Below are 71,262 nucleotides of genomic sequence, written 5' to 3' on the forward strand. Positions count from 1 at the left end.
TTCTAGAGGCTAGGAGTTCCAGATCAAGGTCTGGGAGGGTTGATTTCTTGTGAGGCCTCTCTTCCTGGCTTGCAGAGGGCTGCCTTCTTGCTGTGTCCTCATGTAGGGGTAGGGGGAGACAGCAAGCTTTCTGGGTGCTTCTTCTTATAAGGATACTAATCCTATCAGATCAGGGCCCCACCCTTATGATGTCATTTAACCTTAATTACTTCCTTTCTCCAAATACAGTCACATTGGGCTTAGGGCTTGAACATAAGATGTTTTGGGGGGGAAAATTCAGTCAATAGCACCCTCCTTCCTCGCCAGGAAGAAGGCCTGGTGCCACACACATAACTGAAGTGTAGCCAGATATTACATTGCGTTTTTAAGGAGTATTTACATTTCTGATTCTAAAAGTAACATATGCTCGGAGTAGGAAATGTGGAAAATGCAGAAAAATATAAACAAAATAAAAATATGTAAACCCAAAACCTAGAGATAAACATTATTAATATGCAAGGGTTTTTTTTTTTTTTTTTGCTCTTTTTCTTCTGAGTATTTGCGTTCATACATTTTTTTTACACAATTTGGATCAAATAACATGCTTTTCTTTTTGGTAACACCTTTCTTGAGACATAACTAACATACCATACAATTCACCCGTTTGAAGTGGTAGAGAACCCAATGGTGTTTAGTATATTCACAGAGTTGTGCAACCGTCACCACAATCAATTTTTTAACATTTTTATCCTCTCCAAAAGAAACCCATGCCCTTTAGCTGTCAACTTCCAATCCCTCCCATCTCCCCAGACCTAGGCAATCTCTGATCTACTTTCTATCTCTGTGAATTTGCCTGTTTTGGACATTTTGTATAAACAGAATCCTACAATGTGGTCTTTCATGACTGACGTCTTTCACTCAGCAGAATGTTTCCAGGTCCATCCATGTTGTGTGGGACACATTCCTCCTGCTACATGATCCATTCCTGCAACAGCGTGCTACTCCTTTCTTTTCTCTATTAAACAGCCGTATTGAGAGACAATTCACATGCCATATAATTCACCTATTTAAAGTAGACAATTCGATTTCTTTCACTACATTCATACAGTTGTGCAACCATTACCATAATCAATTTTAGAACATTCTCATCACCCCAAATATCATTCCTTTTTATTGTCAGATCATATTCCATTGTATGGGTGCACCACAGCATTCATCCACTCATCAGCTGGTGGACAGCTGCACCTTGTGGACATTATGAAGAACGCTGCTATGAGCATCTGTGTACAAGTATTGGTGTGCACACATGTGTTCATTTCTCCAGAAGTGGAACTGCTGGGTCATCTGGTCAACTGCATGTTTACACTTTTGAGGACTTTGCCAGGCAAACCATGAGATTTTTTATCTGAATTTGTTCACTTTATCAATCATGTGCATTTTCACGAATTCCTAAATGTTCTTTGAACACTTGGCTTTAATGTTTTCAGAGTTCCAAATTGTAGTTAACCAATCCCTTGTTATCCCACATTTAGATTATTTCCCATTTTCATATTATAAACAGCATTTCAGTGAACATCTTTGGCCATCAATTTCTGCATCTCTGGTTATTTCTGTAGAGCAAAATAGTCACAACATTGGGTCAAAGCGCACAGGCAGTTTTAAGGCTCTTGGTGCATAAAGACATATTGCCTTCTGAAAGAGTTGCGTCAGTTTGCATTCTCACAAGTTGAGTTTGGGAATGCCAGTTGCACACCACCCTATATTTTCATTGTCTCCTGAGGTCACCAAGGCAGGGACTTTGGGCATATTTGACCCCACGCCCACCTCAATGTGCAGCACACCGTACAAGTTTGTGTTACACAAATGAGTGAGAGCAGAGGAAGGCAGTGCAGGGACCGTGGGGGCCGAGGAGGGTACAGGTGTCTGAGTCATCTAGAAGGTTGGCTCCGTAGGAGTTACTACCCAGTTGAAATGGGAACTCAGTGCCGATTCAGGTGGTAACAAGGCATGTCGAGGCCCAAAACCCTCCATGTGGAAGTTGAAGTGCCCAATGGAAGATGAGTCACTCCACAGTAATTTAGGGGCAGACGCTGGTGGGGACGGTCTGAAGACGGGCAGCAACTCTGTTTTGCACTCCACTCTGCTGGCAGCAGTCTCTACGCAAAGTCCTGGGAGAATGACCTTCACTGAGCTGGCGAGATCATCAAACTCTCTGCTCACCTGGAATTCTGAGGAGAAACCCAGAACAAGGTAGCACATCATCACTTTCTGAGAACTTGACTTCTTTTACTTACACACACAGGGTCTCGAAGAAGCTCCTCAGGACAGCTTCTCTCCTCTGGATGATGATGTCATTACTCCCCAAACTATTACAATAGAGAAGTGCAGGGGCTCACGGGGGCTTCTGGGGGTCTGCTCTATTTCTTGATCTGGGGGCAGATTACATAGGTCTATGCTGTTTGTGAAAATTCACCGGGCTCTACCCTTAATCCAGGTGCACTATTCAGCATAAATGTTCTTCCTCTACAAAAAATGGAAACCAGAGAGGTTGGGGGAAGAGAATGAGCACTGAGTCTTTCTCTGCACAGGCCCTTTCCGTGGGGTCTGTGACCTCATCCGGTCTCACAGTGACCCTGGCTGGTGGGTACGAGCCCCATTTCACACAAACACAAGGCTGAGTCTCGGGAAGGGATTTACATGGACTGTAAGGATTCAGACGTATTCTCCTTACAGCTGAGGATACAATCCGGGCTCGGCAGATTAGACTAATGATAGCAGTGAAGGAACAGGAAATAGAACCTTGTACCTAGACTAGTGCTGATCTCTGATTCAGAATCCAAGATGCAACATTGATGGATCAGGATTTGGTTCCAGGCCTGTCTGACTCCAAACCCCATGGGATTTCCATTATACTAAAGCTTCTGATAATAACCACACATCATAGTGAATAAGCATGTAATGTTACAGGACAATTTCATACGTCACTCCATTTGTTTTAGAATTCTCGAGTCCATGCTGACAGGCATTCTCAGAGCAGAGGGAACACGGTCAAGGCAAGCACACCTTTGGCTGTGGAGCCATAGAGACAAGACAGGTGGATGGAAACAAGCACCTTCAGCACCAGGTGTCCCAAGCCTGAGGGCTGAACTGTGAAAACACATCTCTGGAGAGGCTTTGACTCAAGTCTGGATGGAAATAAATCAGGGTGAGAATAAGCAGTGATACGGGACTAGACTATCTTTTAATAATTTGCATTTGGGGATTCTCTACTTAATGGTTAAATGCCTTTAAAAATGACATTTTCTTCTACATTAAAAAGGCAAAATAGAGTGAAAAAGCGTCCTGGTATCCCTCAAAACCACACAAGGGAATCTTCTAGCACCAGGATCCACCTGCAGGCAGGACAGGCTCGGAGGAGGGGACACCTTGCAAGGCCTGAACCTGCAAACCCAAACATCAGTGAAGAGTGAGCATCGTGCCCCCCCCACCCCCGAGCCAGCTAGTCTCTCTCAGCCAGTGAAGAACCAGGCAGGGGTCCGAGGTGAGCCCAGGGCGGCACCCCAGTCAGGAGCAGGAGTGGAGCCAGAGGGGTGTCATGACCCGCATTCAGGTCTGGGCTGGAACGTGGACTCAGCCACGCCATGGATCTGGGCAGGGCGCTCTAGTTCTCTAATCCCCACTTTTTCCCTTTAAATGTTCCCTCACGGGGATGTTGGGAGGATCTGAGGTGGGGTTTATAAAAAGCTCCTACAGAGAAATCCAGCAGTTCCAGGGAGGACACTGGATTCTCCTGGACAGATGTGAGAACACTAAGGCAGCCTTCACTTCACCTGGCATTCCTGGACACCTAAGAAACACACACGTGCACACTGAGAAAAGCTGAGCCTGGGGAGGCCAGGAGAGCAGCATGAAAGGGAAGGAGGGATTCCTCATCTCTGATGACATGGCCGAGGACGGCCCCACTGTCTCTGCTCAGAGGGCATCTCCATGCACAGAATGCCCTGGGTGAGGCTGCAGGGCCGGGGAGAGAGGAAGGGAGTGAGTGCTGGCTGAGTGCCCACCCAGTGCCAACTCTGTGCCGGGGACAAAGGTACAGACACAGGAAACACACTCTGCCCATAAAGAGCTCACCCAGTGTGGGGAGGAGAGGAAAAGGAACATCATAAAAATGCAGTGTGATAAGTGCAACTAGAGAGTTGCTCTCCTGGGAGTAAAGGTCGGATGGGGACAGAGCCCCCAAGCTGAGCTCCACAGATGAAGTGGGCAGTGCTGGGCATTTCAGCAAGAGGAGCAGCAGGAGCAAAGCAGAGGTGAGAACCCGCCCTGTGTGCACGGAGAATCCCAGGCAGCTTGGAGTCAGAGGATGGATTTCAAAGCAGGAGGGAAGAGGGGGATGTCAGAGCCCAGATCGTGAGGACGTGCTGTGAGTGACACACTGCTAAGCTCGGATTTATCCAGAGGGGAGCTGCTGATGGGCTTAGAGGAGGGAGGGCAGGGGCAGGTTTCTGATTTAGAAAGATCACCTGGGAGCAGGTGGGAAGGAAGGGCCAGAGAGGAGAAAGCAGCAGGACCACAGGACTGGAGGAGGGGAAGTAAGAAGGAGGAGCAGGCAGCCTGGGCATGCTGCAGGAGGTGAGATGAAGGAGGGAAGATGCTGGAAAGAGAGGGAGGGGCGAGCGCTGGACCCCAGTTCTGATGGGAAGGAGTCCCCCAGACCAAGAGGCAGCCCTTAGAGGGAGACGATGCCTTCATGTCAGACTCTCAGAATCCGATGTGCCTATGGACTATCTGGGGGAGCAACCAGCAGGTGGCTGGAAATGGGGTTCCAGAGCTTAAGAGAGAGGTCTGGGTTCCAGCCAAGGACAGGAGAGGAGTGAGCCTCAGTCTGGGGATGGGGGTGCGGTAGGGGGCTCCTCTGCCAGTTGAGGGAGCTGAGGGCCAGGCTGGGCTGGATCCCTTTGGAGCTGGTGGTTCTGTCCTCTGAGCACATGCTGTTGGCACAGTGGTTCTCATGGACCTGCTCCACCCTTTATCACACCCTCCCTTCTCCATCTCCTGCTCTCAGCCCTGCTCAGCAGCTCCCTCCCCACTGGCAGCCCTGGAGGAAGGAACCCCTGCTGTGCTCACAAGGCCTCAGGTAGGTCTGAGCCTGGGTCCAGCAAGGCCAGAGGAAGAGCAGAAGAGAAGATGAAGGGGAGGGCCCAGCGCAGTGGCATAGTGGTTGTTTGCATGTTCTGCTTTGGAGGCCCAGGGTTCACCAGTTCAGATCCTGGGTGCGGACCTATTCACAGCTCATCAAGCCATGCCCGAGGCGGCATCCACATGGAACAGCTGCAACTCCACAACTATGACACAGAACAATGCACTGGGGCCTTGGGGAGAAAAAAGAAAAGGAGGAAGATTGGCAACAAATGTTAGTGCAGGGCCAATCTTCCTCAAAACATAAAAAATAAAATAAAAGAGATGAAAGGGAAGCAAGGGTGCCCTGGCCATCTTCAGCAGAGCAGCACCCAGTGGGCTGAGAAGGAGGAAGGGCAGCTGGGAGGGAAGGAGGGAGGGGGAGGAGTCTGCAGAGGGGCATGGGCCAGGCCAGATGGGTGAGTGAATGGCAAAAGGAAGAAGTGGTCACAAGAAGAAGCCAGGAGGCCCCTCCCCATCTGGGCTCTGGAACCTGTGTCCCCTGCTGCCACTGGGGTGGGGAGATGTGACAGAGGAGGGATCTGTGTGGACAGGCACAAGCAGGTCTGTGCGGGGCCTCCCCTGTCAGGCTAGCACTCACAACAAGAATCCTCAGTGTCTGGGTGACCCGGAGGCCCAGGCCCAGGCTCAGGGCTCCCACTGCAGAGATGTGGTTGTTGCTGCAACAGAAAGACACATGCGTGGTGCTGCCTTGCACACAGATCTCCCCAGGATCCCAGCTGGAGCTGCTGGTGCATCCACCGGGTCAAGCTTCACGTTCCAGCCTCCACACACGCCCTGGGGACCACTGGGCAGGTCAGTGAGTAAAAGCTGGATAATGACTCTGCTTCATCGGAGGCTCCCAGTGTTCAGGGAGATCCCCCAGCAAACACGCCTAGAGCGTCCCTCCCCTGGTGGAGACCAGCAGCTGCTCCCTGGCCCTCAGAGCTCAGCAGCTGCTCCCACATGTTCTGCCCCAGCTGGTACCCTCTACCTATCACCATGACAGCATCTGTTCTGGGAAACCCCCCAGCTCCCTCCCCACATCATCTCCACCTCCTCCTCCTCCTCTTCCTCCTCCTGCTGCTAGACCTGAACTCCAGGCCTCAGCACTGCTCTTGGCCACTTTGTCTCGGAGCCAGTCCCACTTCTGTCTGACTCCTCAGACCCCAGCTCTGGCCTCGAATTTCAGCATCTCTCATGGCCTCCTCTGGCCTTGGCTCCTTCCATGGGGAGCAAAAGTGGGCAAGATTGCAGCGGGCAGGCCCTGCTCACTCTGGCAGCCCATCACCTGTGGGGCCTCTGCCTCTTTCCTTCCCTCTGGCTTGCAGCCCCTGTTCTGGCGACCTGCTGAGGCCTGGGACCCTGCCTGGGCCTGAAGGGGCAGCCCCCACACAGCAGGGCCCCAGCAGCCACGTGCTGAGCAGAGCATGTGAGCTGCACCCACCCTGCACCAGGCTCTCTGAAGATGCTTCATACATACGTGTGTGATTCCCAGCCGCCCACCTGGGCAGTGGGAATTAAGAGCCCCAGTGTTCAAATGATGAACTCCAGTGAGAAGGATGGAGCTGGGCACTCTCGGATTTTGGCTCAGGCTCCATCATGGGCAGAGTGTGGTAGATTTGGGAACTAAAGTGGTGAAGAGCAGCAAGATCACAGAGCCCGTGGTCCCTGGGGTGGTATGGGCCTGGAGACTATGACACAGGGGACACCCCATGCTCCTCACCTCGTGTGGAGTTCCTCCAACACATTGTCGATCTTAAGTGCCTCACGCACCACAGAGGAGCAAGGATCTGCAAAGCCATTTTATGAGATGTCCCGGACTCTCAGGAAGATGTTTGCCTAGAACACAAAAGAGCAAAGCCATGGGACCACATGTGACAGGGCCACAGCCTCAGGAGCCCAGAGACCCAAGGTGCAAAGAGTGCGGACAGAACATGAAAGGGCAGAGTCCAGGTTAGAGTCTTGTGGCTTGGATGGTGGTGAGCAGTGGAGCTGGTCCCCTGGAAGGACAGTGGAGAGAGGGTGTGGATGTGAATGACCCTCAGAGCCCGCGGGGGGCTGCCAGGTGGCAGCAGGTGCCAGAGACACAGCGATCAGGCCCTGTGCCCACTTGGGGGCCTCTCAAGGGCAGGGACCCAGAGGCACAAAACAGTCCATGGGCCCAGGGGCATCAAGTGAAGGGCTGTTGGGGGCTGTGATTAGGAGAAGAGTGGAGCTTGTGGATGTGCTGGGAAGACAGAGCCTGAGATGCCACCTTGTGGGCAGGAGCCCAGGTCAGCCCTGTCAGAGGGCACGGCAGTGGCTGCTGTTCCTTGAGGAGGACCCACAAAGGGACCTGGCACCAGGAGCACTGCAGGCCCCTATACCACCCTGGCAGGGGCTGGAGCCACCCATTCCAAGGCCCACAAGCCACAACACCCAAGGGATTAGGTGGGCTGAGAGTGTGCAGGCACCCAAGGGTGCCCGGGTATCATCTCAGGAAGCATCTGCATATGCCCAACAGCCAGCGTGTGTCACCAGATGTCACCATGTCCCCACCGAAGTGTCTGTGACGACTGGGGAAGGTGTGTGACGTTCAGTTTCAGATCCCTCAGTAAGTGATGTAAGAGTGGACACAGGGAGATGGAACACTGTCATCCATTAAGTGGAGCTGGGAATGTTAAAGTCACTTAAAGAAATATTCTTGAAGCTCTGCCAAAAGATCCAAGGTTCATTTCTGAAGAGCTGCAGAGATGGAGACTGGCACCTGAGAGACCTGACCCCAAAAGACAAGCCAGAGGGACTGACAGGTGGGGACCTCATACCTCCAGAACTCTGGCAAAGGCCAAGGCTCCTGGCCGTCAAAGGTGATTCCATCTCATGTTAAGCTTGCTAAGTTCTATTGTAACAGCTAGATCTTAAGTTAGCATGACAGAAGCCACCTTAGGGAAAGGAAGCAATATTGTGACTATGACTCTGACTCACTTGTCTCTGTGAATACATTCTAGCCTACATGTAGCCTAGATGATTAAGCACTTTTTGCTTTTGCAAAATACATGATCTGCTAGTTCTGTGATGCTTGCTTACGTATATCTCCCAGCTGTGATAAGGATAACTTTATTCTCTGAGTTACCCAGGAATATGATGACCTCCAGAAAGAAAAACTGCATTGGTACCCATCACAAATGACAGAAGACAGAGATAATGAGGCACCTTGAAGTTCATCACACCGGATGGTTGATATCGCTAAACCCCCTCCTTCTCTGCCCATTTCCCCTATATAACTGCCTCAAGATTCTGCATGACTTTAAGATGATTCTTTAGGACACTATTCCTCCATCTCCTGATTATGCTACATAATCATATAAATTTTCCTTTCTCAACCACCAACTCATTTGCAATTGATTGGCACCAGATTGTAGTGAGCAGAAGGAGCCCATTTTTGCTCAGTCACATTGTGTTTTCTGCCTGGGCTGGTCCAAGCATCTCCCCATCATAAACATCAAGAGAGACCTTCTTATTCACTGTTTATTGTTTCAAAAAATGATACTAATGCCCGCTGTGTGCCAGGGTCTCTGCTGGGCATGAGGGTCAGGGGTTGAACCCAACAGGGGCCTGCCCTGCCCTCAAGGATTTCACATTTAGTGCGGGAAACGTAAATACAAATTACGTTGGGGATGTGAGCTATTCTAGACTACAAACAGGGAGGCATGGGAACAGAGTGGGGGCTAACCCTGCCTGAGGGGGGTCAGGAAAGTGAGGACAGAGGAGATAACCTTGAAGACTGAGGGACTCCCCACGCACGTGTGCATGCACAGCAGAGAGCAGACACAGGAAAGAGTGAATGTGTGGAGGCAGAGGGAGGATGGGGCACTTGTGGAAACGCACGCAGGCCTGGCACTGGCAGCAGGGTGGGGGGGAAGACAGTGAAATGAGGTAGGAGCCATGGGCACTTGAGAGATGCTGAGAGCCTCGAATGCTAGGACATCAGTCTTGGGAGCCACCCTATCGGGGGTGGGGAGGCAGGGAGGGCTTTAAGAAGTGACAAGGCTGAATTCCTTAGCGGTGGGTGTAGGGGATGGGCTGGGGTGGATGGGGCAGAGATGAGAGGCCAAGGGACTGTTGGGAGGTATGTGGCATAGTCTATGGCAAGAAGTGACAAGGCCAGTGCAACTGTGGTGAAAAGAGGCAGGGGTGGTAGAGAAAGGAAAGTGGGGCCCTGTGGGGTTAAGAAACCCTGAGAGATACTCAGCATGTAAAATGGGCAGCAGCCTCACCCACCCACCCTGCTCTCCACTCTGTCGGCACTCAACCAGTCTGGCCTGCGTCCAGTTTTCAGAAGTGCTGGGACCAACGTGCCTCCGGGCTGTCCCCCTGTGTGCAACTGTTGACCCCCTTCTTCACCTGGCTAACAGCTCCTCATCCTTCTCATCTGGGGTCACGGTGTCAGGAAGGCTTGCCCACCTGGCTGGGCTGGGCCGCTTTGGGCTCCAGGTCCACTGTTCTTCCATCCTCCCAGGCTCTGACCATTAGACCTCTCTCTGCCTGGCCAGTCTCTCCTGCCAGCCTAGGACTCCCTCAGGGATCTGAATTTGACCCCTCTCCATGGCCCCAGCACCGAGCACAGGTCTAGTAAGTCTAGTCCGAAGAAATGCACAGGGGAAAACAGATGCACTGACTGAGCAGGTTGCTCAGCCAGCCCGCGGGACCAGAACATGCCGGGGCAGACACTTTCAGAACCTGGGAGAGCTCCCGGCAAGGGGGGTAGGCTCCTCTGCTGCCTCCCTGAGAACTGGGCTCCAGACTCCACACCCAGCGCTGGGTCTGACCCCCGCAGGTTCTCAGATAGGGGTACTTGCCTTCTCCTCAGACACTTCCAGGGCTGGGAGTAGAGGGCAGTGGTCTGCCACTTTGTACGGAAACCCCTTCTTTGCTGAACAGCTAGAAGGTGAGAAGGTTCTACAGGCAGGAATCAGCCTCTTACAGCTCCAACGCTTGGTCTTCGTGACCCCTGCATTCGTGACCCCTGACCCCTTCGTAACCTCCTCCCTTGGGGAGACTGAGACCCAAGCTCCTTCACCCTCCGGGGAGTCGGGCCCACCCGCAGACCCCTACATCGGGAAACAAAATGGCCCTGCTGAGTCTGTCCTTTTCCAGGATGAAGACCACCCCCTCCCGTATTTGAGCAGCCTCTGCAGAGCCTTAGCCTCCAGCCCCTCCCTCCTGGCTGCCTTCCTGGTGCTCACCCTCTGACAGTGCAGACCCAGAGGGACACCTATACTTAGTTTCTTGAAAGTCTGAAATGAGCTTCTCTGTTAATTTCACTGACTTCCCACAATAATTTTCTTAGAAGGTAAACTGACTCTCTGGCAGTTAGATTCTAGGGCTGATTCTCACAGGCCAAGTCTGGTGCCACCTCACGTGCTCTAAGCACTCTGACACAGAGCAGTGACTCCCAAAACTTCTCAATCAGACAAATCTCCTGGGGCACCAGCTAAATACAGATGCACAGGCATGCCCCCAAGAGTCTGGTTCAGCAGGTCCAAGGCCCAGGAATCTCTATTTCTAACCCACAATCCCAGGTGATTCTTATAATTGATTGGAGTTGTTGAAGACAGGCAGGTAGAAATGCATCTACCTTGCAAAGCAGACTGCCCACGCAAAGGCCTTGGGGCATGAGAGAAAGTGGTGAGATCAAGGAATCCCACTGTTGTCCTCCACAGACTTGGAATACAATCTTCATGCCTTTTGCCATGATTTGTAGCCCTGCAGCCCCCTGTCGCCTCGCCACCCCACAGCCTGGCCACTCTGCCCTGGCCCAATAGCCCAGTCACACTGGTATCCGTCAGTCTGAGAAACAGGTCTGCGTGTTCACTGTTCTTCTGCTTGAAATGCGCTCCCTCTAGTCTTGCCATGGCTGATTCCTCCCCACCCTGCAAATTTCAGCTTCGATGTCACCTCCTCACAGAGGCCACTCTGGCCACCCACCTAAGCAAGGATCCCCATTCTTCTCTAGAATCACACCTTGTTTGTTTCTTTTGTAGCACCAATAATTATGGAGAATGACCTTGTTAATGTGTGTTCCCTGAGGTCAGGGCCTCTGTTGTGTTCATGCTGGGTCCCTACTGGCTAAGTCAGCACCCAGCACAGGCAGCAGTGGGCAATGAGATGTCCAGGCAGTGGACTAAGAGTTCTGTGTGGGAGGAGTGAGAAAGGGGCAGGCTGGAGGGGGCGTGGGGAGAGGGGCCAGAGCATGGATGCTCAGAGTGGTCCTGCCAACCTCTCCCCACCCGTGTCCCAGGAAGACGGGCCCCATGGTGGCCCAGCCCAGATCAGACATGCTTGGTCACTCAGCTGGTTAGAGCTCAGGTCCAGGGACTTCAGGACCATGTGGGCCAGCAGGAGTTCAGCAAGGTACTGGGCCACCTGCTCCTCCAGGCCATTCCCTGCCAGCTGTACCCTCTGCGTGGCCAGGTTCACTGTGAGGGTAGCACACACAGCCTGGGCCCCCACTGCTCCCAGCTGGTTCTCTGACAGTTCCACATCTGCGGGCCAGCACCACTTCCCACTCAGTGGGATCCAAAGTCAGACACCGCCCTCCTCCAGCTTTCTCCATCCCCCAAATCTCCAGGCCTGAGGCAGTGGAAGCGGCTTTGCAGGCAGACTGTCCTGGGGCTGCATGGCAACTCTGCAACCCATCGGCTGGATGCCCCATCCCCACCCCATGGGCCCACAAGCTTCTTTGTCAAGGGATTAAACCACCTCCTTTGTGGTGCTGTGAAGGATGCTGTGATGGGGCTGCAGCCACCCCGTTGATGACTCGTGCCTGGCAGCAATACAATGCCCACAGGAGCCCTCACAGCTGCATCTCTGGGGACTGGCAACGACAGCCCAAGTGGCCATGCACGGAGCACTTACATGTCCAGACTCTCTGCTGAGCTTTTAATGCTCATCACAACCCCGAGGGCTAAGTGGTATTGTTGAGTCCATTTCACAGATTGGAAACTGAGGCTCAGTGAGGTTGAGCTGCTTGCGCAGGGTCACCCTGCTCTTCCCTGGCAGAAGCAGCATTTGGATCCAGCTCCACCAAACCCCCCAGCCCTCCCTCCTCTGGCACAGCCAGACCCCATCTCTCTGTGTTGAAGGACTCTCCCCCTGCAGTCAGGCATTGGGAGACCACCACCTGCAGGGGGTGCTGCCCAGCAGAGGGGGTTGGAGGTGTGGGGCAGGTCAGGAAGGGAGTGGCATCCAGACTTGGGTACTCCACAGAGGGTCTATCTCCACCCCCACCCACCCCACCCTATGATGAGGCCCCTTTCCCAGCAACACCAGCAGGTCCAGGGGGAGAAGGCCTGGCTGGGGGGGCCCAATCCCACAAGAAAGGGAAGACTCAAGTCTGCCCATGTGTCTCTGGCTTGGCACCTATCACAGATGCTGCTGCTTTTGCTCAGGGCACCTGCCAGGGCCTCTGCTCCAGCCCCACAGAGCCCATTGTCCCAAAAGACCAGCCGCTTGACATAGGGATTGGAGGTCAATGCAGAAGGCAGAGCCTGGGACCCCTGGGAAGAAGGGGCCTGAGAGGCCTGGTCCTTCCCAGGGCTGAAGGGCCCACACATAGCTGGTCACTACCCGGGCTCCTGTTCCCAGGGCTGAGCCTGCTCGCTGCCCTCCAACTGGAAGGCCTTCACCTTCCCACATACCCAGGGGACTCCTGCTTCCCCTTCTAGGCTCCACCAGACCACCTGGAGCCTTCCCTGACCCCCCAGCAATTAGGGGCCCCTTGCAGGCTCCCCAGCCCTTACACTGATCTCCATCAGAGCCTGGATCCCATCTGTCACTCAGATGTGGGGGATGGGACACACCTGGCACAGAGCAAGGCTGGGGAATGTGTGGAGAGGGTTCAGGGAGGGCCACTCCCATGGCTTCTCCTCCCAGGTCCTCCTCTCCAAGCCTGGCCCAGGGTCCCTCCAGGGGTACCTGGGGCCCCAGGCCACGACGCCGCAGGCTCAGCTCTGGGGCGCTTTCCTGGTGCAGGAAGCAGGAGGCAGGCACGACGCTGTGGGCCCAGCAAGACCTCAGGTGGACGGTATCCTTGACCAGTTCTCCGAGCCCATGGGTGCCTGATAGAGACAGGGGTCCATGTGGCCCCCTCCCCAGGCACAGCCGCCTGCCTCCTCCCCTGCCCTCTGTCACTACGCAGCCTATATCCCCTCTAGAGGCATTTTTTCCTGTGCTAGTAGGGACTCCTGCCCCATATACAGATGGGGACATCGAGGCTCAGAGAAAGCAAATCCTTGCCCCAAAGTCACACAGCGAGTAGTAGCTGATCCCGGCAAAGCCAGGCCTAGGACCCTGCCTGTCTGACACCGAAGTGCATGCTGTGTCTTTTCTATGGGATCACAGACCACTTATGTTTTATGCACATTTTATAGGGGAAAACAATGAAATAATTCTAAATACTATACATTCATCAGTTTAGTTTTTCCCGTGGGTTGGGAAAACCCAGCCCTGATCCCATTGCAGGAAGATGTGGGACACCCCTTCGTAGATGGTTAGTCTAGGATTTTGCATTTTAACATCATCCTGGAAGCAGGTTCTGAGGGTGGAACAAATGATGCTGCCAAGAGCATTTTGGTGAGGCCCTGGGGCTGGAGGGGCCACCGGCTGCCGTAAAGGGGTCCCACGGAGGGATGCGCACTCTGCTGGACAGGGGTCCCCTGACCCCTGGGCCCCAGCCTGCCCCCTCCACCCCTGCCTGGAATCCCAAAGGTAAGGAGGGAAGCCTGAACCCCTTGCCTGGGGCACGTGTCTTCAGGTTGGAGTCTGAATCTGCATCTGAACCCCTCTCGGATTCCGGGACCCCTGCAGGACGCCCAGCAGCCAAGACCGCCTCCTCCTCCTGCTCTTCGTTCTCCCCAGACTTCTCACAGGCATCCCTCATGGTTCCGCCCATTTCGCAGTCGTGGGCACAGAGGCTGGGACTGAGCCACGCCCCTCCTAGAGCACATCCGGGGGTGTTGGCGGAACTGCCAGCTGCATGGACCAATCAAATGTGGCGTGCAGTGAACAGGCGCCCAAGGCAGCCAGTAGAGACACGATCCCCAACAGCAGTCGCTGGGGCAGCCATGTGTTGTTGGTGCTGTCACTAGCCTGCGCTAATTTGAGCCTGCTTCTGGTCAGGGCGCAGAAGAGGTTGCGCCATGGGCCAGGCCCAGGCCTGGGCGCCTTGCGGGCGCTTGTTCCCCCTGCCGTCCCGTGTGGGTCCAGCATCGCACCCCTTCCACGGACTGGGGACCGTGCTGAATCCAGAGCTGGGCGTTAGTCCCTGTGCTGGGGGGTGGGGCAGCTCTGCCAGGCATCGCACAGGAGGGCCTGGGAACCTCGCAGAGCCAGCCACCCTCCTCTCTGGAGCCAGAGTGCCGCTCCCACTCTGTGGGTCCCAGTTCTCTCTCAGGCTCCAGCTTCGCATATGCGACTTCCTCCTCCAGGAACATTCCTCCCCAGCTGTGCTTGTAGAACTTCAGAATCTGCGGGTGTCAGCTCAGAGGTCCCTTCTTCCTGAAGCTTTCCTTGGTCCCTCCTCTGAGCTCCTGTCTCCCCCATGTCCTCCCTCTCAAAGTACCTATAACACCTGTCATCCTGTCATACCACAAGGAGGTGAGGCCAAAGGGCAGGGGAGAGGGGCTGCTCCTCTCTGAGTCCCAGGGCCAGGCGGAGGGAGTCAGAGAGGAAGGGAGGCCCAGGGCAGCTGGGGGTGGGGACTGAGCCCAGGGCGGGGGTGGGGCTGGGTCCTGCCCCCAGTGGGAGTGTCCCTTTAACAGCTGCTGGCCTGGCCTGGCCTGGGCGCCTGCTTTTCCTCCTGCTTGGCTGGGGCTGCAGCTGCTCTGCTGACCCTGCTCCCCGGCAGCCGGCAGGAGCTGAGCGCATGGGCTTCCCGGGGGCCACGACAGGCTGGGGGCTTCTGGATTACAAACTGAGATGTAGGTGATGACCAGGAACTGGGGGGTGGGCACCCCACAGAGGCTGCTGCAGCTTGGGGTCATGGTCTCCGTGGTGGGGTAAGAGAGTGGCTCCTGGGCAGGTTGGCTGGAGGGACCGTGACTGGTCCTGCTGGGCTGAGGGTGAGGTGTGACTCCTCAGGGGCTGGACTGGTGGTAGTGGAGGGGGCAGGCTGGGACAGGGTGGGGGCACAAGGAGTGATCTCCGTCTGTGTAGAGGCAGCAGGTACAAGAGCAAGCCGCGTGCTTGTGTCCTCCTGTGTGCCCACCTGCCTCCTTTCCTGGGCCTTGTCCCCAGCACCGTGTTGGGCTCTGTGCACAGAGCAGGATGGGTCTCACTCTGCCCAGGAGGCCCTGGGAGGGGCAGGAGGTAGTCCCTGACACATGTGAGAGCTGGAGACCAGGGGCCGCTGAGAAAGACCACAGTTGTGACTGGGTCAGGGGAGCCTTTAAGGAGGGAGCTGGGTCTGGCAGGGGCAGGGGAGGGTGAAGGCTGGGGAAGGAGGTGGTGGTGGGCATCTTGTGTGAGAGCCCTGGATCTCTGATGCGTGGCCGGAACTTCTGGGCTGTGCAGGGTGTTTGGGGTGGAAATGAGGCTGGAGAAGAGGTGGGGGCCCTGAACGCTGTGCTGGGAGCCTACAGGGTGTAGGGGCTGAGTGGGTGGGGCCCAGCTCTGCCACTGTTCACTGTGTGCCAGGGACACACCACACTGCTCATCACCTCCTACCACAGTGGGCCCTCCTCGCCGCAAAAGGCTACCAGGAGCAGGACCTGAACTCCAGATTACAGTCATCACCAAACTCAAAGGGGTTTCCGTCACCCAGATTGAGAAGCTGGGGAACCGGCTGTGGGACGTGGCCGACTTCGTGAAGCCGCCACAGGTGGGTGCTTTGGTGCTGCTGCCAGGCGCTGACACCTCTGACCCCACCCTTGACACACCCGAGTGTGTACAAGAGGGGCATGTGATGGGCCGGGCGCTGTCACAGGGCCGGGCGCAGGAAGGGCCAGACAGAGGAGTGGCCCTGGACAGGGCTCTGGGGGATGTGTAAGAGGTTTCCAGGTGGACAAGGGGACGGGTCAGAAAGCCAGGCCAGAGGTACTGCATTTAGAAAGGCTGCACCCAGAAGAGTGGAGGGTCTGGGAACTCAAGGCTTGATCTAGAGGGAGGGGTGGAGGGGCAGGGGGCCTAGGGCCTGGAGCTCCTGAATGCTCTCCTCCCTGACCTGGGCCCTGCGGTCTGGCTCCTCTGCCCCTCCCACACTGCATTACACCCAGATCCTCTACAGCCCCAGTTTCCACCTCTGTTCTGTTGATGCCCCAATTGTAGCCCCGGTGACCACCTGCCCTGAGCACAGCTGCCTCCTGTTGCGCACCCACCACATCCAAGGAGAAACCCTCTCCCTCTCCCAGTGCAGCCTCTTTCCATCCACTGAGTGCCATGCCATCTACCAGGACCAAAGCTGGACCCAGCTCCCCACCTCCCTGCCCCCCACTCCTGTCCATTCCTTCTCCCGACGTGTTTCCCTGCTGCCCCTGCTGCGCCTGTGGTCTGCTTGTGGGCCCCGAGGTGCGCTCCACACAGCAGCCAGGTTGAGCCCTCACAGGTGACACCATCAGAGCCTGCCAGCCCTTGCTTTCCACCCTGGGAAGTGTCCCTTTATGTGATGGTGACCACCAGGTCCCTATAGTCCTGAGCGCTGCCACACCCCTGCCCTCTACCCAGCCCTCCCCTCCCCTTCCCCGGTGTGCATACCCCCAAACGTGCAGAGCTTTCACATGCAGCACACTCTTGCCAGCCACCTTTCCCCACAGCCACGCAGGGGAAGAGCTCCCTGGCAGAGCTCACTACCTGCTCCCCCGGCCCTCAACCATGTGTGCCATGTGAGGTCCACCTCCCCCCTAGCCTGGGCAGGCACCAGGCCCAATTTCGCTCTGGATCTTCAGTATGTAGAAGCAGGAAGCTCTTGGAAAATTCTGGTTGAGCGAATGAGAGTGAACATGAGAAAAAAACTTGCCTCAAAGAGGCGGACAGGGGCTCAGAAATGGCCAGAATCCCAGCCAGCCTCCTGCCTCTGCCTCAACTTGCCTCACTGGATGCGTTTTCCTGGGGCACAGGGTTGATAACTGGATGGGTCAGGACCCCTTCCCTCACAGACCCGGCTGCCAGCTTCTGGCTTCTCCCACTGAGGGAGCCAAGCAGGGGCCCACCCTGACCCTTGCCTTCCGGGGAGAGATCATGCTCTTCTTGTGAGCAATTTCCTTGTGACTCCAGAACAAGTTCAGGGCAGATGCCCAGAAGTAAGGCTGCCTGGGAGCTTCCCAGCGTGCCCCTGTTCCTCCACCAGCCCTGGGTCACCAACCATGCCCCCCTTCTCCTTCCTAGGTGACTGAGGGCTCAGTATATGCTGCTGTGTCCCAGACACTGAAATGAAACCTGATCATAAATCATTTCATTTGGTCTCACAAACATCCTGCCTGGCAGGTATTACTGCAGTCCCCATTTAAGATGAGAGGACTGAGGCCCAGCCAGGTTGAGTCACTGACCCAGGCCTTCAGCCTGTGGGTGACAGGACTCTGCACCTCTGAGCAGTCCTGATTCTTCCACCGTTGTTCTCCATGAGGTTCCCCAATTGGGACCCAGGACATAGCCCTGGAAGCCTCCCTCCATGGTGACGTCTTTCCTTAACTGAGTCCAACATGGAATCACTAGCTGGGCTGGAGGGTCAGTGTGTGGCCTCCTGTCCCCTGAGTCCTAGTCGTTGGTCCCCCCGCAGTCGCTGGGGGCGACATGTCCCTGGTTGGCCGCGTCCACAGACGAGGTGAGGCACATGCACAGAGAATGTGCTGACGTTCAGAAACACACATGATATCCCTCCCTTGCTGAATGCTCAGAGACGTCTAGTTGATTTTCGGTTTGTAGACTGTCCTGAAGTTGTGCTGGGGCCACAGTTCTGTGTTTTCTGGAATCCACGTGGTTCCTCTTTGCCCACGGCCGGGCTTCTGGCCCTTCCCTCGAAGCTGCCGGGGCTGGGTAATTCATCAGACCTGACACCCGACTTCCTGAGAATAGCAGAGTTCCTGCCAGCTCCTCTCAGGGTCTGGTCGTCTGGTCCCTGCCAGCACATGCTCTGTGCTCCTTGTAGTGTCACGGCCTCCAGCAAACACCTGCAGAGCCTCCCCCAGACCAGGCTTACAGAACTCCACCCTCCCCACCTCCCGGAGCTCCTGCACACACAGCCCGGCCAGGGAGGCAGGGCCTGCGATGGGGCAGAAGCTGCAGCTGGGAGACCCAGGGAGGCACGTCAGCCAACCCGGGGCCTCAGGAAGGGTTTCCTGCAGGATGGGAGGTTGAGTAGGATCTAGAGAATGTCCAGGCAGAGGGGCTGTGTGGGCAAAGGCCCCAACTGTGTGAGAGGAGGCCCCTCCAGGGTTCCCTGCTGCTGAGTGGGGTGGAGCCTAGATTTGGACTGGGGCAGGAAGGGGGTAGCCCCAGATCACAGGGCCCTGGGAGCCCCTCTAAGGAGCTGAACTGGAGACAGCAGTGGTCGGAGCCATAGATGGGCTCAGGGGAGGGGCGCTCGATTGACTGTGTTTGGGATGGGCCACTCAAGCTGCTGGAGGGAGGAGGATGAGGGCAGAAGTAGATGGTGGTCACCATGGGGTCTGGTGGTGGTTATCATGGGGTCTGGTAGTGGTGCCCATGGGGTCTGGCCGGAGGAGATCGTGGGCCACCCTGGGTGGATAAGAGGGACACATTCAGGACATAGGGACAGCGAGGCAGAGCAGGTGGCCTCACACTGTCCTCTGCCTACTTATCATAGTCCCACTCCCACAAAGGCCCCCCATCTCATTTGGCTTCTCAGAGTCCCAAGCCTTTCCTGCCACCTGGTGTTCCATTCCTCCTGCTGCCCCTGAACCCAGGGCCCTGGACAATGCCATCCACCCTCCACCTGGGAGAACCATGCCTGTGCGAGTGCCTGATGCTTGAGGGTGCTTCCACTCCAGTTCAGGGACTCCCAGAATTCTCACCACCATCCCCTCCTGGCTGATGCCCAGAACTCTGTGACTGTGTGCAGGCACTAATGTCCCTGTTTCACAGCAGAACAAGTGGGGAAGGGACTGGCCAGTGGTCCCTTGGCCAGTGTGTGGCGTCCCACTTCCCTACAGGCCCCTCTGACGAGGGTCCCGCCCTTTCTCTGCCACAACTAGCACCTCCACCCTGGCATGAACTTACCCTCCCAGAGTCCCTCCACCTTCCCTATTCTGTTATCTGAATTGGACCAGAGGAGCTGGGCCTCGAGGAGTCACTACTGCCCCCACCGGGGAGAGAACCCTCAGGAGGGAAGGAGTCTTGCTCTGCCTTGGGATACAGCACTGCACCCCGATCTGACAGGGCTGCTCGCCCTCCCCCCTCTGACTACCTCCTTTTATTTGCACCCCCCAGCTTTCCCATGTGCCCCCCAGACTCAGGGAACCCTGGGGGATAAGCAGGGGAGGTTCATGTCCCTGTGGCCGGCAGGGCTGGGTCACGAAGGGGAGACACCTCCTGGGCCTGGAAAATGCTGCTCTCTCACCACCTCAACACCCTCCATCCCACTGTGAACCGCTGGGCTGACGAGGACTGTCCTGAAGAGAAGACGGGGACGCACAGCCACGGTAACTGTGGGCCTGTCTTCCAGCCCCTCCACTGGGATGGGAGTTCAGGGGTCCGTGCTGGGACACTGGGTGGCCCCCCCGTGCAGGCCCCGTGGTGCCTTTGCATGTCTTCTTTCTGCCAACAGTCCCCTGCTCACTCCCCTCCCCAGGCCCTGTGGAGACTCGAGGGCCTGGAGTTTGTCTTGTTTTCAATGCATAAAAACGGGCCAGTGTGTGGAGTTCAATGGGACCCACAGGACCTGTGAGATCCGGGGCTGGTGCCCCATGGAGAGGGACACTGTTCCCGTGTAAGTGTCCTTGACACCCAGGGCAGGTCCCAGGACCAGCAGAGCCTGCCCCTGACCTCCCCCCCTGCAGGAACCCCCTGCTGCTCCAGGCTGAGAACCTCACGCTGTTCATCAAAAACACTGTCGCCTTCAGCAAGTTCAACTTCTCCAGGTCAGCATGGGGGGTCCTGGCTGCCCCAGATCCTCCTTGTCCCCTGCCTGGCCTTACCCCCTGGTCCCACCCCTTCCTAGATCCAATCCCTTGGAGACGTAGGATGCTGTCTATTTCAAGTGCTGCCACTGTGACCCACGCTTCAGCCCCACTGCCCCATGTTCCGCATCAGGGACCTCGTGGCCATGGCTGGAGGGGTCCGTGAGGACCCGGTGTTGGTGGCTCCTTGGGGGACAGAGTTCTGGGAGGGCTCGGGGAGAGGGTCCCTGCCTGCATGCTGGTGGACCAGTGATGTGCTGTGTGCAGGGTAGGGCTGTGGGCACCCACGTCCGCTGGGATTGTGACCCAGACGCTGGGGGTTCCAACTATGGCCCTGTAACTCCTTCCAGCTGCGGGAGAGGAGCTACAACTTCAGGTGCGGCCCCACTGCCCACCTGCTGCTCCTCAGCCAGGTGCCCCTCCACCTGTCCTCCTGTGGCGGCCGGGACAGAGCCCAGCCTGGTCCATCCCTCAGGCTGATCTGCTGTGTGTGTGAGGGGTCCCCAGGGCAGGAGGGGGTGCTCTCAGCTCCAGGTCCCCCAGCAAGGCTCCGTCCTGCCTCTCTCCTGAGCCCTTTGGCCTCCACCCGTGTGTCCCCACACCCCTGCTGCAGCAGGTACCCCTCACCCCACACCCTTCCTCCACTCCACCCCGCCTCCAACATCGGGCTCCATGGAACAGCAGGGTCTTTACTTTTCCCTTAAGGTTTTATCTAAACAATTACAAAAATCTATATAAAACTTAAAAGACTGGTACTGTGAAAACCCATATAGGCTTCATCTGGGTTCACCAGGGTGGTTTATTTTATTTTATTTGTTTACCATTTTCCCCATTTGCTCTCTTCCTCCCTCTCTAGAGTGAGCCAGATATACGTAGATAGATTTCACAGGAGACTGCTGGAAAGTAAGTGGCAGATATGGACACTCACCTTCTCAACGCTGTCCTGAGAATGAGGAGCTTCCCCGGGTGACCACTGGCCTCTTGTCACACTCAGGAAATCTAACATTGGTGGATAAATCTAATATGTAAATTTCCCCAACTGTGCCAATAACAGTCCTAAATCATTTTATTTTCCTATCCAGGATGCACTCAAGGATCTTGTGTTGCATGTATTGTCCTGTCTGAGTCTCCTAAGCAGAACCCCCATCCTTCTGTCACCTTATGTCACCTCGTCACCCTCACACATATGTGCACACAGCCACCAGGTGTGGAGGTGAAGCCCCTGACGCTGCTCGCTGGGTCGGGCCGGGCCTGGTGTCGCTGACCTCCCCAGCCCTTTGCAACCATGTGGGGCTGGACCCCACCCACGCCCTTCTCCCCTCACCCTGTGCTCTTGCCCGCCCTATGTTTCTGCCTGCAACTCCTTCCTGACCCCTGGGAAACCAGTCTGAGAGTCTCTTGGCAGGAAGTGTTCCCTGGTTCCTAGGGGAGAGTCAGTGCCCCTCTCTGGACCCCCACAGCCCCGGGCCTGCCCCCACTCCCCCACCCCAACTGCTGGTGTCTGTTTAGAGACCCTCTGTCCCCATCCCCTCAACAGGCAGGGAGCTTCTGAGAGGCAGGTCACAGCTTGCTTGTCCCCTGTGTCCGCAGCAACGACACACGGCTGAGACCCAGGACTCGGGCTGGGGGTGGATGGAGTCAATGGATGAGTAAGACCAGGCCTGTGAGGGCCAGCCCAGCCCAGCAGTGGGCAGAGCAGGTCACTAGACCCTCTCCTGCCCCAGGACAGCCGCTGACTGGTGGGAGGCCTCAGGAGTGGAGGCCCTTAAGGCTACAGGCTCCAGCTCTATGAGATCCTTCAACATCCTCATCACCGGGCACGTAGGGGTCAGGCTGGGGTGGGTGGGGCAGAGGTAAGGGGTGGGAGCGAGCAATAGCCACAGCAGGAGAGGCTCAGCCCAGGTCTCCCTCAGGCAGGGAAGCTTGAGCTCATCCCCACAACCCACACTCTGGGCACTAGAGCGGCTTGGCTGGGTGTGGTGAGTCTGGCCAACGTGGCTCCCTCTGGCTGCTGGTAGCATGTGCCCCCTGAGTGCACATCCGAGCCCCTGTGCTGACACGAGTCTCGGGGTGAGGGCAGGGGAGATGGGGGGACGGCAGGGCGGGGGCCAGGACGTGGGTCTGCCCTGCTTCTCCCAGCTCACCTTCTCCTGTGACCTGCTGCTGCTGTACGTGGATGGGGAAGCCCATTTCCCCTGGAGGACCAAGTGTGAGGAGGGGAGCTGTGGGCCTGCCTGGACCCTGGGCCACACTTTGGAGGATGGTGGCTGGAGCCCCGGCCTGCTGTCCTCATCTGCAGGCAAAGGCCCCGAAGGCCACTGCCAACCCTGAGCAGACAGAGACAGCTTCCCCACCCCCACATCCAGCTGCCCAGGCGCCTTAGAGGGGTCCCAGTACTTGCCCCACTGCTGCTGCTGGGAGCTGGACACCATCATCAGGGTGGCCCTGGAACCCATTCTCTAGCCCATTCCTCAGGCCTGTACCTTTCTCTTCTCTTTAGGGACTGGGGGTTGGGAAGGCTGTGACCCCACCCTCAGGATTCATGGACAAAGCCCTAGCAGGACCAGAGCAGGGGGTCGGGGGAGAATTCCACCCTTTAGCTCCCAGACAGACTCTCCCTCCCCCAACTCCAGCCTTGGCAGGGTGCTGGCTGGGACGACAGAAGCCAGTTTTGTATAGAGACCTGCAGGGAAACACCACGCAGGGCGCTGGTCCAGTGGGGCTCCTGCTGGGTCTGGGTCTGGAGAACGCTCTCCCAGTCTGTCTCCAGTGTTCCCAGCAGCTCCCGCTCACCAGCTGTCCCCACACTGGCTGTGGTCTACTCTGGCCTTGCCTGGCTCCCAGCCCTCCTCCCCTGCCAGCACTCCCCTCACAGTAGAGCCTCTCCCCTCTCACCGGCCCTGCCCCAGGGTCTGTGCAGCCAGAGTCTAAGGCAAGGAAGAAAGAAGCCTGACAAGAGGAGTTGTCTCAGCTGCTCTGGGGCTGGGCTCCTAGGGCAGGTCCCTTCCCAGCTCTGGGCCTCATCCATGGAGTGAGGAGTGCAGTGGCCAGAGGATCAGACCCCCTAGGACCCCAGGCAAGGGCACAGGCACATCTTGGTCCCAAACCTGCTCAGCTTGTGAGCACCAACCCCTTCCTGGTGGCAGCCCTCGGGCTGTGAGGGGCTGGGATGTGGAGGGGGGAGGGGCTGAGCTGGTGGGCATGGGGTCCTTTGGGACCTTCTGTATGTCTCCTTGGTGACCCCAGCCCACTGCCCAGGAACCTGCTCACCCGGCTCCTGGGAGCCATGGGTTGGGGAAGCTGTATATCTGGACACATATGTCACTGCTGCCCAAGGTCACACCTGAGAACGTGTCTCGGCAGCTGCGCACCCCAGCCTGAGGCAACTGCCTGAGGACCACTCTCTGACCAAGACCCCAGGTGGAGCCCAGGGGCTGGAAAGAATATCCTTAGCAGACGACATGGAAGCCCCCATACGCTGGCCTAGTTCTTGTTCTGGAGTCCTCCCAGGGGCCTGAGTCCTGCCTGCTGGAGAATTTCCCTGTGCCCCTGGGCCCATGGTCAGGAGGAGAGGCATGGGGGCTACAGGAGCCAAACCCTTTTGGTTCCAGGGAGGGGCAGGGATTTGGGGGTCCCCACCCCAGGGAGACAAGAGGCTGCCTTCTCATGGGTCCCTGGTGACCAAGGACATGCTGGCAGCTTGCTGCTGGAGTGACATGGGCCAGGTTGGGGAGAGCCAGGGCTGGGGCCCAGGCTGGGCAGCATCTGGAATCATCTAGCACCTGGAGCCTCAGAAAAGCCTTGGGGGTCCCTGCTCCTCTCAATCCCCAGAGCTGAGTCCGTGGGAGGCAGGTTCAGAAGGGCCAGGGTGAGAGAACACAGCCCTGAGCCTGCTTATTGGAGCGGGGTCACAGGCACCTGGTTGTCCTTGGGGCCCAGAGAAAGCTGAGGTCAGGGCTGCAGAGAGCCGAGGAGTAAAGCTGCCAGAGCCAGCAGCTTCCTGTGTGGTCCTTACAGGCAGGAACGGGGAGGTGGGGGCGTCTATGGCAGATGTAGCGTGGCCTTGGGGAGACCAATGGGAGTGCAGGGTGGGTCTGGGGACCCCCAAGGATGGGGCCCCACTGTCACCAGGGGTGTGGAAGGTACCCGGAGAGGCCCAGGTGCTTGTGCCCCCACCTGCACATGCGTGTCCCGTCCCAAGCCTTTATCACAAAGCCCTGAGGGGCGGGCAGGGGGAGAGGCAGCTGGGGAGCTGCGGGCAGCCCTGAGCTTGGAACCAGCTCTGCTTCAGTCTGCACGTGGGTGTGCACCCCCAGGGGAGCCGTGTGGGCCTGTCGGCCTGTGCCTGGGAGATGCATGTGCCCAGGCAGGTGGGCTCTACATCTTGGTGCAGGTGTCAGGCAGATACCCTGCTCTCTGGGAGCCCCAGAAAACCGAGGGAACCCCGGAACTCCACTGCCCTTGCTACGCGGCCTCCTTGGGGTCCAGGGTCTGTCTTTGGATCCTCTCCCAAGGGGACATGTGGGGAGCCTGGGAGGGACCCTGACTCTGCCCTGTCAGGGACCACTCTGTGCTTGGTGTGTATAGGCCCCTCTGAGCTGGGCAGAGGGCATGGCCTGAGGGCAGGACCCTGAGACCCAGGCCTGGCCATGTCCCTGACTCAGGCTGTCCCAGGGCTGGTGCCTCCACCTTATGGATCCTCGGCATCTTTGCTCCGGATTGGAGACAAACACTTGGTTCCTGGGGGCAGGTGAGGACTCAGTGCCACAAAGAACGCCACAGCGGACATGGCAACAGGCCACATGGCTGGCCAAGCAGTTATTATTGTGGATCCCTGGGGCTGGGAGCCTCTTCCCTGCCCGCCCTACTCCACCTGCCCAGGTAGCTGGAGTTGGTCATAAACTGGAAGGTGCTGGGCAGAGTCCACCACACCAGCACTGGCTACGGCCCACTCCCAAAGACTCGATGCTCAGCACCGGGGCTAAGGTCCCGAGGTCCTGAGGACGCCCCAGCATGGGCAGGTCTGTAAACCTGAGCTGCCTCGGATAGAAGGGGCTGTCAGCCCCTCCTGCCTCCCAAGCAGGTGCGGAAGGCAGGTAGGCCCCATCAGTCCTCATGGACTGGCGGGCTGATCCATGAGGGTGGGCTCCTGGGCCACTGACTGGCTGGGCGGCTGCAGGGGCTGCACCGTCTCCTCCAGGCTGTCACGTGTGGCAGTGAATTCCGGCTGCTCCCGCTGGTTCTCCTTGCTGTGCCGGATGCCGTAGCCAAAATACACCACGAGTCCTGCAAGTGGGGCACAAGCCTGAGGGGCAGGTCCCACCCCTGCTTCCCTGCTTGCCCTCCTCCTGCAGCCCACCTGGGGACCCAGCCTGGCCTCACTCACCGATCAGCAGCCAGATGGAGAAGCACAGCCAGGTAAAGGAGCTCAGATGCAGCATGAGGAAGATGTTGAGGAGGATGCTCAGGGCTGGAGTCAGGGGCACCATAGGAACCTGAGGGGCAAAGGCAGGGCTGGGCTGGGCTGTGGGAAGGTCTGTTGGCCCAAGGCCTGATTTCTTGGGAGTCCACAGAGCCTTTCTCCACCTCTGGAGTTTCTGGAGACAAGTACCCGCTCACCATGCAGAAAGAAGGGGTGGGGTACTGGCCTCCCCTGCCCTGGGACCCCTGGTACACCCTGCCATGGTGGAGGAGGAAGGGGCGAGGGGAGCTGGCTGGGCTGAGAGTGATGGGTGCTGCTGGAGGAAGTACCTGGAAGGTGTCCTGCCGGCGCTGTTGCTGGTGGGCCCCCAGGACGAGGAGACTGAGCAGAAACATGACGGAGCTGAGCAGGAGCAGCAGGGTGTAGCCCCAGAGTGGGAGGTGCAGGGCCGAGTCCCCGAAGACCAGCACGCAGTCCAGAGTGATGGCCGAGGCCACCAGGACACCGAGTGCCCAAGCCACGGCAGCTCCAGGCCTGCACCCACCCAGGAAGCTGAGGTAGGGCCTCAGGGCTGGTCGCAGCTGCCTGGGCTCAGGGGCTGAGGCCCGCTCTGTGCCCCCAGGGCTGACTGGGCCTGGGGCACTCGATGGAGGGGCCTTTTGGAAGCGTGGCATGATAATGTTCATGGCCGTGAAGGTGTAGACCAGCATCGAGCTGATGGAGTGGAACTGGACCAGTGCCTCATGGTCCAGCAGCAATGCCAGGAAAGCGATGATGACCCTGAACACCAGGATGCCCACCATGGGCACTTGTGTCCGAGGGTGCACGTGGGCAAACACCTGGAAGAAGAGCCCGTCGGCGGCCATGTCAGAGACGATGTGTGGCAGGGAAGTGAGGCTGCTGAGCAGGAGAGTGGTCATGGCTGTGGCAGAGGGTGGGAGACTGGTCAGCATGGTGGACAGGCCCACCAGGGGCCACTGCTGGGGGCCAGGGCATGGGTGGCCCCTTGGGAACACGGGCATGAGTTTTTCTGAGCTCTCAGAGTGAGCCTGCCTGTAGGTGGGTTGCTGGATTTTTCCCCCTCACCACCCAGGGGAATGGGACACCCCAGTTTAGGTGACAGACCCACTGGAGAGTCTGATGAGGGCTGAGTCCCTCCGCCAGGAAAGGACTTGAAAGCACGTGCCCAGAGCTGACCTTCTATTTACAATTGGGAGTGGCAGTGAGTAGGTCCCTCCCAACCAGCCTGGGTGGAGAGTCTAAACATTAGCCCCTTCCTGGGCCCATGATGCAACTGGGAACACAGGTCTAGATGGAGATGTGTTCCCTGGGAGATTTAGGGCAGGGACCCACCTCCGTGTCCCCTCCCACCTTACCCGGAAGGGCCCCTTACCGCAGATTGCGCCAGCTGCCACCATGAAGCCCACCCAGCTATAACCCCGCTGGTAGAAGGCATCAGCAAGAGCCCAGTCAGGGTCCAGGCTGTGCCAGGGCACCATGAGGGTGAGCACAGTGGAGACGAGGATGTAGGCACCAGCTACCAGGCCAAGAGAGATGGAGAGGGCCATAGGCACAGCTCGCTTTGGGTTCTGGGCCTCCTCACTGGAGGCAGAAATAGCACCAAAGCCCACGAAGGCTATGAAGCAGGTGGCAGCACCAGCCATGACGCCAGAGAAGCCGAAGGGAGCAAAGCCCCCCTCCTCAGTGCTCCAGTTGTGTGGGCGGGCCAGTACACACCCCAGGATGATGATGAAGAGGATGACGACCAAGCTGATGGCACATACGGTGCGGTTGAGCCAGGAAGAGACACGGACTCCACAAAAGACGAATGTAGAGACTAAAAGTATGATGCCAGCAGCCAAGAAGTCTGGGTATGGGGCCAGGAAGGGCACCTGCCAGATGCCCACATGGGCCTCAATGAAGCTGCGGATGCGGTGGCTGAAGATGGCATTCAGGTAGCCGCTCCAGGTGCGGGCCACAGCGGTGCCAATAATGAGGCGCCGGAGGAGCATGTTCCAGCCAATGAGGAAGGCCCACAGCTCGCCCATGGACACATAAGTGAACAGGTAGGCAGAGCCTGTGGTGGGCACAAGTCTTCTGAACTCTGCGTAGCATAGGGCTGCCAGCAGGGAGGCAACAGCAGCCACGCTGAGGGACACGAGCACTGCAGGGCAGGCCATCGCCTTGGCCACAATGCCCATGAACACGTAGAGGCCAAAGCCCGTCATGGCACCCACACCCAGCAGGGTCAGGTCCAGCGTGGTCAGGTGGCGCTGCAGTGACGTCTCCCTGGTGGTCTCCTCCAGTGTCTTCTGCCGGTTCAGCTTCTGGCAGAAGCGCCCCAGGCTGGCAGTGCTGGGCAGTCCCCGGGCCATGGTGGGCAGCTGAGAGGAGCACCAAGCCACCTGCCAGTACCTACGAGGGCCTGAGGGAGTGACAGGCTGCCCAGCCAGGCCCTGAACAGCCCTCAGTCCTTGCCATACCCTGTCCTGGGGACCACTGGTTAGCTGGAAGGATGGATGAGGCAGGGGTCAGGGCCTGCCAGCAGGGTGGGCAGGAAGTCACAGGGAAGCATGGAGATCCCTTTGGCCTGCCTCCCAGGCAATCAAGGGAGCCTGGTGGAGAGGACCTGAGCGTGTTTGGGAGGGGTCCTGGAGGTGGGGATGGGGCAGCCACTGAGACCCCGGCTACAAACCTCTCCAGTGATCTGGGATCCCAGAGCAGGGTGGAAACCCGAGGCTTCCCAGGAGCTGAGCCAGGCCTCCAGGACCCGGAACAGGACTGTTCTGGCCCAGGCAGACACCTGGCCTCAGACAGCAGCGTTCATCACCCTCCTCCCCGCCCCACCAGGCTAGTGTATCAGTGCACTCTGCCAGGACGGGGGGGCGCCCTGGGCCCTGTGTCTGAAGCCAAGGCCCTGCACACTGACAGGCCACCACCACACCACTGGCACATCTACTTCCGCTGTGCCCCTGTCCCCAGTACCCGAGCCTTCACCTCCTCTCTGGCCTGAGTCTCTCCCTGCAGGGGTTGCTGTGGCTCACCTGCTGTTTCCATTGCTGCCACCGCTCTGTGCCCACCCCAACTCCTAGGGGCATATCCAGAACTGGGTGCTACCTCCAGGTCCCACAGGCATTCAGCCCACACTATCCACACCTCTCACGGTCAAGACCAGAGCTCCCCAGCTTCTAGGGAAGCCCTATTATTGTGCTCAGTTCACAGATGTGGAAGCCCAGGCCACCAAGTAAGTGACTAGCCCAGGTCACCATGGTGACCTCGGGAGGCTGGTAGAGGTTAAGGTCCAGGTCTGGGGGTGTGTCTGGAGCCCCTCCGCTTTCCCTGCGGCAGACACTCTCCTTGATTCCCTCATCCCAACACATGTATTCCACCAGCTGGGCACCATCCAGGCCCCTCAACACTGGGAGGTGTGGTGGCTGCAGGACTCAGGGGACACTCTGGTAGGATGAGGGTATGAATCTGACTGAGAAGCCCTGGGCAGTTCCTGACCTCTCAGCACAATGGGATGGCAGGAAGCCTCCCTCATCTGTTGACAAGGGCTTTGGGGAGTGTATTGTGAATTGGCAGAACTCATGCTGGCTGTTCTGAGCTTCTAGCTACAGTGTCCTTAAAGGAGGTGAGCAGACTCCTGGGGGCAACCTACAGCCCTCCAGCTTGGGGCACCCCTAGGGCCCCTCAAAGACCAATGGCAGCCCCCCCAGCCCAAGAGCACCTGTCAACCCTGGAGGACCCTGGGGGAACCTAACAGCAGCTCCCTTCTTTTGGATATCCATGAGAGGTATCATGGACTGAGCATCTACTCCATGCCAGTCCCCACATCACGGGGAGACCCATCACATATCTCATCACGTGACCCTCACCCCCCCCCCCCGTTTGGCTTATTTATTCCTGGGGCTGAGGGACATTTGTCTTTCTGCTCTTCCCACTCCTTTGAATGTGGAAAGGTTGGTGTCACAGGGTGTTAACTTCTTTACAGCAAAATAGCAGAATGATGCCAATCCATCCAAGCAAAGCAAAACCAACACAGACATCCTCTTGCCCCAGAACTTTCTCCATGTTTTCAGGTTTATATGTGGTTTGTGGAATAGGACTTTAGGGGCACCTGCAGGCTGTCTGGCTCAGTGGGCTGGTGACAGGAAGGTGGACTCCCAGACAAGACGGTGCCACTTAGAACACTCTGCCTTAGCCGGCCCCCTGCCCCTTATGATATTTGGCTGATACCATCTTGAGGAACTTCTCAGATGTGCTCTCACTTCCTGCAGGGATGACACCTCCCTTACCTTGCTCCTTGTGGCCTAAACATGAGTGAACAGATGTTCCTTGTTCTGAAATGCCTTCACAAAAATCTAGAAAAACGCATTTCCAACCAAGAGGCTTGGGCAGTTTCATAACAGGAGCTCCCCCAAGGCCTTGCCGACTACCACCTGAGAGCTGGTATGCAGGGTTTCAGAGCAGTGACTTCTTATCTACCCAGAGAAGGGCTCTCACCACATCCCTTCACAGGTACAAACATCCAATGGATATTTGTGGCAAAGCCTGGTTGACGCAGTGAAGTGGAAACTCCCAGGGATGTGGTTGGGCCAAGTGCTGGACCCCACTGAGCAAGGCAGTTACACAGAGCAACACCGTGAAGATGCGGTGAAGATAAAGCACCAAAAAGTGCAAGAAGAAGAGAGAACACTTCCCACCTCATCCTATAATGCCAGGATTGCCATGACACCAAACCGAGCAAAGACATCACAAGAAAAGAAAACTACAGACCAATATCTTTTGTGAATATAGAGGCAGAATTGCTCAACTGAATACCAGCAAATCGAATCCAGCAACACATAAAAAGGAGTAAGTGGGATTTACCTCAGGAATGCAAGATTGATTTAACATATGAAAATTAATCAATACCATATGCTATATTAACCAAATAATGGACAAAAACAACAGCCACAGAAAAAAACAGTCTACAAATCTGGAACAGAAGGGACCGCCCTCAAACTGATAAAGACCATCCATCACAAACCCTCGGCTACTACACTCAATGGTGAGAGACTGAAACCTTTCCCTTTGATCAGGAACAACAGCAGGATGTACTCTCTCACCACTTGTATTCAACATTTTACTGGAGGCTCTGGCCATGGCAATTAGGGGAGAACATGAAATCAAAGGAATCCAGATGGGAGAGGAAGAAGTAAAACTATCTCCAATCACAGATGACATGATCTTATGTAGAGAAAATCCTAAATATTCTGCACAAAAAAAAATTAGAACTAATAAAAAAGTTCAGCAAAGGTGCAGGATACAAGATCAGTAAACAAAAATCAATTGTTATTCTATACACAAGCAATGAACTATCCAGAAATGAAATTAAGAAAACAATTCTGCCTACATAGCATCAAAAAGAATAAATTTATGTATAAATATATAACAAATTAAATGCAAGACTTGTACATGGAAATCTACTAAACATCATTGAAAAAAGTAAAAGAAGACCTAAATAAATGGAAAGACACCCCACATTCAAGGACCGGAAAACTTCATGTTGTCAAGATGACAATGCTCCCCAAACTGGTCTGCAGATTCAGTGCAATCCCTATCAAAACCCCAAGTGCCTGGGGCTGGCCCGGTGGCGCAAGCGGTTGGGTGCGCGCGCTCCGCTGCGGCGGCCCGGGGTTCGCTGGTTTGGATCCCGGGCGTGCACCGACGCACTGCTTTGGCAAGCCATGCTGTGGCGGCGTCCCATATAAAGTGGAGGAGGATGGGCACGGATGTTAGCCCAGGGCCGTCTTTCTCGGCAAAAAAAGAGGAGGATTGGCGGATGTTAGCACAGGGCTGATCTCCTCACAAAAAAAAAAAAAACCCAAGTGCCTAATTTGCAGAAATTATCAAGCTGATCCTAAAGTTCATATGGAGATGCAAGGGACCCAGAAGAGCCAAAACTATTTTGACAAGGAACACAGTCAGAGGACTTACATGTTATGATTTCTAAACTGACCACAAAGCTACAGGAATCAAGACAGTATGTTACTGACATAAGGATAGACATACCAATCCATGGAATAGAACTGACAGTCCAAAAATATGGGCAATTAATTTTTTAAAATTTATGGCCAATTTAAATTTACGGCCAATTGCTTTTTTAAAAAAATAGACTTTATTTTTTAGAGCAGTTTTAGGTTCACAACAAAATTGAGCAGAATGCGGAGTTCCCATATCCCCTAGCCCCTACACATGCACAGCCTCCCCCACTATCAACACCCACACCAGATTGGTACATTTGTTATAATTGATGAACCTACATTGACATGTCATCATCACCTAAAGTCCACAGTTTACATTAGGGTTCACTCTTGGTGTTGTAATTCCATGGGTTTTGACAAATATATAAGGACATGTATAGACTACTACAGTATGCCCTAAAGATCCTCTGTGCTTCAGCTATTCATCCCTCCCTCCCCACTAACCCCTGGCAACCACTGATCTTTTCACTGTCTCCACAGTTTCGCCTTTCCAGAATGTCAGGTAGTTGGAATCACACAGTGTGTAGCCTTTTCACATTGGCCTTTTTCACTTAGTCATGTGCATTTAAGGTTGTCTTATGTCTTTTCTTGGCTTGATAGATCATTTCTTTTTGGTGCTGAGTAATATTTCTTGTGTGCATGGGCCACAGCTTATTTATCCATTCACCTACTGAAGGACATCTAGGTTGCTTCCAAGTTTTGGCAATTAGGAATAAAGCTGTTGTAAACATCCATGTGCAGGTTTTTGTGTGAACATAAGTTTTCAACTTACTTGGGGAAATACCAAAAAGTGTCGTTGCTGATTCATAAAGTAAAGTCATGTTTAGTTTTGTAAGAAATTTCCAAACTGTCTTCCAAAATGGCTGTGCCACATTCCATTCCCACCAGCAATGAAGGAGCGTTCCTGTTGCTCTGCATCCTCAGCAACACTTGGTGCTGTCAGCGTACTGAATTTTTGCCCTTCTAACAGGTGTGTAGTGACATCTCATTGTTGTTTTAACTGGCAATTACCTAATGACATAGGATATGGAGCATCTTTCCATAAGCTTATTTGCCAACTGTATGTCTTCTTTGGTGAGGTGTCCGTTCAGATCTTCTGCCCGTATTTAATTGGCTTGTTGGTTTTCTTATTGTTGATTTTTAAGAGTTCTTTGTATATTTTGGATAGCAATCCTTTATCAGATATACTTTTACAAATATTTTCTCATAGTCTATGCCTTGTCCTCTCCTTCTCTTGATGGCCAGTTGATTTTTTTTTAAAAGATGATTTCTTTTTTTTGTTTTTTGTGAGGAAGATTGGCCCTGCACTAACATCTGTTGCCAATCTTCCTCTTTTTTTCTTTATTCTCCCAAAGCCCCAGTACACAGTTGTATATCATAGTTGCAGAGTTGTAGCTCTTCTATATGGGACACTGCCCTTAATGAGCAGTGAGTAGGTCCACGTCCAGGATCCGAACCAGCAAATCCCGGGCTACTGAAGCAGAATGTTTGAACTTAAGAGCTACACCACTGGGCCAGCCCCGATGGCCAGTTAATTTTTTTTTTTTCATATTTAATTTTTTTTTTTTATTGATGTTTTAATGGTTTCTAACATTGTGAAATTTTGGGTTGTACATTTTTGTTTGTCCATCACCCCATATATGACTCCCTTCACCCCTTGTGCCCACCCCCCACCCCCACTGCCCGGGTAACCACAGTCCAGTTTTCTCTGTCCATGTGTTGGTTTATATTCCACATATGAGTGAGATCATACAGTGTTTGTCTTTCTCTTTCTGGCTTATTTCACTTAACATAATACGCTCCAGGCCCATCCATGTTGTTGCAAATGGGACGATTTTGTCTTTTTTTTATGGCTGAGTAATATTCCATTGTATATATATACCACATTTTCTTAATCCAATCGTCAGTCGAGGGACACTTAGGTTGCTTCCATTTCTTGGCTATGGTGAATAATGCTGCAGTGAACATAGGGGTGCATAAGCCTCTTTGGATTGTTGATTTCAGGTGCGTTGGATAGATTCCCAGTAGTGGGATTGCTGGATCGTAGGGCATCTCTATTTTTAATTCTTTGAGGAATCTCCATACCGTTTTCCATAGAGGCTGCACCAATTTGCATTCCCACCAGCTGTGTATGAGGGTTCCTGTTTCTCCACATCCTCTCCAACATTTGTTGTTTTTTGTCTTGGTGATTATAGCCATTCTAACGGGCGTGAGGTGGTATCTTAGTGTTGTTTTGATTTGCATTTCCCTGATGATTAGTGATGTTGAGCATCTTTTCATATGCCTATTGGCCTGATGGCCAGTTAATTTTTGACAAGAGTACCAAATCTATTCAACAAGGGAAAGAATAGTCCTTTCCACACACTGTGCTGCAACAACTGGATATCCACATGCAAATGAATGAAGTCAGACTCCTACCTCACACCACATACAAAAATTAACTCAAAATGGATCAAAGACCTAAATCTGGGAGGTAAAACCATACAGGCGTACCTTGGAGATATTGTACGTTCAGTTCCAGACAATCGCAATAATATGAATGTCACAAAAAAGTGAGTCACACGAACTTTTTGGTTTCCCAGTGCATGTAAAAGTTACCTTTAAAGTAACTAGAAAGATGTGCAACTATGACATAAAACTATCTACTGGGGCTTTGGGGAGAAAAAAGGAAAAAAGAGGAAGATTGGCAACAGATGTTAGCTCAGGACCAAACTTCCTCAAAAAATAAAAATGATATATTTAGGGGCTATGGGGAAAAAAAAGAAAAAGAGGAAGATTGACAACAGATATTAGTGCAGGGCCAATCTTCCTCAAAAAAAAAAAGAAGTTATGTTTATACTATATTGTAGTCTATAACTGCGCAATAGCATTATGTCTAAAGAAAGAATGTACATACATTAATTTAAAAATATTTACTGCTAAAAAATGCTAACCATCATATGAGACTTCAGTGAGTTGTACTCTTTTTGCTGGGGGAGGGTCTTGTCTCAATGTTCATGGCTGTTGAGTCATCAGGGTTGTGGTTGCTGAAGGTTTGGGTGGCTGTGGGAATTTTTTAAAATAAGCCAACCGTTTGTCACATTGATTGACTCTTCCTTTCACAAACAATTTCTCTGTAGCATGCTGTGCTGTTTGATAGCATTTAATCACAGTAGAACTTCTTTCAAAATGGAGTCAGTCCTCTCAAACCCTGTCACTGTTTTATCAACTAAGTGTATGTAATATTCTAAATCCTTAGCTGTCCTTTCAACAGTCTTCACAGCATCTTCACCAGGAGTAGATTCCATCTCAAGAAACCACTTTCTTTTCCCATCTTTAAGAAGCAACTCCTCATCTCTTAAAGTTTTATCATGAGATTACAGCAATTCAGTCACATTTTCAGGGTCCACTTCTAATTCTAGTTCTCTGGCTATTTCCACCACATGTGCAGTGACTTCACCCACTAAAGTCTTGAAGCCCTCAAAGTCATCCATGAGGCTTGGAATCAACTTCTTCCAAACTCCTATTAATTGATATTTTGACCTCTTCCCATGAATCACAAATGTTCTTAATGGCATCTAGAATGGTGAATCCTTTCCAGAAGGTTTTCAATTTACTTTGGCCAGATCCTTCAGAGGAATCACTATCTATGGCAGCTACAGCCTTATAAAATATATTTCTTAAATAATAAGACTTGGAAGGCAAAGTTACTCCTTGATCCATGATCAAAAAGGCTGCCCAGACCCTGCAGAAGAGATGTTGTGTTAGCAGGCGTGAAAACAACATCAATCTCATTGTACATCTCCATCAGAGCTCTTGGATGACCAGGTGCATTGTCAATGAGCAGCAATATTTTGAAAGGAATCTTTTTTTCTAAGCAGTACATCTCAACAGTGGGCTTAAAATATAGAGTAACCAAGTTGTAAACAGATGTGCTGTCATCCAGGCTTTGTTGTTCCATTTATAGAGCACAGGCAGAGTAGATTTAGCAATATTCTTAAGGCCCCTAGGATTTTCAGAATGTTAAGTGAGCATTGGCTTCAATTACAAGTCACCAGGTGCATCAGCCCCTAACAAGAGTGTCAGCTGGTCCCTTGAAGTTTTGAAGCCAGGAATAGACTTCTCCTCTCTAGCTATGAAAGTCTTAGAAGGCATCTTCTTCCAATAAAAGGGGGTTTCACCTGCAATGAAAATCCATTCTTTAGAGTAGCCACCTTCATTAGTGATCTAAGATCTTAGCTAGATCTTCTGGATAACTTGCCGCAGCTTCTACATCAGCACTTGCTGCTTCACCCTCACTTTTACGTTATGAAGACAGCTTCTTTCCTTAAACCTCATGAACCAACTTCTACTAGCTTCAACCTTTTCTTCTGAGGTTTCCTTACCTCTCTCAATCTTTATAGAATTGAAGAGAGTGAGGGCCTTGCTCTGTATTAGACTTTGGCTTAAGGGAATGTCATGGCTGGTTTGATCTTCTATCCAGAGCCCTAAAACTTTCTCCATATCAGCAATAAGGCTGTTTTGCCTTCTTATCATTCATGTGTTCACTAGAGTAGTGCTTTTAATTTCCTTCCAGAACTTTTCCTTTGCATTTACAGCTTGGCTAACTGTTTGGCACAAGAGGCCTAGCTTTCGGCCTATCTTGGCTTTTGACGTTCCTTCCTCACTGAGCCTAATCATTTCTAGGTTTTGATTAAAGTGAGAGGCATGCGACTCTTCTTTCACTTGAGCACTTGGGCACTGCCGTAGGGCAATTAGTTGGCCTAATTTCAATATTGTTGCATCTCAGGGAATAGGGAGACCTGAGGAGAGTGAGAGAGATGGGGGAAGGGCCGGTTGGTGGAGTAGTCACAACAACACATTTATCTATTAGGTTTGCTGTCTTACATGGGTGCAAGTGGTGGCAACCCAAAACAATTACAATACTAACATCAAAGATCAATGACCACAGATCACCACAACAAATTTATAATAATTAGAAAGTTGGAAACATTGCGAGAATTACTGAAATGTGACACGAAGACATGAAGTGAGCAAATGCTGTTGGAAAAATGGGGCCAATAGACTTGCTTGATGCGGAGTTGCCACGAACCTTTGATGGGGTTCATGGCAGGCAATCCCAAAACGTGCCACTCAGATATACAGAATCTTTTGATCTGAAGACGAGGCTCAGAAGATTCTGGAAGAACACTTGACCTTCCCCAAAGTTGCCTAAAAGAATTTAAGATAGAATGGCCTGTCCTAGGAAGGAGCTCTTACTGTAGATAATTGCCAATAATTATCAATTTTTAAACCTGCCTTTATCCCTGACTGACATTGTTAACTCTCAGGCAAATGCCTCACATTCTGAAAAAGACAATTGGGTACAAAAGGACACCAAACAATGATCAGACAGATTATACACTGGGCAAAAGGGATTTCCAGTAGCTCCTTTTCCATTGACTTTTTGGTTTGCACTTGTCTCTCACCAAATGGGACATATGTGAAGACAGGAGATAGTTAAAGTACTAAAAGACAATTGGTTTTGCCATGGCAGCCACAAAATTTCTGACCCAATTATTTCCCAGTGCAATATTTGCAAATCTCACCAAGTATCTGGGAGAAATCAGTGTACCCCAGGAAGTCCTCCCAGGCCCACACTGCCCTTTGTGGCACTCCAAATGGACTTTATAGAAATGCCTCCAGCTTTAGGCTATTCTCACTGCTTGGTTATTGTCTACACGGTTAGTGGATGGACCGAATGCTATCCGACTAGACATGCAGATGCCACAACGGTGGTAAAGAAATTAGTAACTGAAGTTATTACTTGTTTTGGCATTCCTTTATGGATCAAATCAGGCCAAGGAGCTCATTTATAGCAGAGACAAACTACTTGCTTACAGAAACTCTGGGTACTCATTAAAATTTCATGCCCCATATCATCCTCAATCATCAGGGCAAGTGGAACATAAAAATCTAGACATCAAAAGGACTTTAGGGAAGGTCTGTCAAGAAACTGGACTTAAATGAGCGGAAGCTCTGCCCTTGTCCCTTATAAAGATCTAGAATATTCCAAATAGACATGGATTGACTCCTTTTGAAATAGTTTTTGGACATCCGATACTTACTGGCATCTCTAAACATTCCATTCCTGGATTAAGTGAATATTATTGGAGCTTAAATGAGTAACTGGATGCTATGACTAGCTATAGAAAAAGATTAACAGGTATACTTGAAGCATATCATCAACAGGTAAAAGAGGTGTGGCCCCACCTTCTGAAATGCCTTGCCATCCATTTGGACCAGGAGATCCGGTGATTTCCAAGGAGACCAGGAAAAACTACCACCCAAACAACTGTAAGTACACTGTCTGAGGTCTTTAGGAGATAAAATATGCTGTCATCTCGCTGGGAAGGACCTTATGAAGCCCTACTGACCACCTAACTGCCATCAAATTAAAGGAAAAGTATTCCTGGATCCATGCAAGCCACACCAAAATAGACTCAGAATGTGACTCTCAGAACAACTAGGGGGCAGTCCCCACAGGTGACCTTAAACTAAGGATTTCCAGGGCCAGTTCCCAGACCACAGAAGCAGCTGGCCACATAGAGTAGAGACTTTTTGCAAGATCGTGGATCAAGAAACCTCGCTTTCGCCTATTTTCCCCTTGCTTTTAAAACTTTACACATACACACAATCCTTTTCCTATGAATGAATATATAATATTCCTTTTAATCATTTATTAGAAAGCTGACTGGAGAGTGCTGGTCTCTATCTGTCCTACCTCCCCTCTCAAAGTTTCTACTATGGGGTCTTTTCCAATCTGTGTCTTCCTCTTACTAACTCTCTCTTTCTCAACAGGTCGAACACAGACCAAACACCCTTTATGCCAGTTTACCAAACCCTGGCCATGCTAACTGATCAATCTGACTGCTGGTTATGTCAACAGCTAGGGATTGCAAAAAAGCCTGAGCTAGTCTCTGTTCCTGCTGATGTGAACACCTGGTGGACTAAGTACAGAAGATGGATGAACGACAGGGTATGGTATCCACGACAAGGAAAACATCACTCTGCCTCTTCTTCTGGTGAGTCACTTGGGGCCCAGAAAACCTCTAGAGAGGCAACAGGACCATCCCTTGTCCAGTTAAAGACAGTAAGTGAAAGTTTTTCCCTTTGCATTGAAAGTAAACATGACATTGGACCTTTCCTGAGTGACATTCCAGGACGACATTGCAATCAAACTCTGTGGTTTGATTCCACAGGTGACATCTTCAAACCTTTCAAGGAAATTGTAAGTGAATGTAACACTACACCCTTTGGCACCATCATTTGCCAAAACACTAAAAGTTCTGGATGGCTTATGAGCTGCCCTTGTACAACTTGGGGTATTGAAGCTGCCTGCATGGTTAAGCTGCCCCAAACCACAAACTATACACGGGTGGATCAAAACTCTAGACTCACTTGGTCAGGTGACAGGGCCAGGCTTTACAGCTGCCAAAGTCAGCCTGCAGGCCTCCTATATCAGCTCTTCCACAAGGTGTTCTGCTCACTCAGATTGACAGGAGTGCATGCAAAATGGAAATGCTTAGGCACAAACAGTACCAGTGGCAAAGGTCATGAAATACTCCAGACCCTGGGAACTACAGGTTCAGTTCTAACCTTGTCTGTAACCACATTGGTCTTTTTGTTTTATATGGCAACAACTATAGGAAGAGTTCTCACCTAATTGGTCAGGATGATGTGGACTCTTTTGTCACCAGATGCTCCACCCTAATGTCAGCCACATTGTAAGCTTGGGTTCCTTTGTTCATAAGATTGTGCCACATAAATGTGGCAGTTGAGAAATCATAAAGAATCCACTTGCGTATCACAACTCCAAGTTCTTTTTCAGCATTGAGTATCTTATTCTCCAGCTTTGGGAATTATGGGTTGGAAAAGATGATCTTAAACCTCTCCATGGTAATAGAACAAGAGTTCAGCATCACCATGGAAACTTTGAAAATACTCCAGTCAGAGATGAACAGCCTGGCCTCTGTGGTTCTCCACAATTGACATGCTCTAGACACACAGACTGCCCAGCAAGGAGGAGCTTGTGCAGTCATCGGTGAAAATGTTGCTATTATGTGAACCAAACAGGGCAAGTAGTGTCTAACTTACATCTATTAAAAGAGAAGATTAACATTTTGCACCAGATGAATGAAGCTCACCCATTTTATTGGACTGACTTATTCCCAGGATCGGGGAACTTGTTTAATGGGGTGTGAAGAGATGTGCTCTGATCCCTTCCTTTCTGCTTGTTCATCCTCACTCTAATCTGTGTCCTTTGCTATCTTTGCAGATTTCTTATCACTCACCTACAACTTTTTTCTCTCCATAGTCACCGGCTCAGCTTTTAATATGTGAAACTTCCAGGGAAGTTTCAGGGGTGGGAACTGGTGTGGTTCAGGGCAGGGCACCCCAAGCTGTGCCCCTCTGGTACGCAGACGATTTTGAACTGAAGACAGTCAAGGTTCAGAAGACTCTAAAAGAACATTTGACCTTCACCCAAATTGTCTAAAAGAATTTAAGATAGAAGGGCTTGTCCCAGTGATAAATAAATGAAAAACAATAGGATATATTGGAGTATATGAGGAAGATATTTGGCTTAAAACTCATTGGGCCTGATTTTGTTTTTCCAAAAGGACCTGACATGGCCTGTGAAGCATGCATTGTACATCTTTTTAAAATATTAACTATGTCCCAAAGACAAGAATGATGCCTTAAAGATAGGGATGTAACTTCCTCCCATATCGGCATTTCATTAAGGATAAGCATCTCTCCCTAAACTAACGATCAATTACTAACCTGCTGTGCTCACCTTGTGACCACTGACCTGCTGTGTTCATGGATCTGCTGTGCCAGGAAAGCAATCTCATGACTATTGTGAAAGGGACATCCCAATCATAAGTGACGTACGCTCTTTGTTCAAAGATGGTATATAACCACTCTGTACACCCAATTTCTTTGGTGACCTTCCTGATGGTCCTAGGCTAGTCCTCAGATCTGGCACATAATAAACTCACGCCAACATTGATTTATAGATTGACTATGGATGATTTGCATCAACACCAGGAAGGAGCTGTTGCCATAGATAATTCTAGGTATGGTAGGCAGGAAGGCATCTGGCAAGGGCCATTTTATCAAATGATCTCTTTCAGGTCCCATTGTCTATAGATGGGACAATGCAACATTTGTTTACCAGATATGAACTCTTTTCATCTTTTTGTAAGTTGCTTTCTCCCCTGTTGTAGTCTCAGACCTCTATCCCCCTCTCCTTAGTCCAGAAGGACATATATACCTCATTTTGCCTGTTTGTTTTTGAATTCTTCATGCTTATGTGAATTCCCCATGTACATGTATTAAACTTTTGTTTGATTTTCTCTTGCCAACCTGCCTTATGTCATCGTTAACTCTTTGACCAGCCATAAGAACAAGAAAGGAACAAGCAGGGGAATTTTCCCTCTTCCCATACACCTTCAATTTTTAAAAAACAAAATATCTGCAAAGTGCAATAAAAGGAGGTATGACTCTAATACCTATTGTGACTTTGTCAAGTTAACATTTGTTAAGTAGAGCCCTGGGGGTATTGGATGGTGAGCCTCTGTTCAACAAATGACCACAAAGGACTTGGACTAGAGAAGTCTGTTACTCACAGGTCCTGGAGAAGGTCCACAGCAGACAGACCTTGAGGGGCCACACTGGGAGGTTAAGGCAGAGAGCAAGGCAGGACGCGGCGCATGTGCCTTCATTGGGGTTCCCAGGCAGAGTGCTTTGGGGTTCCAAGGCTAAGTCTGGATGGGTCAATTCAAACCAAAAAGAGGTTTTGGTAAGCTTCCTAGGGGTCTTATGTAGAGGTCACACAAGGGGAAGGCCTTGGGATGTGGGACAAATGTTTCTCACAACGACAGTGGTGAGAGTCATATCAGGAACTGACATTTACTTGTGACTCTGTGGGTGGTTATCTAGGGCAAGCACTTTTGGGAGGGGCTAGTGTCACCTCAAGGTCCCTGCAGGCCCCTTGGCCACAGAAAATGGATGCCGAGGCAGCAATGCTGTGGAGTTTAGCTAAACTCCCATAAAACTCTTGGAAGAAAACATATGAGTAAATTTTCATGAGCACAGATTAGGCAATGGTGTCTTTCTTTCTTTCTTTTATTTTTTATTTTTATTGAGGCAACATTGGTTTATTACATTGCATAGGTTTCAGGTGTACAGCATTATAATTCAACAACTTTATACACTACAGCGTGCTCACCACCAAAATGTAGTTTCCATCCACCACCATATAATTGACCCTTTTTACCCGTTTTTCCCTCCCCACAACGGTTTCTTTAAATATGCCACCAAAATTAGAGCAACCTAAGAAAAATATAGATAAATTAGACTTCATCAAAATTAAAAACTCATCTGCTTCACAGGATACCATCGAGAAAGTGAAAAGAGAATAATCCACAGAATGGGAGAAAATATTTGCAAATCATGTATCGGATAAGGAGATTGTATCCAGAATATATAAAGAATACTTACAACTCAACAATAAAAAGATAAATAGCCCAATTTAAAAATGGGCAAAGGATCTGAATAGACATTTCTCCAAAGAAGATGTACAAACATCCAATAAGCACATGGAAAGATTCTTAACATCATTAGTCATTATGAAATGCAAATCAAAACCACAGTGCAATGCATCCCCCCAGATGGCTACAGTCAAAAAGTCAGATAAGAACAAGTGTTGAAGATGATGTGGAGTGATTGGAACACTCTCACACTGCTGTTGGGAATGTAAGATGGTGTAGCTGTTTTGGAAAATGACTGGGCAGTTCCTTAAAATCCTAAACATGAAGTTAATGTATGAGCCAGCCCTTCCATCCCCAGGTATATAACCAAGACGTGAAAATATGTGTCTACACAAAAAATTGTACATGAATTTTCATAGCAGCATTACTCATAATTGCCCAAAAGTAGAAGCAATCCAAATGTCCGTCAACTCATGATGGAGAAACAAAATGTGAAATATCCATAGAATGGAATGTTATTTGTTCATAAGAATGAGTAAAGTGGTGATACAACATAAGTGAATCTTGAGAACATTATGCTAAGTGAAAGAAGCAAGTCACAAAAAATCACATATTGTATGATTTCATTGATATGAAATGTCCAGAATAGGCAAATCCACAGAGACAGAGAGTAGATTAGTGGTTGCCAGGGGATGGAGGGAGAGAGGAATGGGAAGTGACTGCCAGTGGGTACAGCGTTTCTTTTTGGGGTGATGAAAATGTTCTGAAATTAGATAGTGGTGATGGTTGCACATTTCTGTGGATATACTACAACCAACTGAAGTGTACATTTTCAGTTTGTGAGTATTATGGTATATGAATAAAGTTGTTATCAAAATAAAAGATAAAGCACCAAACTGTTTCCAAGTGATGAATAAATGACAAGCAATAGGATATATTGGAGTATATGAGAAAGCCATTTGGTTTAAAACTAATTTGGCCTGAACTTGTTTTTCAAAAAGGGGCTGACATGGCTGTTGAGCATGTATTCTATATCTGCTTTAAGTATTTACTATGTCCCAAGGACAAGAACAATACCCTTAAAGATAAGGATGTAACTTCCTCCACATCAGCATTTCCTTAAGGATAAGTACCTCTCCCTAGGCTAGGGATTGAATGCTGAGCTGCTATGACCACCCACCTGGAGACCACTGACCTGGTGCATTCCAGAATTGCTGTGCCAATAAAGCAATTTCATGACTATTGTAAAAGGGACACTCCAATCATATGTGATAGATGCTCTTTGACCACTTGGCATACCCCCACTTCTTTGGAGTGCTCCACTCCTTTGTGAAAGGACTCTCCTGGGCTACGTGGTCCTCAGATCTTGCTCATAATAGACTCACCCCAATTTTGATTTATTGATTGGTTATCGGTTATTTGCATTGAGATAGGAAAGAACTCCAGGGGCAGGAAGAGCTGAATGCCACTGACAGATGAAGCCTGGGAAACAGAGAAACAGAGTAAGAAGTCAGGAGACCAGTGTTTCTCTCAAAAGCTGGCCCCTTGTGCATTACCTGATTGAAGTTGTGAAATGTGAAACAAAACAAGAGTTGCTTATGTCTAAGGGCTTTAAAATGGAGCTGGGAAGCCATGAAGGAAATGGGTCTTTTGCACGTCCTCATCGGGCAGAACATGAACTTTTGAACTGAGTAACGCTGCAAGAAACCTGCAGCTATCAGAACGATGGACTTTTACCTCCCTCTAGCAAGCCTTAACAATCAATTATTTTTAGCCAAGATTAGCTTTCTGCCTCCAACCCCAAATAACATTCTTTGTAATACAAACCTCCCTTCTGTGCCTTTAAAAGCCCCTGAATTTTACTCCCTAGTGGGACACTATTTGGGTTTCTACCTGAATCTCTGCTCCCAGAATTGCAATTATGTGATCTCCAAATAAAGACCTCTCTGCCTCTCATTTTATCTCTTTATTTCTAGGTTAACAAATATAGTGTCAGAAAGCAGGACCTGAGGTGATCTCACCTTTGTGGACTGGCCTCCCCTGGAACCGGGTACGGTACCTACATGAGCCTTCTTGGGATCTCCATTTCCATGGATCACAGACTCTTCCAATTGTGAGTCCTCTCAGGTTCTGACCTCCCTCCATTTGGTCGAGGTCAGTGCCTTTTTTGGGGATCAGGGATGACCGCCCAGGAGACGATTTTCTCAGTCGGCTGTGGCCATCATTGTCACAGGAGGGGATTTCCTCAGCAGGGTTTTGTCTTTGGTCTGTGAGTACTCTCACTAAATTGAGGGATTTCTCTATTGTCATTCTTGTCTGTGTGCTTTTCTTTCACATGAGACTTTCATTTTCTAAAGTTTCCAAGGGGTTTCTCTATCAGGAACTCAAGCCGGTTTTATGTTTGAGAACTATGGTCGCTTCTGTTGTAAATTTCTATCTCAACAGACCAAAATTCCTAAGGATGATTTAAAGTCACAGTGGCCAGTAGGAGGAACATTCTAGTTAAATAAGATCATTTAAAAGTGCACTTAAAAGCAAAGCCTTCAAAATTCTAAAATGGTTTCATTGAAAGTTTTGTTGCAAAAAGCTAACGAAAAATTAAAGCTATAACTTAAAAGGTACCTAAAAGAAAAGACTACACAACTGTAACAGAAGTCCACCAAGTTAGTGGCCTTACTGACACCCTTATATCCACTCTTGTAGGAGGGGCCCCAGATTGGCCCCTTCCAGAGTTGATGAGACTCTGAGGGTTTTCCTGGTAAACCGCTATGCTATTCCCTAAACAGGTCAGTGGAATTAAAACTAGAATTAATGGGGTTATTTAATACTGCCAGATATACTTACTCATTGTCCTGGCTGAAAACTGACAATATATTTAGGAGGATTTTTCTTTTGTAATTATCTCTCTTGTCAAAAATTGGCCAAATTAAAAGCCAATATTCAGAGCCTGATAGGAATTTTTTTAATAGGCTTTCCTCCCTAAGTGTTACTGCACAACATTCTTTCATCACACTTCCTCCTTCACAAATCCTCTGTATCTTTCTTTTTTACATTCAGAATTTGTCCCATGCATTCTTTCTTCCCTTCTAGTATTTCAGGACAAATTTATCTTTCTTAACAAAACAAACAAAAATATTTCCATTATTTATACCTTGTTTACTGAAAATATATTTCTTACTTGAATACAAAGATGTTTTCGTTATTAACATTTAGTAACTTTAATTAACACACGTTAATTAAAATTTTTAACCTTTACAGACCTTAACCTGTAGTGAAACAGTTTGATGCTCTATGTTTTATTTTGATAACACCTTTATTCACATACCATAATACTCACAAACTGAAAATGTAGCATCCTAATAGCTCTTAACTTCTCAACCTGTGTCCATCAATTTTGTGGCCTTTTTTGGCTTCAAAGAGCCCCTTAGCAATAGCTGTCACCTTATGCACATACTTAACCTACAGCAAAGGTACTTCGGGCACGCCCAGACAATAGGCTTGTGGAAATGCCTGCATCTTGCCCTATGGTTTTTTCCTTTTTATGACAAATGACACAAAAGACAGAGTCAAGGAAAAATAGTGACCATGTCTGAGAGGATAAGGATCAATAAACCAATGAGTACTCAGATCAAATTTCTAAGAGATGCGGAATGATCCATCATCTGGCCATTTTCTCTGGAGTTTAAAGAACATTGTGGCCATACGGTGTTAAAAAAGAATATCACCTTTTCTTGTTTCATGTTCTTGTAGCTAAAAATTGCCCGGTTTTGGATAATGCAGCCTAATGGGCTACATGTGGGATAGCATTAGGGTTTCTCATTGTTTCAGAATTTAGAGACAGCTGGTCAAAAGTATATTTATGCTGCAGGTAGAACCAGATCATGAAAATTTCAAGCATCCCTGAAACCAAGACCCTCACAATGAAGGCCAAACCAAGGCTTCCTTGTAATGGTGAATGTAATTCCCCTGAGGCTGATGGCAGTTTGGTAGGATCCTAACCACAAAATGGAGGGCAATTTCAGTTTTGCCCAACTGTATTTGGGACCTCCAACCTGATGGTTATTAAGCCAAGCCTTCGGGACACTAAACAAGCTTGGTAAGATTCTGCAGTTCTTTGTAAACATTTACAGCTTCTGGAACCTTTAGATACTGGAAGGTGGTAAGCTCAACTCTTTAAAGAAATTTCTCTATTATCTGGCTGTACAAAAGGAGCCCCAAAGTGGCCATGGTAATTTTAAGTTATCCCGGGTTACCTTGCCAGCTTTTTATGGTTGTCCTCATTTTAGGGGGCTTTTTCCAAAGTGGCCACAACATGCAATGTAATTTCTAAAGATAGTTTGTTACGATCACTGAGAAACTCAGTCCCCAAACAGCCTATTCAATTCAGAAAAACATTAACACACAATACAGTTCTACATATAACACAGACCAGACTACTAGCTAGTTCTCCAGAGGTAGCTCAGAACCACTGCCAGGAGGTACTCAAAACCAGATTGCCAGGAGCAGGTCACAACCAGTCCCAAGAATTTCCCAGATGCAGAAGCAACTTCACAAGTGAACCTTTTATCCTGCCTCTAATGACCTTGGGGGGTTCAGGCCCAAGGTTCAGGTCTCAGTCCACCAGGATTCCCCAGAATACAAGCCAAACTTACATTTCCAGGAAATCAAACCAGACAGATGAGGTAAGGGACACTTGCTTTCTTAAAGTTACTCACCCAGAGCCCAGAAATGTCTTGATCCAGAAGCTGTGTCTTCTCCCAGAGAGAAAAAAATAAATATCCTTGTGGTCTGGAGCACCACAGTGGGAAATGGGAATACAAACAGGTGAGCCTCTAGACAAAATTGTCTGGGAAGCCACTTAGGGTCTATGAAAAGACCCCACACCCCGCTGTGTGTTCCAGAGCCCTGGGCAGGCAGTCACAGGACTTTGTCTCTTCATGGTCGCCAATAGTTACTGCACAAAATTGGAGTTGTCTTGCCTGATGTGCATAAACAGTGAATTAATTACGGAATCAGCTTTTGGGGGAGAAATCAGCTTTATTCTGCAAGATCCATCTGCAGGGAGGTAGGAGACATGTGCCCTCAGATATATCTCCCTGATTCAGGATTTGGGGCAAAATTTAAGAGGTTAGGGAGAACAGGGTGGTTTGAGGAAATTCTCGTGGTACAGGTTTTGATTGGTAGGCTTCAAGAATTTATGGTAAGGCTTTAAACATTTATGATGAGTTTCTAAACTTTTATGATAGGGTTCTAAACATTTATGATGAGATGGGGAAGGAATTTTAACATCAGATCTTCCTGAATGAGGGACTCCTCACTTCTAATAAGGGTCCAACTTCACGCTCTGGTCATGTCCCCCTGGTCCTTTGGGATCCACAGAAAGGAGAATATTTGGTTTCTCCATCATCTCAGGTCAAGATTTCTTCCTCTGCACTTGCTCTGGCTACGTGACTTTGCACATTTTCTGAAAGGCAATTATTAATCACTCTGTTGATAAGAGATGGGGTCAGTAGAACTGGTCCTGGAGGGCCCACAGTTACATAAGTTAAAATAAAACTATATACCCAGAGATGAAGCAAATTAGGGATAATGTAAAAAGTTACAACCCAATTTCTGAGGCATTGAGAGCAAGTGTCCTTATCTCATATATATTTTCAAAACTGAAAGTGCAGCTCTAAAGGCAGTTCACATTGATCCCATTCCCCTTCACCAATCCTAAAAGCTCCCAGTCTGACTCAAAGCCTGGTAACCTCTCCAAGAACTCTTATTTAGACAATCCCCAATTCCTAAGACTCAAGGAAAATTTTAAATCACAACTACCCTGAATCTCCTAGGAAAAACTTGCATTTTTTCTCTCTGTCCTTTGAAGTGGTAAATATTTCCATATCTTTAGAATGAACACACCCCACGAGATAACAGCCCACAGTCACCTGACACTAAGCCTGGTAGCACAATCAGTAAAGCCTGAGATTAAAGAAAAAAGGGAAAAAAAATGTTTCATTTTAAATGTAGGCTGCTAGAGAGGCTCTCTCACCCCAAATCTAATTCACAGCCTCCTTATCTACAGGAAAGATAAATCTTAAATTCATCTCCGCCAATATTAACAACAACAACAAAACAACTTTAAGCAGGCATCTTAATTTGTTCTATCTGCTAGAGACACAATTATTTGTAAACTATTGAGTTTTGTATTGTACCTAATCCATGGCTAAAATTTTTTAAATAAAAGCTATATGATCTCTGTCTGTGTCAGTCTATATATATGTATGTACATTATTCATGTGTGATATTTTTATACCTCCAGATTGTATCAACAAAATTAATTTCTAAAAAGAGTGCTATTTAATGAACTTAAAGTAAGAGCTTATATAAATTATTTCTAAATATAATAGAAACTAACCCAAATGTTTTTCAAGTTAACATGCTATAAAATAATATTTGGTCAATAAAAGCTTGCTTAAGTTTTTTTGTTTAATTAAAATAGGCATGTCTTCAGAGTTCTCAGCACTGGAGATAATGGAAACATACCACTTTTAATCTACCTGGGTTATTAATCAAATAAACTCATGGTATCACTGTTATGAAATTTGTCAGGAAGAATAAATCAAATTAATATGAAGGCTAACTGCTTTAATGTCTCACGAAATTTTAATGAATAATCAGAGTATGATTGTTAAGACTTAATGACTTATATAGATGTTAATGAAGTAGGAATTTTAAGTGCAATAATTATATTTTATTAAAACAGCTTCCCCAAATCTTTTGGTGACTTGAAACCTTCGAGTTTTGCTAAATGAAAGTAAATGGTGGAGAATTCACTGAACATCTAGAAAAGATAAAACAGATCTCCAGATAAGATAAAACAGAAACATGTTAATTACTAAACAAGAGTTTATTTACTTTTCGCTTCTTATTACAGAAAAACTAAAAGATGTTTGGGTCTATTGGTAAACTCATCTTGTGCCACATTAAAAACTATGCTGACAAACTATATGTTTCCAGTAAAAGAAGGTATAAGGAATGGAGATATTTTTGTTAAGAAAGTAAATTTGTCCTAAAGTAAAACCGGTTATGGGAAAGAAGAAATGACAAATGCTGAATGTGAAAAAGAAAGTTTGTGGAAGGGGAACCCTGAGAAAAGAGTCTTATGCGTGGTCGAGCTGGCGAAGATTGGAATGAATTTCATTAAGTGAATGAGTTTTAATATAGAAAATAAGCTGCTGCAACAGTAGCACTTGGTTTTCTCTGCTTTTGTTATAGGGACAAGGTTTCTTGGGCTTTTAACCTACTCCTGATAAAGAGATTATGAAAGCTTTCCTTTACCTTTGAGTGCTCTGCCTAAAAGGCAAGGATGTTATGTTTTATCAAAACAATTTCCTGGCTTTAAGTTAAAAGCTGATCCATTCCTATTACAAAGAGCGAAGGTTTTGCAGCTATGCTACCTTCTATACCAATCTTTGAAATCTTTTTGTCATCTTGGTTAAATAGATCATTAAATATTAAGTTTCATAGTGATCTGTGATCCTATTTAGGCAAGTATTTTAAGACCTTCTTTGATGCTTTTGGGCAAACTTCCCCAAATCAGATTCTAAATGAAGTCTTTTTTGACCTCTAGCTAACATTGGGATTTTCCAGAGGATCCTTGTGTGGGGGATCAGAATTGGCCACCTCAAAATGTGTCTCTTTGGCATGAAGATTATTTGGGGCTGGTTACCTTTAAAAACTGCAGACACAGGAGAAGCTCTGAAAAGTAGAATTTACCCTTTATAAGAGACATTTACTTTTGCAAGAGAAATCTCCATCTGTAAAGGTATCTGCCTCTCTGTACCAGGAAGAAAGGGGGAATGACCTTATCTCTAGAAACTCTTATCAAAGTGGAAGGTGAAGGACTTAAATCTGCATAATAACCTCACTCTTGTTTACTGTCCTTTTCCCATAATCTCCCATAACTGACTCCCCAACCCTCAAAATCCTCCTTTGTCTTTAGCTGAAGATAGTATTTAAGATGACAGCCTCTGCCATTTTGGTGAGTTTCTCAGTTTTCCTGGATCTCTCCCATGTATACATGTTATAAAGCTTTGTTTGATTTTCTCCTGTTATAATATTTGATGTCATTTTTAATTCATAGCCCAGCCGGAAGGACCCAGAGTGGATAGAGGATATGTCTTCCTCCCCTCTACTTGAAACATCTCAAAAGATTGGTTTTCTCTCTTTTTAAAAAGCGAGATATTAAACTAATTAGGCATATCTGATATGTAAAATTACATGGGAAGCATTGTCAAATAAGGAATAATATTAGGCTTTCTTTATGCTATGTCTTTAAAAGTATATGTTATAACAGTTCCAGAAATTATGTGAAATTCCTGGGAGTCTAAGAAGTCCTAGTATAAAATGTTGTCTGTCATAAAATTTGAGGCTCACACTAAATATCAGGACTGTGTCTTGACTGATTTTTATGTAAAGGCAGCAACAACAGAATCTATAAAGATTGGCAAATGTGGATGAGGTCCATTCTGCTTCTGCAAAGAACAGTCTCTCACTGCCAGACTTTTGCCATCCTGATGCCCTTATAACATGACAACAGTCTCCTCCCAAAGCAGAGAAATTAAGGTGGGTAAACAATGGCTGTAAATTTAACAAATGGTCAGGGCTATGGGAGACCCAAGACAGCCACTGGGCTCTTCCTGGCTCTCTGGCAAATCCCATTTTTCAGTTTTTACATTCCTTCACTCACTATAGGAAAGACTATTTCTGTCCCCAGAGGCCTCAGAACCCCTCCCTCTGGGTCCTCTGAGCACCTACAGCTGGATTTCATTCAACTGCCACTTCCTATGGCTCATACATATGTTCTTGTTATTGTCTGTGTTTTCTGGATGAGATAAAGCCTTTCTCTTGCCACAAAGCTGATGCCCCCATAATGGCAAAGAAACTGTTAGAACATGTGCTTCCCTCTTGGGATGTACCTTCCACAATCTCTGGTGACCAAGGCACCCACTTCACTGGGGAAATCATATGAACCTTAACGAAAATTTTGTGAACTTCTTAGGATTCTCACTGTCCCTATCACCCTCAATCATCAGGCAAAGTCAAGAAAACTAATGGAAAAACTGGATTTGAGCAGAAGAAATATTAAATTACATAGGACTACACGAGCCAAGAAAGATGCTCTAATGTTTTGTTTTTCCAGACTTAAAGAAATATTTTCTCTTAAACTATTGACAATTTGGTAAGACATACCTTTGTGAACAAAGATGAAACTTTGACTTTTTCTCTCTACCTGATCCCTCCAGAATTCAGAAAGTCTCAGTGAATATTCTTATTTTCACTTGGTTAAATAATAAGGCCAAATTTTTAATATAAACAAATTAGTTTTGCTGTGATTATCTTTGGCAAAAAAAATTGAGGGTAACTGTAGAGAGAAAAATTCTGTTTGCACCTTTGTGGATTTTAGAGTCTTGTTCTGTTAATTGTCTTTGAGGTTTATTATATACTGTGGTCTAGACTCCACTGGCCTAAGGTATTATCTTTGGTCTTGCTGACTGTTTACAGTCCCCTCTTTGGAAAACATGAACCAACTCCACATGAGACAGTCACCAGCACATGAGTGTCTGTTGGTACACAGCCTTCTGCTGATCCCCTGTTGTCTTATGCAAGTCTGACCAGCTAAGGTGAGTCTCTACAGTCTTATGCTCAAGCCCATCATGAACAGGTTAAAGACACCTTCCTAGATTCCAATTTAAAGGATCGTGTTGGTCACAGTCTAGAGCCTGGTCACCGGATATTCTGGAAGCATGATCAGAGGAAGGCAGCCCTTGAGCCCTGTTGGAAAAGATTTACCAAGTGCTCTTGACCACTGACACTGCTACAGAGCTAGAAGGCATTGCATCCTGTGTGCCCCCATTTGGTACACGTTTGTGTGTGATTACTATGGGGAACCATGGGTTTATGAATGTATAGACAGCTGGCATATGGCAGGACAGTGCCTTTAGGATACCATAGTATTCCATTTCAAGTTCTTGTTAAAGAAGAAACTCAACCGCCATCTCAGAGGTCTAGACAAGACTTGAAGACTCCCTTTTTACACCCCATCTACTCTCCTTGATTACCATGGCCAAAGGCTTTGTCCCTTGGATTGACATTGCCCCTGATGAGCTGTTGATAAAAAATGTATCCCTAACCATAGCTAAAGTGGCAAATTCTACCGCTCGAGCCTTAGCTCAACAACAATCCCTGATTCCCTAGCAAGGGTTATATTAGATAATTGAACGGCAGCCCACTATTTCCTTGCAGAATCAAGTGGCATCTGTGTCATAGCCAACACCTCCTGCTGTATGTGGATCAACTCTTCTGGTGAAGTTGAGTTAGAACTCAGAAAAATCATAAAAATAGCACAGGATGTCTCTAGTCCAATGTCTTTTAATTACACCCTCTGGATCCCTATGGAGGTTTTCAGCTGGCTTCCTTCAGGTATAAGTGCTTTCATGAGATGTGTACTTCAATTACTGTTTATGATTATTATTATAATTTTGCTGTGTGTACTTGTATTTAAGCTTCTTATGCTACTACTCACTCAGATCTGCTCCAAGTTATACTAATGATTATTGTTCTGATTTGTGCAATCCTTGTCGCCTTCAGGTTCCTAAAGATTTGAATTTCCTGATGCTGTGTGTCTGGCATTACTTGCAGAATAATGATTGCTCAGCGACTTGAGATGATTGTCCAATTTTGAAACTCCAAAGGACTTGATACTTTTTCCAGATAGAGACTATGACTAAGACTCATTGCCTGACTGCCTCATTATTGCTCAGATGGGGCCAGAGCCTCTGACTGTGTTACTCCTACTGATGACTGAGCACTTCCCTTCCCCGCCACAAGGGACATGGCCTTCCAGGACGGAGCCTTCCTCGCAATGAGGGAAATATCAATATATTCAACAGTTGTTCACGATGTTTTCTCCTGAAAGATCTTGATCAAAAGGGGAAATGTGGACAGAGATAACAAAGTGGAGTAACATTATCAAGACTTCTAAAATGGAGCTGGGAGGCCATTAAGGAAATGGGGCTTATGCACGCACACCACATCTCTACCCAGAGGGAATGTAGCTTTTGAACTGTGCTCCTCTGTTGTCATCTGGACCCTCTCTCAAGAAATATTCTTACTCTCATAGAAAAGAACTTCCTGCCTTAGAGATGGCCATAGCAACTGATCACGTACAGCCAAGAATTAACAGTTGTTTTCAGCACCAATCACAAATATCTCAAAGCAACCTATTTAATTTGTCTCTTTTTGTCTTTATAAACCCTTGCCTCCCTGTCCTCCTCAGAAGACATTTTGGGTTTCTGCCTGAATCTGTGTCTCATGAGTTGCAATTCTAATTGCCCAAATAAATATCTGCTATTTGAATTGTAGTCAATTTTTCCTCAATCAACATCTCATAGTTCTAGAGGCTAGGAGTCCCAGCTCAAGGTCCGGGAGGGTTGATTTCTGGTGAGGCCTCTCTTCCTGGCTTGCAGAGGGCTGCCTTCTTGCTGTGTCTTCACATTGAGGGAGACGGAGGGGGAGAGGGCAAGCTTTCTGGTGCTTCTTCTTATAGGGATACTAATCCTATCAGATCAGGGCGCCACCCTTATGATGTCATTAAACCTTAATTACTTCCTATCTCCAAATACAGTCACATTGGGGTTAGGGCTTCAATATGTGATGTTTTGGGGGAAGAAATTCAGTCAATAGCACCCTTCTTCCTCAGGGCTCCAGGCACACCATGCACATAACTGAATTGTAGGCTATCACATTGTGTTTTTAAGTACTATTAATTTTTCTGATTCTAAAAGTCACACATACTTAGAGTAGGAAATGTGGAAAATGCAGAAAAATATAAACAAAATAAAAATATGTAAACCCAAATCCCAGAGATAAACATTATTAATATGCCATAGGTTTTTTAGTCTTTTTCTTCCCAGTATGTACATTCAGACATGTTCTTTTACACAATTTGGATCAAATAACATGATTTTCTTTTTGGTAACAGCTTTCTTGAGACATAACTCACATACCACACAATTCACCCTTTTAAAGTGATGGAGAACCCAATGGTGTGTAGTGTATTCACAGAGTTGTGCAACCATCACCACAATCAATTTTAGAACATTTTTATTGTCTCCAAAAGAAACCCACGCCCTTTAGCTGTCAGCCTCCAATCCCTCCCCTCTCCTCAACCCTAGGCAACCTCTAATATACTTTCCATCTCTGTGGATTTGCCTGTTTTGGACATTTTGTATAAACAGAATCCTACAATGTGGTCTTTCATGACTAACGTCTTTCACTCAGCAGAATGTTTCCAGGTGCACTCACGTTGTGCAGCACACAATCCTTCTGCTACACGATCCATTCCTGCAACAGCGTGCTACTCCATTATTTTCTCTATTAAACAGGGGTATTGAGAGACAATTCCCATGCCATACAATTCACCTATTTAAAGTAGACAATTCGATTTCTTTTACTACATTCATGGAGTTGTGCAACCACCACCATAATCAATTTTAGAATATTTTCATCACCCCAAATTTCATTCCTTTTTATTGCCAGATCACATTCTATTGTATGAGTGTACCACAGTATTTATCCACTCATCAGCTGGTGGACATCTGCACCTTGTGGACACTGTGAAGAATGCTGCTGTGAGCATCTGTGTACAAGTGTTGGTGTGGACGTATGTTTTCACTACTCCGGGAGTGGAACTGCTGGGTCATATGTTCACCTCCATGTTTACCCCTCTGAGGAACTGCCAGGAAAACAAAGTGGTTTTTTAATCCAAATTGTCTCACTTTGTCAATCATGTGCATTTTTACAAATCCTTAAGTGTTGTTAGCCCACTTGGCTTTAATGTTTGCAGAGTTCCAAATCTTAGTTAAACAATCCCTTGTTATCAAGCTTTCAGATTATTTCCAACTTTCATATTATAAATAGCATTTCAGTGAACATCTTTGGACACCAATCTTTTTCTGCATCTCTGGTTATTTCTGTAGAGCAAAATAGATCATTTGGTCAAAGGGCACAGGAAGTTTTAAGGCTCTTGGTGCGTAATGACATATTGCCTTCTGAAAGAGTTGTGTCAGTTTGCATTCTCACACATTGAGTTTGGGAATGCCAGTTGCACACCACCTTATATTTTCATTGTCTCCTGAAGTCACCAGGGCAGGGATTTGGGGCATTTTTGACCCTGTGCTCAGCTCAATGTGTAGCACATTATATGAGTTTGTGTTACACAAATGAGCGAGAGCAGAAGAAGGCCAAGGTTAGTGCAGGGACCATGGGGGCCGAGGAGGGCACAGGTGTCAGAGTCGTGAAGGCTGGCTCTATAGGACTTACCCCCCAGTTGACATGTGGACTCAGTGCAGAATCAGGTGGTATCACGGCATGGAGAGGCCCAGAACTCTCCAGGTGGAAGTTGAAGTGGCCAGTGGAAGATGAGGAAGCCACTCCACAGTCATTTAGGGGCAGACGCTGATGGGGATGGTCTGAAGACTTGCAGCAACTCTGTATTGCACTCCACTCTGTGGGCAACAGTCTTTATGCAAAGCCCTGGGAGAATGACCTTCACTGAGCTGGAGAGGTCATCAAACTCTGCTCACCTGGAATCCTGAGGAGAAACCCAGGACAAGGCAGCACATCATCACTTTCTGAGAACTTGACTTCTTTTACTTACACACACAGGGCTCCTCAGGACAGCTTCTCTCCTCTGGATGATGATGTCATTACTCCCCAAACTATTAAAATAGAGAAGGAGAAGGGCTCAAGGGGCTTCTGGGGGCCTGCTCTATATCTTGATCTGGGGGCTGGTTACATAGGTCTATGCTGTTTGGGAAAATTCACTGGGACCTGCCCTTAATCCAGATGCACTTTTCAGCAGAAATGTTCTTCCTCAACAAAAAGTGGAAACCAGAGAGGTTGGGGGAAGAGAACTAGCACTGAGTCTTTCTCAGCACAGGCCCTTCTCGTAGGGTCTGTCATCTCATCCCATCTCACAGTGACCCTAGCTGGTAGGTATGAGCCCCGTTTCACACAAACACAAGGCTGAGTCTTGGGAAGGGATTTACCTGGACTGTAAGGATTCAGACGTATTCTCCTTACAGCTGAGGATAAAATCTGGGCTCAGCAGATTAGACTAATGATAACAGTGAAGGAACGGGAAATAGAACATTGTACCTAGACTAGTGCTGATCTCTGATTCGGAATTCAAGATCCAACGTTGATGGATCAGGATTTGGTCCCAGGCCTGTCTGACTCCTAACCCCATGGGACTTCCATTATACTAATGCTTCTGTGAATAACCACACATCATAGTGAATAAGCTGTATTGTTGCAGGACAATTTCATACATCACTCCATTGGTTTTAGAATGATAGAGTCCATGCTGACAGGCATTCTCAGAGCAGAGAGAACACAGTCAAGGCAAACTCACCTCTGGCTGTGGAGCCATAGAGACGAGGCAGGTGGAAGGAAACAAGGACCTTCAGCACCAGGTGTCCCAAGCCTGAGGGCTGAACTGTGAAAACACATCTCTGGAGAGGCTTTGACTCAAGTCTGGATGGAAATATATCAGAGTGAGAATAAGCAGTGATTTGGGACTAGACTTTCTTTTAATAATTTGTATTTGGGGATTCTCTCCTTAAGGTTTAACTGCCTTAAAAAACAACATTTTTTTCTACATTAAAAAGGCAAAAAAGAGTGAAAAGGGGTGATGATCTCCCTCACAGCCACAAAGGTGAATCTTCCTGCACCAGGATCCACCTGCAGGCAGGACGGGCTGGGAGAAGGGGCCGTCTTGCAAGGGCTGAACCTGCAAATCCAAACATCAGAGAACAGTGAGCATCGTGCTCCCGAGCCAGCTATTCTCTCTCAACCAGTGAAGAACAAGGCGGGGGTCTGAGGTGAGACCAGGGCGGCACCCCAGTCAGGAGCAGGAGTGGAGCCGGAGGGGTGTCATGACCCACATTCAGGCTTGCTCTGGAATGTGGACTCGGCCATGCCGTGGATCTGGGCAGGGTGTTCTAGTTGTCTAATCCCCACTTTCTCCCTTTAAATGGTCCCTCACAGTGTTGTTGGGAGGGACCTAAGTGGGGTTTATGAAAAGCTCCTACAGAGAAATCCAGCAGTTCCAGGGCAGACACTGGATTCTCCTGAACAGACTTGAGAACACCAAAGCAGCCTGCATTTTGCCTGGAATTCCTGGACACCTAAGAAACACACACGTGCACATGCTGAGAACAGCTGAGCCCGGGGAGGCCGGGAAAGCAGCGTGCAAGGAAGCAGGGATTCCTCATCTCTGATGACACAGCCAAGGGGGGCCCTACTGTCTCTGCTCAGAAGGCGTCTCCACGGACACAATGCCCCAGGTGAGGCTGCAGGGCCAGGGAGAGAGGAAGGGAGTGAGTGCTGGCTGAGTGCCCACCCAGTGCCAGCTCTGTGCCTGGGACAAAGGTACAGACACATGAGACACACTCTGCCCATAAAGAGCTCCTGCTGGGGCAGGAGAGGAAAAGGAACATCATAAAAATGCAGCGTGATGGGCCAGCCCCGTGGCTTAGCTGTTAAGTGCACGCCATCCGCTACTGGCGGCCGGGTTCAGATTCCGGGCACAGACCGACGCACCGTTTCTCCGGCCATGCTGAGGCTGCATCCCACATACAGCAACTAGAAGGATGGGCAACTATGACACACAACTATCTATTGGGGCTTTGGGGGGAAAAAAAAGGAGGAGGATTGGCAATAGATGTTAGTTCAGAGCCGGTCTTCCTCAGCAAAAAGAGGAGGATTAGCATGGATGTTAGCTCAGGGCTGATCTTCCTCACAAAAAAAAAAAAAATGCAGTGTGATAAATGCAGCCAGAGAGTGTGCCCCAGCTCTCTGTGGAGAAAGGGTCAGATGGGGACAGAGCCCCTGAGCTGAGCTCCACAGGTGAGGTGGGGGGAGCCGGGCACTTCAGCAAGAAGAGCAGCAGGAGCAAAGCAGAGGTGAGAACCCGCCCCGTGTGCATGGAGAATCCCAGGCAGCTGGGAGTGAGAGGATGGGTTTCAAAGTGGGAGGGAAGAGGGGCGTTGGCAGAGCCCAGATCCTGATGAAACACTGTGAATGACACACTGCTAAGCTTGGATTTATCCAGAAGGGAGCTGCTGATGGGCTTAGAGGAGGGAGGGCAGGGGCGGGTTTCTGGTTTAGATGATCACCTGGGAGCAGGTGGGAAGGAAGGCCCGAGAGGAGAAAGCAGCAGGACCACAGGACTGGGGGAGGGGAAGTGAGAAGGAGGAGCAGGCAGCCTGGGCGTGCTGCAGGAGGTGAGATGGAGGAGGGAAGATGTGGGAAAGAGAGGGAGGGGTGAGTGCTGGGCCCCAGCTTCTGAAGGGAAGGAGTCCCCTGACCAAGAGGCAGCCCTTAGAGGGAGACAATGCCTTCATGTCAGACTCTCAGAATCCGATGTGCCTATGGCCTATCAGGGGTACCATCCAGCAGGAGGCTGGAAATGGGGATCCAGACCTTAAGAGAGAATATGTGTTCAGCCAAGGGCAGGAGAGGAGTGAGCCTCAGGCTGGGGATGGGGGTGCTGCAGGGAACTCTTCTGCCAGTTGAGGGAGCTGAGGGCCAGGCGGGGCTGTATCCCTTTGGAGCTGGTGGTTCTGTCCTTCTGAGCACATGCTGTTGGCACAGTGGTCCTCATGGACCTGCTCCACCCTTGATCACACCCTCCCTTCTCCATCTCCTGCTCTCAGCCCTGCTCAGCAGCTCCCTCCCCACTGGCAACCCTGGAGGAAGGAACCCCTTTCTGCTGTGCTCACAAGGCTTAGGTAGGTCTGAGCCTGGGTCCAGCAAGGCCAGAGGAAGAGCAGGGGAGAAGATGAAGGGGAGGGGCCGGCCCGGTAGCATAGCGGTTGTTTGCACGTTTTGCTTCAGCGGCCCAGGGTTCACCAGTTCAGATCCTGGGTGCGGACCTATTCACAGCTCATCAAGCCATGCCGAGGTGGTGTCCCACATAAAAGAGCTACAACTCTACAACTATGATACACAACTAGGTACTGGGGCTCTGGGGAGAAAAAAGAAAAAGAGGAAGATTGGCAACAGACATTAGTGCAGGGCCAATCTTCCTCAAAAAAATAAAATAAAATAAAGAAGATGAAGGGGAAACAAGGGTGCCCTGGCCATCTTGAGCAGAGCAGCACTCCAGTAGGTTGAGAAGGAAGAAGGGCACCTGGGAGGGAAGGATGGAGGGGGAAGAGTCTGCAGAAGTGCATGGGCCAGGCCAGAGATGGGTGAGTGAATAGTTAATTGAAGAAATGGTCACAAGAAGTAGCCAGGAGTCCTCTCCCACTCAGGGCTCTGGAACCTGTGTCTCCTGCTGCCACTGGGATGAGAAGATGTGACAGAGGAGGGATCTGTGTGGACAGGCACAGGCAGGTCTGTGTGGGGCCTCCCCCATCAGACTAGCACTCCCAACAAGAATCGTCAGTGTCTGGTTGACCCGGAGGCCCAGGCCTAGGCTCAGGGCTCCAACCACAGAGATGTGGTTGTTGCTGCAGCAGAAAGACATGTGCATGGTCCTGCCTTGCACACAGATCTCCCCAGGGTCGTAGCTGGAGCTGCTGGTGCATCCACGGGGTCCGGCTTCATATTCCAGGAGGAGTGTGGATGTGAATGATCCTCAGTTCCTGGGGGGCTGCCACATGGCAGCATGTGCCAAAGACACAGCAATCAGGCCCCATGCCCACTTGGGGGACTCTCAAGGGCAGGGACCCTGAGGCACAGAGCAGAGCAGGGGCCAAGGGGGCTTCAGTGAAGGGTTGTTGGGAGGCTGTGATTGGGAGAAGGGTGGAGCTTATGGATGTGCTGGGAAGATAGAGCCTGAGATGCCACCTTGTGGGCAGGAACCCCAGGTCAGCCCCTGTCAGAGGGCATGGCATCGGCTCCTGTTCCTTGAGGAGGACCCACCAAGGTAGCTGGCACCAGGAGCACTGCAGGCCCCTGAGACACCCTGGCAGGGACTGAAGCCACCTGTTCCTGAGGCCTGCAAGCCACAACATCCCAGGGAGTGGGTGGGCTGTTGAGAGTGTAATGGGACCCAAAGGTGCCAGGGTGTCATCTCAGGAAGCATCTGCGTAGCCGAACAGCAAGCATGTATCACCAGACTGCACCATGTCCCCAACAACTGAGTGTCTGTGATGTCTGGGCAAGGTGTGTGACGTTCAGTTTCAGATCCCTCAGTAACTGATGTGAGAATGGGCACAGCAAGACAGAACACTGTCCTCATTAAGTAGACTGGGAACATTAAAGTCACTTAAAGAAATATTCTTTAAGCTCTGCTGAAAAGATCCAAGGTTCATTTCTGAAGAGCTACAGAGATGGGGACTTGGCACCTGGGAGACCTGCCCCCAAAAGACAGGCCAGTGGGGCTGACAGTCGGGGGCCTCATACTTCCAGTCCCCTGGCAAAGGCCAAGGCTCCTGGCCCTTGAAGGTGATTCCAGCTCATGTTAAGCTCAGTGAGTCCTACTGTAACAGCTAGATCTTAAGTTAGCATGAGGGAAGCCACCTTAGGGAAAGGAAGCAATATTGTGACTATGACTCTGACTCACTAGTCTCTGTGCATAGATTCTAGCTTACATGTAGCCTAGATGATTAAGTAGCTTTTGTTGTTGCAAAATACATGATCTGCTAGTTCTATAATGCTTGCTTACATATATATCCCAGCTGTGATAAGCATAACATTGTTCTCTGAATTCCCGAGGAGTATGATGACCTCCAGAAAGAAAAACTCTGCATTGGGACCCATCACAAATGACAGAAGACAGAGATAATGAGGCACCTTGAAGTTCATCACACTGGATAGTCGATATCCCTAAACCCACTTCCTTGCCCATTTCCCCTATATAACTGTCTCAAGATTCTGTATGACTTTAAGATGGTTCTTTAGGACACTATTCTACCCTCTTCTGATTATGCTACCTAATTGTATATACTTTCCTTTCTCAACCACTGACTCATTTGCAATTTATTGGCACCAGATTGTGGTGAGTCGAACGAGCCCCTTTTTGCTCAGTTACAATTTCTTGTGACCCAGATGGGACATGACTCTGCCCATGGCTAGTTGACTCCAGGAGAAATCTGAGAACTCTCCCAGAAGCTGCCAGGATGCTCTTTCTCCTGGGGACTGTCTCCTGAGTTCTCCTGATTGTTAACTGCCTTCAACACTTCCTGGTGGCTGAAGAAACAAAAAAGACTCTAGATTTGTTGGTTTGTTTGTTTTTTCTTCTGGTGAGTTGACAGGTTGAATCGGGAATAGGGTAAGTCACCTTGGGGATGCCTGTGAACTCCCTTCCCCTCCATCTGGGGTCCTTTCCACTGGCAGAGGGGCCATCAGGGGGCACATTCAGAGTGGGAACAGTTGTAGGACCTTCTACCCTAAAACTGGAAACCGGTTCACTGGTGTCTGTTTTTTCTGTATCTGGGTCTGTATGTCTGTCCATCTCTACATAATTCTGAAATGCAGGGAACTCCGTCTGTCCCCAAGAAAAGCCCTCTGGGCCACCTCTTGGCTAAATGGACTGACTTCAGCCATGAGCCCATGTCCAAGAAGAAGATAGTTCCTTTGTAACACCACATGGCCACAAATCCATAGACTCCAGAGAGAAAGTGACCAAAATGGGAGAATTTCACTTTACCCAAACTGGTGTATTTGCATATGCAATTGGAAAAAGCTGGCTATAAAATTAAACAACGAATGGGAAGCCTATTTTAATCTTTTGAGGCTTATAAGTGAAATCAGGAATACTTTACTGCCTCTTTAAAAGAAAATTATTAAATAATTAAACATGCCAGACTGGGAGATGTCAGCAGCCCTGCTAACGAAATGAAACCAAAGCTGCTCTCCCGGTGAGCTTCCCCACTTCAACTCTCCCCAAAATTCCTGATCTAAAATTAAGCAAGTGAAAATAAGTAAACTTTTGAGATAATTTGGAATTATATTGGTCATTCTGGGGAGCCTCTGTTTCAGATGAGGCCACCTTAAGGGGATATCCTTAAAAGAGAGGATTCAAAACATCTCATGATGGGATGCAATCTTTGATTAATATACAGAAACTTCTAAAAGACAAAGTTATTTCAAAAACAGCTGTAAAAAGGCCTTACAGCAAAAAAAAAGAATCTTTAGTAAATATTTTTGGCCATCTGAGCAGATCCACCTGCTAGAAAATAATTTGGATCTAGCTATTCTTTTGAGTTTTGTACCCGAGACCTGGTTAAAATTTTGAAGATCTCTGTTTGTGTTTATCTGTCTCTACATGTATTTGTCTGCCTCTGGATAGGACAGTTTCTGAAGGAGCTCTATTTAATTGGCTTGGAGTAAACACTTTTATAAGTTATTTCTAAATGTAATAGAAACTAGCCCAGATGTCTTTCAAGTTAACATGATATAAAATAATCTTTGCTAAATGAAAGTTTGTTTAAGTTTGTTGGTTTAATTGAAATAAATATGTTTTCAGAGTTATCATATTGGATATTATGCAAACATGTTATCTCTGTTATAAAATTCATCAGCAAAAGTAATAACAGAATAATAACTGTTTCTGTCTGATGTCTCATGAGGGTTTTGTAAACAATATAAATATAATTATTTGGAACAAGTACACTAAATAGGTGTAAAAAGGATGAAAGTTCTTGGGGTATATTTTAACAATAATTATGTGTTATGGTGTATACACTTAAAACAATTCAAGATGATGGATAACTGTTTTAATGTCACATAAAGTTTTTGAGAGTACTCTAAACATAATTGTTGAGAACAAATAATTTAGGTGGATAAAAACAGGTAGGAATTTTTAGGGTGCAATAATTTTGTTTCATGGTTTGTATACTTGAAAAACAACTTCCAAAATCTTTTTGGTAACTTGAAACTTTAGAGTTTTGCTAAATTAAGTTAAATGATAAAAATTGATTGAGTATCTGGGTCATTTCCACACAAGATAAAATATTAAAACTTGATTACTAAGCATAGATTTGTCTGCCTTTGGTTTCTTATCTCAAAGAAGCTAAAAGATACTTGAGTTTATTGATAAACGTGTTTTGTGCATGCCAAGGAATTTTCTATGAGAAAGCATATATTTCTGGAAGGTCTCTATACAAGGAAAGTAAAATGTACATTTTCAGTAAAGAAGGTATAAAAAAAATAGAGATATTTTTGTTTGTCTTGTTAAGAAAGAGAAATTTGTCCTAAAGTACTAGGAGAGAAAAAAAAGGAAAGAAGACATGGGACAAATTCTGAATGTAAAAAGTAAGTAACAGAAGGTTTGCGGTAGTAAAACCCTGAAGAGTTTTGTGCGTGGTCAAGTCGGCTAAAGTAAGCTGCTGGAAAATTAGAATTTGGCTTTCTCTCTTATAAAGGTAGTTTTCTTAAACTTTTGGTCTGCTCTTGATAAAAAGGTTATAAAAGGTTTTTCTTTACCTTTGAACAAGTTTACCTAGAAGACAGAAAGTCTATGTTTTGTTAAAATAATTTCCTATGTTCAAAAGGACTGAGGTCTCTCTACTAGGGTTCTTTTGACTGTTTTAACTCTGTGTTTGCCTTTGACTGTTTCTGTTGTCACCTTGATTAAATGGATAACTGGGCATTGTTTCCTATTTAACCAAGTGTTTTAAAGGCTTTTGATATTTTTGAAAAACTTCTCCCAAAATCAAAGTCTTTCTTTTCACTTAAAAAGGAAACTTTGAAAATTTCCAATTAGCCCAGGGACGTCTCAATGAATTTGTTCTCTTTTTCTATAAGGAGAAAGATATTGGGGCCAGGCCACTGCTGCAGCAGTTAAGTGTGTGTGCTCTGCTGGGGGGCCTGGGGTTCGCAGGCTTGGATCCCGGGTGCACAACAATGCACTACTTGTCAAGCCATGCTGTGGTAGCATCCCATGTAAAGTAGAGGAAGATGGGCACAGCTGTTAGTCTAGGGCCAATCTTCCTCAGCAAAAAGAGGAGGATTGGCATCACATGTTACCTCAGTGCTGATTTTCCTCACAAAAAAAAAAGAGAGAGAGAGAAAGAAACATATTAAACTAATCAGACTTATTTGGTATGTTAAATTACATGGAAAACATTATCCAATAAATGATAATAAGTCTTCCTGGGTTATATTGTGTGAGTAAATTTTATTAATATAAGTGTTTTAAAAATTATATAACATTCCAAAAATTCTGATCTGTCCTGGTTGTCAGTGATAATTCTAGTTATTATCTCAAAATGTTGTATGTTACAGAAATAGCCAAGTGTCTTTATCAATTGCCATTTTTTAATGTGTTGTCATTTGCAGAAGGTTGTTGTTTTATTCTGATGTTTTTGCAAATATGTTTCATCTTCAGAGGGATTCATGGAAAGGACTCTGACATTTGCTCTAGAATGTAGATGTCTGACAAATTTTCAGATTATGAAAATGAGCTGAGTAAAAAAATATTTAAAAACCTTAACGGAGAAACCGATGGCCTCATGAAACTGCTACCAGAAGATCAAAAGTTGATATCATGGGACTGAATAAGTTGATGAGGATAATTATAATTTTTATGACTTTTTGTTTGAAATATTGCTGATTTTTTAATGTTTTTGGGGGGAGTTTAAGGAAAACTCCTAAGCTAACTATGGTTTATAACAATTTGGTAAATTATACTTTTGTAAACAGAATTGAAACATTTACCTTTTTCTCCATACCTCATCCATCCAGCATTTGGAAACTAAGTGAATCAGTATTAGTTTCATGGAAATATGGTTGTTTGCATAAGTTCAATAATAATCTGTTCTCCTTATAGCAGGACACAACTGGAAAGGTTCGTTATATTACCAAGGCTTTTACTGGAATGTCATATTTGAGAAAAACATCCATAAACTTGGATATGACCATACAGCTTTGAGAAACAAAGATTGCACTTTATGAAATAAAGCCATTTGGAAATATTGGCCTGGTACTTTGCTTGCAGGGTTTCCAGAAACATTTCCAGTTAAGTAAGGAAAGTTGCTCCTCTGGCAGGTACAGAGAACCCCAGGGTATTTTTGGGGCCTCAAGAAGAGAGGAATTCACCCAAATCTATAGGTATTGCAGGCAGAGTCTGATGACAAGTCCTTGGCTTGCATTTCCTGGCCTTGAGAGGCCTTTAAAGTTCAATCTGAGAGTCCTTATAAAAAGTTCCAGCAAAACAGATTTAAAAGAGCCTATATGATCAATTGCTGTTCTTGCTGTGCTTATGTAAATAATTGGGCCAGCTTTATTGAAACCAGACTTATTTTGAAAACCAATAAGTCTTCATTTGGCTATCTTTGGTAAAAATTAGGGTCATTTTAGAGAGAAAAATTACGTTTCAGTGGAGACTAAAATACAAATTTGTGGATATTGGATTCTGGTTCTGTGAATTGTCTTTGAGGTTTTTGTTTTCTATCTGTAAACTGGACTGGATCCTGAATTCTTCTAGTTTCCTCAAATATCTGGTACAGGTCTCCAACTTAATATTTTCAATATTTTTCTGTCCTTTTCATTTGGAATCACTGAAAACTAAAACCATCCTTTTTCCTGAAGCCCTGCAAACTAAAGTTGGACAACACTGATATAAAATCCTATTTAACATGGGAACTAGAACTTAGACCTGACTCTGCAGTACAGGTCTAGAAACTGCTTGGCTATAAGAGAAATTAGCTTCCCTTAATGAAGTATTAGCACAGACCCTAAACCAAACTAGACAAGCATATCATAAATTGCTGATCACAGTAGACAGTGGGGGAAATACAATTTTCCAGTTGGTCAACGAATACAAACATACATGTACAGGATTCATAAGTGGCGTGACCTGCTTTTTTTCTGCTTTCTCAACCTCACTATCTACCCCCTCTGGAACCATTGTCCTGGTGTGCCATCATTTTCCTTTTCTTCCTTTGTTGGAAATGTAGAAAATGTTGTTGCTGGTGTCTCCAACGATATTGTTGGTCCCTATCAAAACAATCAGGAGAACAAATAGTCTTAATGAAGGTCAGGACTAACCCTCAGTTCCAAGAGTGACACAATTTAAAAGACTTGCTTTGACCCACATTGTCAGTTTAAGTTCCCATATTCGTCCCCCTTGACACCACCCTCATCAGCAGGAGGTAGCCAGAAGGTATCAACAGCCTTATTCCCAAGTATTTCATAAGATTATGAAGTTACAACTGACAGTGGGAAATTGTAACAGCTAGATCTTAAGTTAGCATGAGGGAAGCCACCTTAGGGAAAGGAAGCAATATTGTGACTATGACTCTGACTCACTAGTCTCTGTGAATACATTCTAGCCTACCTGTAGCTTAGATGATTAAGCACCTTTTGCTTTTGCAAAATACATGATCTGCTAGTTCTATGATGCTTGCTTACATATATCTCCCAGCCGTGATAAGCAGAACTTTGTTCTCTGAGTTCCCCAGGAATATGGTGACCTCCAGAAGGAAAAACTCTGCATTGGTACCCACCGCAAATGACAGAAGAAAGAGACAATAAGGCGCCTTGAATTGCAACACACTGGATGGTCGATATCCCCAAACTCCCTCCTTCCCTGCCCATTTCCCCTATATAACTGTCTCAACATTCTGTATGACTTTAAGATGGTTCTTTAGGATACTAATCTGCCATCTTACAATTATGCTGGCTAATTGTATATACTTTTCTTTCTCAACCACTGAATCATTTCCAATTGATTGGCACTGGATTGTGGTGTGAAGAATGAGCCCCTTTTTGCTCGGTTATACTGTGTTTTCTGCCAGGGTTGGTCCAAGCATCTGCCCTTCAGAAACAGCAAGAGAGACCTTCTTATCCACTGTTTATTCCTTCAAAAAATGATACTGATGCCCGCTGTGTGCCAGGGTCTCTGCTGGGCATGAGGATCATGGAGTTGAACGCAGCATGGGCGTGCCCTGCCCTCAAGGGTTTCACATTTAGTGGGGGAGACATAAATACAAATTAATGGGATGTGAGCTATTCTAGACTACAAACAGGGAGGCGTGGAAGAAGAGTTGGGGCTAACCCTACCTGGGGGGGTGGTCAGGAAAGTGAGGACAGAGGAGATAACCTTGAAGACTGTGGGACTCCCCATGCAGATGTGCATGCATAGTGGAGAGCAGACACAGGAAAGAGCGAATTTGTGGAGGCCAAGTGAGGATGGGGCACTTGTGGAAATGCACACAGGCCTGTTGCTGGTGAGAGGGGGAGGCCAATGAAATGAGGTAGGAGCCATGGGCATTGAGAGATGCTAAGAGCCTTGAATGCTAGGACAAGGGCCTTGGGCACTGCCCTATCAGGGGTGAGGAGGCAGGGACAGCTTTAAGAAGTGACAAGGCTATATTCCTTAGCGGTGGGTGTAGGGGATGGACTGAGGTGGGCAGGGGCAGAAATGAGAGGCCAGGGGACTGTCAGGAGGTGTGTGCCATAGTCTATAGGCAAGAAGTGACAAGGTATGTGCAGCTGGGGTGGAGAGGAGGCAGGGGTGGTAGAGAAAGGAAAGTGGGGCCCTGTGGGGTTAAGAAACCCTGAGAGATATTCAGCATGTAAAATGGCCAGCAGCCAAACCCACCCACCCACCTCTCCATTCTGTCAGCACTCAGCGAGTCTGGCCTGTGTCCAGGTCTCAGAAGTGCTGGGACCAAAGCGCCTTCGGTCTGTCCCCTGTGTGGAACTGTTGACCCCCTTCTTCACTTGGCTAACAACACCTCATCCTTCCAGCATGAGGTCACGGTGTCAGGAAGGCTTGCCCACCTGGCTGAGCTGGGCTGCCTTAGGCCCCATGTCCACTGTGATTACATCCTTCCAGGCTCTGACCATTAGACATCTCTGCCTGGCCAGTCTCTCCTGCCATTCTAGGAGTCCCTCAGGGACCTGAATTTGACACTCTCCGTGGTCCCAGCACCGAGTACATGTATAGTAAGGCTGGTCTGAAGAAATGTACAGAGGAAAACAGATGCACTGACTGAGCAGGATGCTCAGGCAGCCCGCGGGGCCAGAACAGGCTGGGCAGACACTTTCAGAACCTTGGAGAGCTCCCCGCAAGGCAGGGAGGCCCCTGTGCTGCCTCCCTGAGAACAGGGCTCCAGACTCCAAGCCCAGCGCTGGGTCTGACCCCCGCAGGTTCTCAGATAGGGGTACTTTCATCCTCCTCAGACACTTTCAGGGTTGGGAGGAGAGAGCAGTGGTCTCCCACTTTGTAGCAAAGCCCCTTCTTTGCTGAATAGCTAGAAGGTGAGAAGATTCTACAGGCAGGAATCAGCCTCTTGTAGATCCAATGCTTGGTCTTCATGAGCCCTGCAGACAACCTATGTAGCAGGTGCTACAATCGCCGGGGGTCAGGTGGGGAGACTGAGACCCAAGCTCCTTCACCCTCCAGGGAGTCAGGCCCACCCACAGATCCCCACCTGGGGAATCAAAATGGCCCTGCTGAGTCTGTCCTTTTCGAGGATGAAGACCACCCCCCTCCTGTATTTGTGCAGCCTCCACAGAGCCTTAGCCAGCCCCCTCCCTCCTGACTGCCTCTCTGGTGCTCACCCTCTGACCGTGCAGGCCCAGAGGGACACCTATAGCAGCTTTGTTGAAAGTCTGAAATGAGCTTCTCTTTTAATTTCACCTACTTCCCACAACAATTTTCTTAGAAGGTAAACTGGCTCTGTAACAGTTAGATTCTAGGGCTGATTCTCACAGGCCAAGGCTGGTGCCACTCCACGTGCTCTAAGCAGTCTGACAGAGCAGTGACTCCCAAAATTTCTCAACCAGGAAAATCTCCTGGGGCACCAGCTAAAATGCAGATGCACAGGCATGCCCCCAAGAGTCTGGTTCAGCAGATCCAAGGCTCAGGAATCTCTATTCCTAACCCATGGTCCAAAGTGATTCTTATAATTGATTGGAGTGGTTGAGGCTAGACAGGTAGAACTGCATGTACCTTGCAAAGCAGACTGCCCATGCAAAGGCCCTGGGGCATGAGAGAATGTGGTGAGACCAGGGAATCCCACTGTTGTCCTCCACAGACTCAGAATAAAATCTTTATGCCTTTTGCCATGATTTGTAGTCCTGTAACCCCCTCACCTCTCCCTCCCACAGCCTGGCCACTCTGCCCTGGCCCAATAGCCCAGTCACACTGGTGTCCATCAGTCTGACAAACAGGCCTTCATGTCCACTGTTCCTCTGCTTCAAATGTGCTCCCTCTGGTCTTGCAATGGCTGACTCCTCCCCACCCTGCACATTTCAGCTTCAATGTCACCTCCTCACAGAGGCCTCCCTTGCCACCCACCCAAGCAGGGATCCCCATTCTTCTCTAGAATCATGCCCTGTTTGTTTCTTTTGTAGCACCAATAATTATGGAGAAAGACCTTGTTAATGTGTGTTCCCTGAGGCTCAGAGTGGTCCTGCCAACCTCCACCCGCCCCTGCCCCAGGAAGATGGGCCCCACAGTGGCCTAGGCTGGATGGGACATACTGGGTCACTCAGCTGGTCATAGCTCACATCCAGGGACTTCAGGCCCATGTGGGCCAGCAGGAGTTCAGCAAGGTACTTGGCCGCCTGCTCCTCCAGGCCGTTCCCTGCCAGCTGTACCCTCTGCGTGGCCAGGTTCACCGTGAGGGCAACAGACACAGCCTGGGCGGCCACCGCTCCCAGCTGGTTCTCTGACAGCTCCACATCTGGAGGCCAGCACCCCAGTCAGTGGGATCCAAAGTCAGAGACCACCCTCCTCCACGTTCCTCCATCCCACAAACCTCCAGGCCTGAGGCAGTGGCAGGGGCTTTGCAGGCGGACTGTCCTGGGGCTGCATGACGACTCTGCCACCCATCAGCTGGATGCCCCACCCCCACCCCATGTGTCCACGAGCTTCTTTGTCAAGGGATTAAACCCCCACCTTTGTGGTGCTGTGGAGGATGCTGTGATGGGGCTGCAGCCACACTGTTGATGACTCGACCCTGGCAGCAATATAACCCCCAGCAGAATCCCTCATGGCTGCATCTCTGGAGATTGTCAATGACAGCCTAAATGGCCCTGCCCAGAGTACTTATGTGGGTCAGACTCTGCCGAGCTTTTAATGCTCATCACAACCCAGAGGGCTAAGTGGCATTGTTGGTCCATTTCAGAGATTGGAAACTGAGGCTCAGCGAGGTTGAACTGCTTGCCCAGGGTCACCCTGCTGGCAGAGGCGGCATTTGGATCCAGCCCCGCCAAACTCCCACTCAGCTCTCCCTCCTCTCGCACTGTCAGCCCCCGTCTCTCTGTGTCAAAGGACTCTCCCACGCTGTACTCAGGCATTGGGAAGCCACCATCTGCAGGGGATGCTGTCCAGCTGAGGAGGGGGTGGATGGGTGGGGTGGCTCAGGAAGGGAGTGGCATCTAGCCTTGTGTGGACCACAGAGGGTCTAACTCCACCCCCACCCACCCTACCCTGTGATGAGGCCCCTCTCCCAGCAACAACAGCAGGCCCAAGGATAGAAGGCCTGGCTGGGGGGAGGTCGACGCCCCTCAGGAAAGGGAAGACTCAAGCCTGCCCACCTGTCCCAGGATTAGCACCTACCACAGATGCTGTTGCTTTTGCTCAGGGCACCTGCCAGGGCCTCTGCGCCGGCCCCACAGAGCCTATTGTACCGAATCCAGCCACTTGACATCGGGATTGGAGGTCAATGCAGAAGGGAGAGCCTGTGGCCCCATGGCACCGAGGGGCCTGAGACGCCTGGCCCTTCCCAGAGCTGAAGGTCCCACACGTAGCTCGTGACTACCTGGGCTCCTGTTGCCAGGGCTGAGCCCGCTCGATGCCCTCCAACTGGAAGACCAACCCCTTCCCACATGCCCAGGGGTCTCTTGCTTCTCCTTCTAGGCTCCACCAGACCTCCTAGAGCCTTCCCTGACCCCTCAGTGCATTAGGGTCCCCTGAAGGCTCCCCAACCCTTACACTGATCTCCACCAGAGCCCGGGTCCCACTGTCCCCCAGATATGGGGGATGGGACATACCTGGCACAGAGCAAGGC

General features: G+C 49.0%; 1 protein-coding gene, 1 long non-coding RNA gene and 1 pseudogene across 2 annotated transcripts; 1 reads left to right on the plus strand and 2 right to left on the minus strand.

The window, feature by feature from the left end:
• Positions 1-1,911: 1,911 nt before the first annotated feature.
• Positions 1,912-14,080, minus strand: LOC131398607 (leucine-rich repeat-containing protein 74B-like; annotated as a pseudogene).
• A 1,851-nt stretch (positions 14,081-15,931) lies between these two features.
• LOC131398415 (uncharacterized) lies at positions 15,932-20,538 on the plus strand. Its single transcript, XR_009216874.1, has 3 exons — positions 15,932-16,018; positions 19,657-20,231; positions 20,312-20,538. It is a non-coding gene; the product is annotated as an uncharacterized LOC131398415 (long non-coding RNA).
• A 4,845-nt stretch (positions 20,539-25,383) lies between these two features.
• Positions 25,384-28,101, minus strand: LOC131398402 (cationic amino acid transporter 4-like). The gene is made up of 4 exons (XM_058531909.1): positions 27,086-28,101; positions 26,022-26,614; positions 25,657-25,765; positions 25,384-25,556 (listed from the first exon to the last, which is right to left on the minus strand). The coding sequence occupies exons 1-4, from the start codon at positions 28,065-28,067 to the stop codon at positions 25,384-25,386; spliced, it is 1,857 nt and encodes a 618-aa protein (XP_058387892.1). The 5' UTR covers positions 28,068-28,101.
• Positions 28,102-71,262: the final 43,161 nt, after the last annotated feature.

Source organism: Diceros bicornis, chromosome 35 (assembly GCF_020826845.1).
Source record: "Diceros bicornis minor isolate mBicDic1 chromosome 35, mDicBic1.mat.cur, whole genome shotgun sequence".
Classification (NCBI taxonomy): Eukaryota; Metazoa; Chordata; class Mammalia; order Perissodactyla; family Rhinocerotidae; genus Diceros; species Diceros bicornis.

What these genes read in the sequence shown, in the direction of transcription:
- LOC131398402 (XM_058531909.1), bottom strand. Translation starts at nt 28,067, where the DNA reads ATGGCCCGGGGACTGCCCAGCACTGCCAGCCTGGGGCGCTTCTGCCAG. An exon ending in GGCAGCTGGCGCAATCTGCG is followed by an intron (nt 26,615 to 27,085) that starts GTAAGGGGCCCT and finishes CCTCTGCCACAG; the next exon opens with CCATGACCACTCTCCTGCTC. An exon ending in CTCCATCTGGCTGCTGATCG is followed by an intron (nt 25,557 to 25,656) that starts GTGAGTGAGGCC and finishes CCCCACTTGCAG; the next exon opens with GACTCGTGGTGTATTTTGGC.